The 65,030-nt window shown below is 41.0% G+C and overlaps 1 protein-coding gene across 3 annotated transcripts; it reads right to left on the reverse strand.

Annotated features, from left to right (window-relative positions):
• Window positions 1–4,528: 4,528 nt before the first annotated feature.
• LOC140995937 (transducin-like enhancer protein 4) lies at window positions 4,529–37,281 on the reverse strand. Of its 3 annotated transcripts, none has more exons than XM_073466111.1 (20): window positions 36,871–37,281; window positions 36,435–36,532; window positions 34,559–34,622; window positions 34,347–34,391; window positions 22,685–22,747; window positions 19,194–19,268; window positions 18,394–18,586; window positions 16,522–16,538; window positions 11,151–11,267; window positions 10,407–10,460; window positions 10,160–10,312; window positions 9,842–9,974; window positions 9,444–9,631; window positions 9,086–9,162; window positions 8,724–8,973; window positions 8,387–8,634; window positions 7,899–8,046; window positions 6,760–6,910; window positions 5,163–5,239; window positions 4,529–4,685 (listed from the first exon to the last, which is right to left on the reverse strand). In XM_073466111.1, exons 1-20 carry the CDS (start codon window positions 36,913–36,915, stop codon window positions 4,578–4,580), a joined length of 2,304 nt encoding a protein of 767 aa, XP_073322212.1. In that variant the 5' UTR covers window positions 36,916–37,281; the 3' UTR covers window positions 4,529–4,577. The 3 variants fall into 3 exon arrangements, with proteins under 3 accessions (XP_073322212.1, XP_073322213.1, XP_073322211.1); XM_073466112.1 differs by having other exon boundaries at window positions 18,394–18,589; XM_073466110.1 differs by having other exon boundaries at window positions 18,394–18,595.
• Between the last annotated feature and the right edge of the window lie 27,749 nt (window positions 37,282–65,030).

Consider the following 65,030-nt stretch of genomic DNA (forward strand, 5'->3'; position numbering starts at 1 on the left):
TTCCAAAGGCTTGGCTATTTTTGTAACATGCAGCAATGAATCCGTCCATGAACCATCCCTTCCTCTGCTACAGTTTGGTAACAGTATTTTCATAGTAGTTAGTTGCATTATTTGTTAATTACCTAGATACTAAATCATGAAATTCAAGCCTTGGTCAGAACAAACAGTGAATGAGTCTCAGACAAAATACTTCACACAATAATTTAATAAAATCAACCACAGACTAGAAAAAGAGAGCAAAGGCATTTTGTATTGAAGAGGGGAAAACTAGCAACAGGAAGTTTCTTTCCACTGTAAGCTTGAATTATTACATGTTTACAGTAAATTCATAATACCTTCATGAGTTCAGTCAAGCTAAATGCTCTACACACCATCATTGTACGTAACATCTCTGTATCAGCTCATGTTAGCCAGCTCGCTTGCAGCAATCAGATGAGACGAGTAACATTGAGGTTTGACTCTTGACAATAAGTATAACCGAGGCGTACTTTATATTTTCTATAATTAATGGAGATGAAGGTTGCAGTAGCTATTGAGTACAGAAGGTACAGGCTTCATGACTCATCCGAGAGCAGAAAAAGCAGCCAGGGTTGTCGATGTCAACAATGTGAACGAATAGTCATTTTCATTTCAAAGCGTAGCTGACTGCAGCAAACACAGAAATGGTTCAGATTTAAAGGAAAGCACAGAATACGGCGAACACTGAAAAACAAATCAATATCTCGAGGACCCCATTCGAATATAATATGCCACCGTGTGTGGCTGTCAGAGAAATTAGAAAAGTATCAGTCATGACTGGTATTATCGCTCACACAGTCTCCATTCAACTTTTCCTCGAGAAGGGGCTTCACAGAAAATAGGGCCTTTGCATTCACATCGGAGTTATTGTCAGTGGTCTCTTCAACTCGAATAGACTTCTATCTGTGACGCAGCTGAAAAAAAGTCATATCATACAGAAAATTTAAAAAAAAAGAAGTACTGGCCATCTTTGAAAAATGCTTCTCCTTTGAAACATTTTCTTTTCAATGCGATACACTATCAGACCTTTTTTTCTGCAAGGAGACGTGCTCAGAAACTTGGAGAGGAGTTAATACTTGCATGAGAGTGTACCAGGCTGACACCAACTGATCTCTTTCAGATTATATTTAAGTATTACGACCTGACAGTAAAATAAGACAGATAGATGGGTCTCAGGCAGATTAGTACTGAGCATGAGCACTGCTCAGTGTATCAAAATTCCTTTGAAAAGGAAACCAGATGATAAATCATTAAACACATTTAAAGCAACATTATTTACCTTTTTAACATAACAGTTTCAAAATCATTGTGATGGTACAGTGTCTTGTCATACGGTGAATGGTGTCTCTGTCTCGGCCACTCCGCCCCCTTATCGCTTGTTTCTGCACTATGTAACTTCAGTGAGAGGGCAGGATCACAGCGTTACATACATGTTTACTTCAAGGTACAAGTTTTCAACACATAACATTGCTTTGACGTAATGAGTTTTGTTTGTAGTTTGTTGTAATGCCAATTTCTACATAATGTTGCTTTAAATTTGGCCATGTTTGACTTTTCTATCGTTCATATGGCAGTTGCTGCACTTGTGAGCAAGGAAAAGGCAAAGGAAGAACTGTATTTAGCCAGAAACATGTTTTAGGCTACATTATATCAACAATGACATGACAATAGCATGTTCTAGCACATATGAGATTATTATTATTAATATTATTATTATCATATTTCAATCCCATATTCAAAACTCTGGAAACTTTGTTTTTCTGTCTTTTTGCACTTTGAACTTGAAATTGAAGCTATAATATGCAACTTCTGGGATAAAAATAACAATATAAAAACAGATTTCTGCATCCATAACTCAGTCTGTTTATAGTTCTGTTTGGTTTCAAAATAATGTAGCTGGCCTCAAAACAACCTTTCTGTGATTCAAATTTGGATCCCACAAGATCTTAAGGCAGCAATAAAATGATTAAGTTTTCATAGTGAACTTTCAGATAATTAAGTTTAGTCTTGTAATGCTTTTTCGTTTTTTCCTCTCGTTAAATGTGTTATATCAGTTCTTATGCATGTAAATAGTCTTGAAAGTTAAAAAGCCCAAAGTCTGCGCCAACGGGAGCTCCTCTCTCCCACAGAAAACACTGCTCCTGAAACACCTCGTCAGTTGTCTGCCTTGACTTCTTGACATCATGACAAACGTCCCACATTTGTATAATTTAAATAGACAGGAGCTAAAACAGAGCGTTTCATACAGAAAGTGCTGCAGCCCTGGACAGTATGAGAAAACCGATGTGTTTTTTGAGCATTAAAGCATGTAAACATATTATAGTGGTAACCCAAAATAAAATTATTAACCTTAAAATGAGCATCAGATGTCTCCTTTAAATGGTTGTTTAGGTTAAGATTAGAGATGGTTGGTGTTGTTGTATCTATCAGGGACTTGCATCCCTGCCAATAAATACTGTTGTGCTGTGTTTCTGGAGGTCTCTCTGTAAATAAGTGTCTTGTGGTCAGGGGGTTGCAGCAGAAATGAAATATTAACACAACAAGGACAGAGCCTGAAAGCAGAAAGAAAAGCACAGTGAAGAATACGTCAAAAACATCTGGTTAATGGCACCATGCTTCAAACAATCAGACTGAATCAGCTGTAGTATGTTTCACGTGCATGTGTTCAGCAAAAAGGACAACTGATACAAACTGAGCTGGATATTCTTGGTTACCATTTGTGTTACTTTGCGGATCTTTTTTTTTTTTTTACTAAAACCCATCCTAAAATGTTGCAAGATGTACAGAACGGTATATTTTTTTAGAAAAACACTCCAACAGCAGAGTCCAACACATTTCATCTCCGCGTAGTTGAACACTCAGCAGGACGAGATGGAGTCAGAAGCGTAGCAGCATAAAGGCACTGTGTTATTTCTACAAGCCAACAGACGTAAATCCAAGAGAAATCACGAACATATCGCTGACCACTTGTTTTTGTCCAAAAGGTCCAAACAAAAAAGATCCAGGCAGGAAATGGAGGGCTGGTTGACCTCCAGACACCAACCAAACAGTTTTTTACTGTAATCTGTCTGACAGAATCCAGCGAGCATCCAGGGGAGTCTGAACTGAGGGGGCAGAACCAAGTGCAAAGGGCACACAGTAGTGAGGGCACTGAGGGCAATCTTGTTAGTCTATTTGTTCATCGCCCACAGGATCGAAACACACACATACACACACACACACACACACACACACGAAGACTGCGCTCACACCTTGCTAAGAATTATGAGGGTTGTGGGAGAAAATAAATAAAAAACATTTAATGAACACATACAGCAGGTATGTATAGACACAAGCTGCACTTAAAAGATTGGTTTGACTTTTTGGAAAATATTAGTTTGCTTTCTTGCTGAGATTAAGATGAGAAAATCTATACAACTCTCATGTCTGAGCAGTAAATATGAAGTTACAACCTGCAGCTTAGCTTAGCACTACGTCTGAAAATATGGGGGAACATCATCATGCTGAGCTAAGCTAACCGTGATAGCAGTCTACTACTTGAATGACGATGCGACCGTCCCTATGTGAAATCTGTTTATTTTAAATGTAATCAGTCCACTGGCTTGTTAAGGAGATGTAATTGTTTTTTCTACACATGTAAGGCTGATGAACATAACGAACAAAAAGTTGTCTCGACATTAAAAAAAAGGCAAATTTGGTATGAGGTATTAGCATACAGTGCCCGTAGGCAAGAATGAGACGGATCCACAAAAAACAACAAAAGGTCGGCTGCCTTTCGAGCTCGTACTGATAAAACAGTTCAGCTTTTATGCAAATATAGAAGGGGAGGTCAGTTGGTTGCAATCTGCCACCACACAACTACATGCCACTAAATCCTACACACTGTTACTTACATGTGCGCAATGGCTACCACTGCGTATCACCAGTGTTCCTGAAGTAGCAGTATATCAAGATGTGGAATACGGTTGGCAGCAGACTCTGAAGAAACGACAAGAGCAATAGCAGAGAAACTTCTAGAGCTTGTCATCACAGCTGCTTCTTCTCCCATGATATTTACATTAAGACAACAGTAACCCTCTCAAGTGTTTCTATGTTTAGTTGTGAATGTCTATGTGTCGTTACAGGAGGGTTTCAGAGGAGATATTCTGGTGTCAGTCAGGGATGATCCGGCCCTATTCGAACAATGACAAGCAGCTACAAATGTGTTGATAAAACAAAACAAGTATATCAGAGGCCTTAAAGTATAAAGGAATGTTATCTGGTGTAACAACAGCATCCTCTCACATCCAGTGCACAAGGACATTCACTCATCCTCACAACATCAAAAAACCACTCAGTAGAAAAAGAAAAATCTCTGTGTTCAGTTCTTCCCGTTTTTTTTTTTTTTTATCCCAGTAGAATAAAAGGTCAAAAGGTTGTTGTCCAAGAAAGACTCGGTCTGTTTGGTTAGTTCCTCTCAAATCCATTTTATACACATTAAGAATTGTACATTGATGGCAGAGACATCACATAGTGCCTGGGTGGAAGGATGGCCTTGTCAGTGAACAACCGCGGCCCTCCTAGTAGTTGACCTCGTAGACAGTCGCTTTCTTATCTCCTGAGCCCGTCACGATGTACTTATCATCTATGGAGATGTCGCAGCTCAGCACTGAAGAGGACTCCTTTGACTGTAAGGGGAGTAACACGTGTGGAAATGTAAAAAAAAAAAAAAAAAAAACAAGAGAGAAAAGGGATGAAGGCCATGTGTTTGACAGACGGGGACTTTATTCAATTTATTTCTCAAGTTCAGTCACACATTTAACTCCCACTGCAACTTTGTGTTTCCTTGCTTTAAGGCTTTTTGGTCAAATTTTTGTGTCCTTCATAAAAAAAAAGTCCCAGAATGAGAGCTGAGCATGTGGCTACATTTTTACTTTTAAAGATTTCTGATTTTCACTCGAGTGTACACCTTTCACGATTGTTCCTGTCTATAAATGACCATTTAACTTTTTACCTAACTTTTTCCACAGAAAGCTGACAGCCAGTAGGCAGAACAGTTTTAGATTAAGTTTGTAACTTTCTGACTATTAGACCTTACTGTACTCTGCCTCTCAGCTTCCTGTCATCCATGTTTATGTTCTTGTGCTACATCTTTCCACACTTACCTGGAATATGCTGGCTCCATATGGGGTTCTCCATGCGTTGAGCAGATTGTCTTTTCCTGTGCTCACAAACCACTTCCCTGGGGAGGATGGCAAACTTCATTAGGCCTCATCAAGGCAAACTATTTGCCACAAATTTAACACACATCTTAACACTTAATTTACGTAAATAGGACTTAACTGAACCATCAAAACTCATCTTATAATAAATCTAAACAATCATTTTTGGTGCAGGGGTAACTATTTATTTGATAAACCTAATGATAGTGCAGTCACACACTGAGATATTCAGTGGAGAGTGAAACAAAGTGTAACTGAGTGGAAATGTTGCTTGTAGTCTTGTAAAATACACACCTGTGTACATTTGGGAAAGGAAAGGGGACTCCATGAGGTGCACATTCAGAATTACCTGTCGCATTCACACTTGAGTGTGTTATTGAAATAATTCATGTTATCTGTGCGAGAGTGTTTCAGCTGTGTGTGTGAAAGCATCACACTTGTATCTCTGCGTTGCTTTCAGTATAGTATGTGAATTAGTCTGGTTTCATGTGTGTATGTGAGAATATTTTAATTGTGTGCGTGAAAGTGTTTCCACTTATTAGTGTGTGTGTGTGTATTTCATTAAATTATGTGATGAGTTTGGTTTTATGTGTGTATGTGAGAGGTAATTCTGAATTATGCCCCTAATGGCTCTTCATAGTTCTGGAGGAAAACCTAGATAAACAGCATCTCAAGTCTACCTACCTACACTGTTGGTGCAAAACAATGTTACCACACAATGTGGTGAAATCCTTGAACAGTGAAAAATGTCAAGCTGAACACCAGCTCCTTATTTTAACCACTGGAGGGCGAATTGAATCAATTTTAGTGTGAAGCCAACATATAATACTCAAATACTGTCGGCATGAGCTCAAAATGCTTATTTTTAGAGATATTTCTTAAACTTTAGTGTGGTCGTTATCTGCAGCACAGTACTGACAAACTGGTAGATTCAAAATTAAACAATAGTAGAGGCCTGTTGGTCAATTTAAGCATTAAGTAATGACAATGTAACCCACTGAGGCAATGCGATTGTGATTTTGGGCTATATAAATAAAGTTTTGATTTGAATTGAATGTAAATGTCAAAATAATCCATTTGCTCTGGTAAAAAAATCATAATAACACTTCAGTTTAAACTATGCTAGCTAATTCAAGTTTATGGAGTCTCAATCTTCACTGCAAAAAAAGTAATTATTGGTTTGGATTCATATGTGTTGTAGACTCGTCCAGCATGATTTCTGTGCAATGCCTTCTTTTGAAAATCGCCTTCATTTACATTGTAAATTCACATTTCAGCTCATTTTCACGGTCTCCTACACAAACCTGCCACATTTAGTCACATTCCCACATCCTTTACTTACCATGTAGCACTGTAAACCTGCTGCAAATTGTTATTTTCACTCAACATATATAACAGTTTTCATGAATTCACACATAATACAATCAACAAGCCATTTTCCCCAGGACTTGGTGCATATATTCATGTACGATCTTTCCATACATACTGGTAGAAACATGTCTGAAGACAGAATCGTGTTCATAGATTTGTTGATTCTTACCACAATGAGCGAATCTGAGTGAGAGCACACAGCTTTCATGCAGGTGGAGCTGGTACTTGTCAGGTTTGGTGACATGTAAGACCTCCACATTGTTGTTCTCCATCCCCACTGCCAGCCACTCTCCCGTTGGACAGTATCCCAGTGAGAAGATCTGCAACCAAACCCAGCTGTTATGACTCTTATAGTTCATATAAATGAAATACATAATAATTTCTTATCTTAGTATACCTTCTTTTTCTTCGCATGAAGACTGTGTTTGGGTGTGGGGGTGGGCAGTGATATTAACATATCTATGTATGCTGGCAAAAGTCATCTGTATGCTTTTCTACTTCAGTAAACATTTCAGTCCCTGATGTGCTAATCTGTTGAAACAGATGGTTGTTTCAGTTTCTAAAATTATGTTAAGTAACAGCAAAAGTCCTGCTGGAAAAATCTCAACATTTTATTTTCTGTAACAAAGACCAAAATAGCACACGGAGAATACACCTTATGTCTCCATAAACCTGGTAAATACAATCGTGTTTTTTCTATGCCAAATCTCTGGTCTAAAAATTACCGAAGCTGTGTTTTTGGGGAGGTTTAGGAGGCTAAGAACAGATATTATGAGACAACATCAGCACTCCATTGTCCATCTCTCTCTCTCTGTCGGCCCTGCCCTCTCTTCAATGCACACTCACCTCCTCCAGTGCACACTGAGTTTGTGAAATGGGTCTTTTCAGGAAAAATTGCAGTAATGGTCAATTATTGCTGCTCTTCTCCTCACCTGAAAAAAAACTAAATTCCAACTGCCATTACTATTAGTGTTAAAGGTATTCGAGCAGACGGCTCCATCTGGCCTTTATTGTGGGTTAAATGTTCTGAACTGAGCTTGTAAATTACTGCAATAAAGCAAAGCCTGAGAGTGTAATCACACAAACTGCAAATGGCTGCGACTTGTCCTGAAATGGACAATTTTCAACAATCTGTGCCTTTTTCTTTAACCACCAAATAATAATAAAAAGCAATCCCGTGTGCAGCTTACTGACTGAACAAGCTACAAACCACACAACTGCGACACAAACTATGATCTGTACCATATTCTAACAGCAGTAGATATAGTTTTGCACTAATAGGGTGTGTTTGTCTGTAAAAACGTGTACCTGAGAAGTGAAGTCGTGCTGCTGCAGCTGCCGTCCCTCCCTTAGGTCCCAGGACCGCACGGTGTTATCCAGGCCTCCAGTCCACAGCTTGGTCCCGTCATTAGAGATGTCTATACAGCTCGCCCCGTCAGTGTGGCCCTGGAACTGCCTGCAGCGAAACACTCAAGTCAAACAAAACCATGCACAATGTTGCAGTTTTCATCAAACCAAAGAACCCGCAGGAGTTTTGGAGGCTCAAGAATAATCAGTAACACATCCTGAGTATAAACACTGGACTGATTAACAATGATCCAGTGATTAACAGACCTTCTGCCAGCATCAGGTGAACTTATCAGTGATGCTGTGAGACTCTCTGGCATTCATAACACATGGATGAGAAACACTGGTCTACTGTATGTCTGCAACTGAGTGACACTGACTCTGGTATAGTTATTGATTATAACAATGATCACTGATTCATCCAGCACTAATCAAACCCAGCTCCATACCTAACCAGAGTCTGGTTGTGAAGATCCCAGACGGCTATGTTTCCATCGGAGCAGCAGGAAAAGCAGACCTTGGAGTCGGGGCTGATGGCCAGAGCGTAACATGCAGGTGCTGATGAAGTCAGTTCAGCCTTGATCCGCGGAGTCGGTGTAGCCAAATCCCAGATTGACAAAGTACTCGCCTCGCCCCCCACAATGAGAGTCCGCCCATCCGGAAGTAACCGACAGGAGCGGATGTAGTTATCTCTGTTCTGGTGTGACAGACGCACAGGAGTACTTTGTTACTGTTAATTAATACGTTATATTGCAGTGTCATGTATGTAAGGGTCATTGCACTCACAAGGCAGTCCAGCTGGGACACAGGGGTCTTGTTACCCGGGTGACTGATGTCCCACACCTTGACGCAGCCCTTGCCGCCGGTGTAGACATGACGCGTGGGGTTACTGATGGTGACAGCACACACCACCTCCCCATGGCTGAGAGTATTGATCTGTCGTGCGTGGCGCGGGATGCCAGGACCGATCAGTGAATCCGGAGGAAAAGGCACAGGCTGCATTTGTCCATCAGCGCTCACATGAAAGGAGTAAGCTCTGGAGGAAAGAAAAGGGTCATGGGGTGGTGAGAGAACAGAGAATACACAGAAGAGGAGATAACTTTTGACTTATTTAACACTGTGTCTGTATTTGTGCGGAGGAAACATACGGTTTTCCACCAGGAATGCCTGACAGGTTGGGAGGAAGGCCGGGGACACGTATGTGGTGGTGAGGATCAAATCCCACCTAGAGAACAGGAGGAAGAGAGTTTAGAAACAATTCAACCACAAACACTTTACAGAAAAACCAGAGCTGTTGGTATCTTGACGATTATATACTGTTTGTCACTGACAATGGCAATATTTCAATGTGAGGCAGGCTCATATTGTCATTTCTGATAGCGACCCACTAAAATAATACTCTCTTTCGATCACACATGTGGGGTCAGAAGTTGTAAATCCAGTAATAAAAGTCACATTTAAAATGATCCTAATTGGAAGATGTACAATGTGTGTGTGTCGGGGTACCACTTGTGTGCGTCCATAAGCTGCCACTGCAGCCGCAGCCACCGCGCTCATCTGTGGAGAAATGTTATGTAGGCCGGTGTAGGCTGCTCCCGCTCCACTCAGCTCTCCATTTATACCCGGGTGGGGAACCATTCCAAACGGACTGGGGTACGAGCAGGGCACCGCCAATGGTGTACGGAGACCAGGAGCTACAAGAGACAAAACACTGATAAGCTGGGACTTTTACATTAGCCTACAAGTAAGAGGGCATGTTTTATCTGATACATCTGATCTGAGACAGCTCGCGAATCTGGTATTTCATCAAACGTTATGATGTTCTGGCTCAAAATGAGATGACTATCTTTATGCTAATCAGAACAGTTTCAAGAGAAGTTTTATGTTCTGTGTGAAACACTCACCGAGCGCCTCGACTCCTGTCAGTTTACCGGGTGCTGTCCTGAGGCCTGGGGTGGAGGTGCTGCTGGGTGTCGGGGCATCAGAGCGGGATGTGGGGGTGCTGGACTTTGACACAGGCGTTGTGGACTTCTCGTTCTACAACACAAAGAGGCAAAGTCATCTTACTCACAAATGGTTGAACACTAATCTAAACACTGAAACACCTTCATTCTCTTTTATAGCTTACATGATTATTATAAATGTGTAAAAAAAATAGAAAAACTACCCAGAGAAACGATGAAAAAGAAGATCAGAGGGCTATAATTACCCAGATGACTCACCAAATTAATCTCTTTGGATTTGGATGAAGGTGTGCTGCTGGAGGAGGCGATGGAGGAAGGACTCAGCGGAGCGTCCTTCTTCAGCAGACGACGCTTGTCCAAGCCGTTCTCCCGAGGTGAGTGGGCAGGACTTCCTCGAGGAGACACTGGATCCTGTGGTGAGTGAGCACAAAGATGAGAGTCAGATGGAGTTATGTTTTTTCTGATCAGGTAACGCAAAAGACGGCATCCTGCTAAACTGCTGTACCTCGTTGGAGACGTCCACTACCAGGTTGTCATCGCTCTTCTCTCCATCACTTTCCTGGGAGGGGACACACAGAAGATGAACACTTGACGCACTCGTGTATGTGTAAAACTTGCACGTGCATTTCATGTGCTTAGCATTTTGGATCAAATGGATGGACTTGGGGTCTTGAAGACTTCCTCTATGCGTCCATTTATGAAGGGTCCTTAGGAGAAAATTAAACTATCTCAATTCTCCCTCTCTAAAAATACAGATCTCAGTGCTTTTATCAAATGTATCATCCCATTTATTTGATAGTAAAATGGTGATCATAAAATGTAATTGTTTTATAATAATAAAATTTGAATTTAATATGGATGGATTAATGAATGTTCTGAGAGAAAACCATAAAGACTAATCATCCCTGTGGCATTATTCCTTTTGTATCTTTGCACGTTTTAATTATAAGATAAAGTGGTCAAAATGGTTCCATTGTGTAGCATCCAGATGGCTCATTTGGCTGCAGTACAAACCATAAACTGCAACACACTGAGTTCAAAACCAAGCAACAACCTCTGACATGTCAGGTCTCTCTCTCACTGTGTTTTAATTGCCAACTAGACACTCAGAACTCCTCTTTTATCTCTTAAGTGGTGAACATTTGACCCAAAGTGTAGCTGATGTAGTAGTTCTGCCCTTCCATTGTAATTAATTTGAAATTAAAAATGAACTCATTAAGACAGAAAAAACAAACATGTGTTCACCCACATAGCGTGTAGACTCCTTATCATCTGTCTTCTGTTTCTTGCTGTCCGAGGAGTAATCGCTTGAACTCCTGTGCTTCTCTCCGGTCCGAAAACTGGCCGAGGGAGACACGGACGAGCTCTGGAGGAAACAAGAACGGTTTACTTAAAAGAAGCTGGATCAGCAAAAATTTCCCTGGACTGAAGATTCTCTGAAACTGCACAAATAACCATTGCTACCTTTTTTTTTATTTTTCATGTTTTAGAAGCAGCTGTGAGGCAGATCTTTAAACGGTTTTCTTTGAAACTACCTTTTCACCAAAGCAGGGAAGCTTAAAAAATGTTTTGGTGTATGTGCCACGCGAGCAATTCTCATTGAATTGAATAGGCGCCATCTTTTGCGTCCAGTTTTACATAAATCTGTGTATGAGGAATGTTACTGACGTCTCATGCCCAGTGAAAAGCACCCACTTAAATCCTAAAAATCTTTTGCATGTGTCAAGACTTCCACTTTGAGCTAAATTAGAATAAATCAGCCAGAAAGCAATGCCAACCGTGCTCCGCATCACTTTAAAAACTCCTCTGCCTCTCAAAACATTTCCACCGTATCATACAATAACAAAGCAGCGCTGCGTCCTTGACAGCTTGACTACCCCATCATGGCTTGAACTCAGCATTATTTTGAGATGCAGGGTGGAGGGGTGGGTGGTTGGTCCACTGATGTCTCTCTCTCCTTAATCAAATATGGCATCCTTTAAATACCATTACTGAAGGATTAATCCTCTTTGAGAAGCAAAGATCAAAATAAGGTCAACTAAACATTTCCCCTCTTGCTCCGCCTGTCCCTGCTGATCTCTCTCCCTCTCTGTGTCTCGCATTGGGAGGCGCTCCTTACCCCGGCAGACGACGGACAGAGAGAAGAAAAAATAAAGCAGGACCTTTAACTCGACCTTTCCACTAACTCACGCTTGTAACCTTTCCGCTGCCCTTTGCCGTGCTGCAAGTGTTGATGACAAAGATTCTGTGGGGGAGGAGTGAGGTTGGCTGTGCATGTGTGTGTGTGTGTGTGTGTGTGTGGTCATGCAGCACTTGTACCTGTTTACATTTTAGTACTCCGTATGTGAAAACAACGTTGAGACGTCAGTGTGTTTTACAGGTGTGTGTCTCCTCTTGAGTGAGACAGAGCAGGTTGAGCCCCCTCTCTGTCTTTCCCTTCCCAGACTGATTAGGTTAATTAGCCTGCAAATTAGCTCTTTCAAAAACATCAAGGCAAATTAATTTCGCTGCAGAGACAAATGAAGGCTCTGCCAGGCAGTGAAAGCATTGTGAGTATGAAGAAGTGTGCGGTGTTGCTGGGTGAAAGTATTCATTTAGCAGCACATCATAATTATATTTGCCTCACAGCTTCAAATTGATTCTGATACCTGCTGCCTTCACTGCTCAATTTCAGTTTTGCAAACAGTCTGACTCTTTGGTATCTCTCCAGTAACGAGCGGCTCAGAATAACCGAGCTCTTCTTGTATATATTAACGTGAACGTTAAATGTTAAATGAAGTCAAGGTCTGCAATCCTCAAGGTGGACGTTTGGGTTGCATTGCAGATTAAAAACAAATTAGAGGGGCATAAACTCATTAAAATATGGATAAAATTGCCTGATTACAGATTAATATCATAAACATAATAACGTTCTGTACTTTTACGTCGTCGTTTTTCGGTTATTTCTAAGCAGATGTTTTTTTTTACACTGCATCTATTGAGGGAAGTATCACAATCAGAGGCATGTTTATTGCCAGGCACGTTTTCACATACAAGGACTTTGCCTTGGTGTTTTGGTGTAAAACAGCAAACATATAGAAGAAAAATTAGTTCATGGTCAGTATTATTACTTGTTCTTGTAAAGCGTGAAGTTCAAACATTTTTCGTTATTATCTCTGGTAAAACTGAAGTTGACAACAGTGAACCGAGCACGAGTGTTAAGCAGCGCTGCTTAAGCATCCACAGCACCTGCTGAAGTTAGCAGCAAACGGCTGTATTGAGTAAGCCTACGCTACACTGTATTTTAACATTGGTTATAATGGTGGTACTTAGGGAGCCTAATATTTTTTGAGATGGTACACGATGTAAAAAGTTTGGGAAACACTGCCCAGATCCACTCTGAAAGTTAATGGGTTCTTCCTTGGCTAATGCTGCACTCTTCCACCAAGTTTTAATGAAAATCGGGCCATAGTTTTTCCATAATCCTGCAGACAAACACACAAACACAAACTTACAAAAGAATATGTAAAATATATCTGTTTTGAAAATGAAGATATCATTTGAAACGAGGGAATGGAATGTGCAAATGTTCACAGCAGGAAGCATTCAGAATATGTGCACTGTGCAGAGATAATATCCAAAAATTAATGCAATGCAGTGAGTCAGATGGGGAGGCTTCACATTAATGTGGAGTGTAGGGTCTTTTGGGCGGAATAAGAGTCAGTGTCTTGTTGATGAGACTAGCTGCAGTCAAGAAGAAGCTGATGTGAGGTTTTGGTCTCGATGGAGCGCAGCGTCCTGCCGGAGGGGAAAGTTTCAAACATCCTGTTTCTGAAGTGGGAGGGGTCAGCCACAATCCTTCCTGCTCGCTTCGGGTCACGATCGCCGATAGTAACACTCTCCTCTTTTTAGGGACTCCCTGCTCATGATCACACAGTTCCCATCTGAAGGCTGGCTGATCTGATTGGCTTCCAGCAGCTCTGGACCTTGCTCAAGGGCAGCTCGGTTGTGGTTCTGAGAGAGTTGCTCTTTCGGTTCAAGGAAATGTAGTAGTTAAATTACTCAAATGCCATGAAATGTGATACAACATCATGTAATATGAACAAATTAACTCTGAACTTCAGTTTTTATGCCTGCGTGGATGCAAAGTGTTGCAAGAGCTAAGAAAAAAGAAATGTGAACATCTAGACAGAAAATATGATTGAGAAGCTCCATGAACACCATGACCGTATATTAAATCTATACTTAGTTTGTCTTCTACCGTCCCTGTTTTCTTTCTCTTTCCCTTAACCAAGACAGTAGTTTGCTTCTTGCAGCCGTGCAGTGAGAAAAAGACATGTCTACTTTTTGGAAACCCTTTGTGTTATTCCATTTGTCTGTCAGCTTCACACCACAAAATCTCTCTCTAAGTTCAAGTCAGCGGTTCTGATCTTTCACGTCTGATCCTTCTGTTCCATTCAATTTGCTTCTTAGTCTGCAGCCAACACAGCGTGGAAGACTAGACCGTCCACTGTGTACAGACTTTTTAAAAGAGCATCCCACCATTAACAAAGACACAGACCGCAGCTGTGAACCTCATTTACCAGCGAAAGAAAAAAAAAACACAACTGAGGAACAAAAAAGAGCAACTGTTGATACACTCTAAAGGTCTGTCTAAACCTGAAAGCGGCCTCTTTTGGAAATAAGTTCTTCTAAACATACAGCACATAAAAGGATGCAGCCTGTGATTATAACTTAGATCATTCCATTTTTAAAATAATCTCGTGTATCTTTTAATTGCAGCTACTCCAAACCATTTATCTCCTTTCATCACACAGTTGACTGAAAAGGGAATGTCTAAGTAACAATAGCAGAAATGAATGGCGTTGACAACTGAACCTACAATCAAGCACACTGACAGGCTTGAGGAGTCCTTGAACACACCACGACTACAAAACTGACGATGCAGCCAACAATGAGTATGCAGACGCACATGTGCGTCTACACCCACATACCTTCATCAGTGCGTGAGGTGCTAACACCAAGGACATTAAGGCACAGATGTTCACACACACACTGTACCCTGTGAACTGTTGCCAAGGCAACTGTAGACCACTGACAAGGGGCTTATTGCTTTCATGAAGTGACTGCTGGCCGTGCGTGCATGTGTCTGTTTGTGTGTGTGTGTGTGTGTGTGTACGTGTGTGTGTGTGTGTGTGCATGTTCTCACAGGGCACTAATGAAAGGCATTCATCATTCTGGTCCCTCTATCTTTACTTCTGATATCTGACGACCTCACACACACACACACACAAACACACAAACACACTCATGGGCACACATGCACCCTGCTAATCGCTCCCATCATAGTGCCTACAGCTGTGTGTGTGTGTGTGTGTGTGTGTGTGTTTGTGTATATGTGTGTGGAGGAGGATGAACTACATGGGGGGCAGGAGATAACATATTAAACATTCCTCCCGTCTCCACCTAGTCCAAAACACCAGAGAACACACACAGCACGCTAACATCATGCGTATGCGTGTGTGTGTGTGTGTGTGCGTGTGTGTGTGTGAGCTCAGGCTGCCGGAATAAAGAAATGCTAATCTGCTCATTGAGTATTCAACAAACCAAATGTTTGCCTTGGGAAAAAAGCTCTGCTTAAGGGACTAATTACTACAAGTGCTGGATGTAATGTTGCTCTGTAGCCTCCTTTTGCTCCCTCCTTCCTTCACCCATCAGATGGGTGCTGTTTTTTCCCTCTGCTCACTTTGGGGTTTCTTTTTCAGCCACTTCTTTCTTCCTCTTTGTGTTCATTTCCAAAAATCTTAATATCCACCAGCCGTGACAGTGTCGGCTGGTAATGTTATCACCTTTAAGTCTATGTGTGTGTAGCTGGAACATCCATAGAAGCAGTTTTGAATACTCAGGCAGGTGTTTATATGTCCGTCTGTCTGTCTGTGGACAGATTTTGTTTGGGCGATAGTGAAACATGTAGTCACGTAATTTTACAAGTGTGTAGTTAAAATAAAAATGAAGACCAAGTTTGATAATGGGTGGGGAACTACTTAGTACTAATAATGTTGTAATGAGTACTTAGTAATAATGTAATACTGTTGTAATAAACACTTTTTTTATCGGATAGTATGTGTTGAAATATACAGCTCACAACTCATCTACAGACAGTAACTGTTTTCTACACAACACTGTTGTTGCATGTTTTACCTGAACACATTGTAGAATTACATAAAAACACTTTTCGTAAGGACATCAGAATTTTCAACTTTTTCAATTTTCCGACTTTGTAACAGGCAAGTTGACAAAAATCTTATCTTATAAATGTAGTTAAGTGTACGCAAAGAAATGATTACCGTTGACAGAGATCTGAATTAGGATGGCAGATCCATCAGTCTCACTTTGCAAAAAAGTTCTTTGCATAATATTAAATATTGTTCAGCCACTAGCAGTCGTTTTATAACTGAAAATGAATAGAGAAGACATTTCTTTCTGTGGACTACTTATTTGAATAGTTATTTCTTTCTTTTAACTGTATTGCATAGTCTGTCATCCACTAAAGAAATATATTTTGAATAAAACTTAATGTAAGAAGAAATGAGAGCAGACACATCAGTCCATAATAAAGAGAGCATAAAGGTTGGACTTACCTTGACTGAGTCTCTGTCTGAGGAAGTGCAGGGCAAGAGACAGAAAAAAGGAACCGATTAAGGAATGTAATGTGCAAGCACAAAAATACAAAGACACACAGATGGAAAAACTGACAGATAATGGAAAAGTCTCACACACAAAGACGTGAGAGAGATCGTGACATTATCTGAGATAATATTGTGAAATGTTATGAAGGGAAACAAAGAAAAATGACGTGACCCATCAGCCAAGTCATTCTCACAACACACACACTGTTTGCATAAGACCCATGAAGTACTAAAATAGCTGCTAGTGCAACAAAAAGCATTTAGAAAGTTGAATCATGGCTTAGAAACTATGAGGTGCTCAAAACCTGCAGGAGGCTACAAGAGGAAAATCTGACCCGAGTTCATCACAAAGAAATCCACAGTCCAGCAGCATAAAACAACTTTAAAAAATCATCCACAGGTTTGTGTAGGCAACTGAGAGAGACGGGGAAGGTCTCATTTTCCACGTCACATTACAATCTGCTCATATATGGCCGGTAAAGAAGTGATAAGTGTAGGTAAATTGCAACGAATTGTTTAATCCAAAAATTGCCTCTGGACATTGCACTTTGCCATGTTGCGATATCGATAATATTGTGATGAATTGTGTAGCCCTACTAAATATAGATATTATGCACACATGATCAGCTGTTTGTATTTACTTGTCAAAAAGCTGCTAGATTTGTGAATTTAGGCACTCAGGGGGTCAAAATGACACTAAATCTGGCACGAAGTCACCAAACAGATAACAGCCTGCTTTACAATAAAGAACTGCATTTAAAAAGACCTGTAATCCCGCACATACACACCCACTCACAGGAACTCAGCTAGAGATGGAATAGGATTGTTATTGATTTTGCTCCTAATGGGGCTAAGTATTACCTGAGTTAGCTTTACTGCAGCTACAGGGCAAGGTTAACAGCTCTGCTGCACTGTAAAAAACCTTCACAGCCATGCTGCAACAGAGTAATTAAGAGCTGGCACACACTGTTTCTATCACACACACGCACACGCACACACACACACACACACACACACTCTATACAGTCTCTATGTACTGTAATTAAATGCTTGAGCTCAAAGTCAGCTCGGAGAAGAAATAGAGGCGTTCTGCGTGTAGGAGAGAAAGGAGGCATCGTGGTGTTTGTGTATCGCTCCTTATTAGGCCAATTAAAACGGCATAATGACAAATCAGTTTTTAATTGCTTTAACTGCTGTTCATTCGGAGCACTAACAATTAAGCATCAGCATCAATAACAGAGGTGGTATATTTCATAACCTTGACTGAGTTTTCCTGTCATGTAGAATTAGTTTCATGAGCCGAACAAAAGATAAAAGATTCAGTCTTTCCATCTTTTAAACACATTTGACTTCTGCTTATCAATAACCAGCCATTCACATTGAATACTGACATGTTATAGAGGTTTGTCTGTATTCTTTTTAAATATCTCATATAAAAAAGATGGTGTTTTAGCCTGCTACATACAGCAAACTAAAAAGCTAATATTTAATATGATGCAACAATGTGACATAATAGAAATTTCAACAATGAAGAAGAAAAGATCAAATTAAGCATGATGCAACAATTTCATAAAGATTTACATATCTCTACTCATGTGTTTGTATCTTTCCAAGATGTGACTGCAAAGTATAATTAAAATAAATGTTTGTATTAAATAAAAATGGAGGAGGAAAACAAAACTTCCCACTGTGACTGTTTAACACACAAACAACCACTAATACGTCCTAAGACTTGCTGCAGACATGAAGACGCCAACACCTGCACACACACTGACATAAACACGTCAACACCTACTGTACACACACACACAGAGTGGACCTTACCTCTCGGCTGTTCGCCGTTGTTATCGTGGTGTTTCCTCTCGTCTTTGAGCGGCAGCTGGTGGCTCAGGGCGGAGGACAGAGCCAGAAGGCTGGCAGTACCGGCCCCGGGTGGCAGAGGGGGCTGGAGGCCGGCTGGGTGTGGCGTGAGCGGGATGGGGATGGCGTGACCATGGGAGAGGTGCTGCGCCTGGAGCTGCTGCTGCTGAACACCGAAACAGTAATTAGTGTAATGCTACTTTTTGACCTGAAGCAGTGTGCATGGTGGAAGACAGACGAGAAGGAGAGCTGAGGAGGGGGTAATAGCAATATTTTAAGTATTTAAGTTTTCTCAAAACATCGTAAAAGTCTCTGGACACCAAAATATGTGACAACGAAAATAAAATAGAAAAACCTCTCACATAACGTTGATTAATTTTTTAAGTCCCCATCTACTTCAGTTGTTTAAGAGAATGCTGCAACACTGTAACGCTGCTCACAGGTGTGTCTTGGAAATATTAAAAACACTGACATGTGAACCAATGTCGATTTCTCACGTCAAAGCTGTCCCAGTATACTAGCCATTGATACTGGGACAGCTTTTAATTAGTGACGCTGAAAAATATTGGTCTAATTTATTGAACTTTTGGTGAATAAATAACTCCAGTTGTCCATTCATGCTTTTCTTGCACTCATTTAGCATTAGCATCAGTGTCTGGCTCCTCTTCCACCTTAAACATGATCTTTTTGTGTGACTCTCTACCACTTTTTCTACATTTCCCTCCCTTAGGTATTGTGTGCATGTGTGTGTGCAGTACACCCACTCCTATGATGGCGTTGAGTTCGGCCATGGTGACCTGCTTGGCCCTCTCCACCGCCTGCACCACCTGCTGCTGATGCTGGGAGAGAAACAGACAGACAGAGGCAGTCAGAGAAAGTGAGATATCAAAACAGAATGTGGGACTAAACGATCTGCGCATCATTCTTCACATCTGTTTGGGATTTTTTTTCCACAAATCACAACAAAGCCACTGTTAAATCACTGCTGTCAGTGAGTCACACACTTTCGACCGACTGACGCACACTTCACTATCCATCGGCAAGGCACTGATCATAAAACCTAACAAACTGTCTCACTGTTTTTCTGGACAAAAACATCCAGCCCGCAGCTCTGACCAGATTCAGTTTAAATGCCATCAGACAAGAACTTGAAACACCTCTGAGTCATCACTGCTGGTTGCTCTTTATTTATCCTCACAGTTTGACACTCACCAGTGCGTTCATTAAAACCCAGCAGATATAACAAATAAGCAGCTAATTAGGGCGTACTAGTTGCTCAAGTGTGACTTGCAAAGGCCAGTTAATTCCTGCTTTAGGGAGCAGAATCTGAGAACCGGTGGAACAGGTGGAGGTCCAAAGGGGAAGGATCAAGATCCACATCTGCTATACTGCAGCACACACGGCCAAATATCCTGATGTAAACACCAAAGTACATGAGAGAGATTCTGCACAATAGTTATAACCATAAATTCTTGGCAAATCTGTTGTCTGCCCACATGTCTCACAATGGTGTATCAGCTAAAACTTCGACAGAAACGGACATATTTGTCGAGAGAAAGAGACAGACACCCAGAGAGACAGACAGCTAACAGGGCAAAGTCATCCAAAGGGTACAGAGCGAGAAAGACGAGAGAGAGCAGCGAGATTCATCCAGGAGCGCCAAACATCAAAGTAGGGCTGAGATGAAAGAGCTTATCTGGTGTGGAAATGAACCTGACCATCGAGTTCAGCTACACCTCTGCAGACCGAGTCTAACTGGCCTGAATGTGACCCACGAACCTGCAAAGATCCTCCGGGCTGATGAACGTTGGCAAACAGCTTTTATATGATTATTATCGATAATTGTAATAATTAAAGATCTGGGATGGGCACCAGAAATTCTATAACTCACGATTCACTGTGTCGTCTCAGCCAAATCATGCGCTTTACAGGACTAAACCTCTAAATACTGCTTTGTTTCTTACCTTTCCAGACTAATTAAAACAGTGTTTCTAACTGTCTGCATTAGCTGAGCGAGACGAGCACAAATTACTTCAACTCAAATGCAGAAAACAGGTGCACAGATCACTGAATTACTGACTGTCACACTTTTTTTTATACAGTTGCAAAGGAAAACAAGACGGTAAATGTCAAAAGCTCCCTGTAAAAACTTCACACAAAGCTAGATTTTATTTTTACAGTAGTACTGGCTGGTAGAGATGCACCGACCGACCAGGAAGGGACTGGAATTGGCTGGTTTTCAACATGACAGTGTCAAGATATATCTGATTCTGTGCTGGTCATATTACACACGTCTTACTTTCAGTTTCACCAGCTGACACTGAAAGAAAGAAACACAATATTTGATGGTATTTACCAAAAATATGTGGACTAATTTCATTTTCAGGTCAGTGTTTGTTTGACCATTGGAGCGGAGCTCAGACGGACACCGAGCAGAGCTGAGACAGCGATGTTACTTGAGTTGAAGACAGGATGTGTTCGTGATCTGTTCTTTTGGGTAAAACATTGTAGCCGAGGATTATAATATGCACGTTTACTTTGAGGATAAGGATCTATTGTCTGAACCAGAGCAGTGAACTTTTATTTTTACCTTTCACAAAAAGAGTCCCAGATACACCAGTATACACTACGTGAATACCTGTGCTAAAACTCACTTAGACATTTCAGGCCATTAAAATAGCTTCCAATGTGTTATTTACATTATTTATTTAACCTTCAGTGAAAATTGGAATCAGCAATTAAGACACAAAATTGGAAATCAGAATTGGCATCTCGCTGGTGGTAGCTGTAGCTGTATCTGTCAAAACGAAACAGACAAAGTCACCAAAACTCTTCTTAACTTATGTCGTACTTAAGGCTGGGTTTGTTAAAAAATATTTGCATTCTGATGCCACGGCAGTAAATTAGTTTTGCCATGACACCAAAAAACTACTTTAATCAATTCCATTTCTTACTGAGTGCAAACGTTTGCTCATAAAACCTTTTATTTCTGGACAAGACAAGACAAAACGTCGATACAAAAAAACATATGAAGAAAAGAAGTACATGCAGTAGAAAATGCAGTATAAAGACACATCTGACTAGAGACTGATCCAGAATTCATGCCAACTTAAGTTAGCAAGACAGTTTTTGGGATGAGGCCATAATTCTGCATACCTGATGTATAAATGCACAACTATATGCAGGCATAATTCTGATATTGGTCCTCATACCAAGCAATTACTGCTCGCTACAGTAGGTTGACGGATACATCATCCTATTAGCGATGACAATGCTGCTGTCAAAGAAATTTCCAAACTGCGACCAAGAACAATATGAGAAAACGACAGGAATAAAAATAAAAACAAAGCGCTCTAACAAACAGGCGCGCGCACAGTCGATGTGATTCGCTGCACAATAATAATATGATTGTGTTACACTTCGTATGCACAGCCAGTAAACGAGGCTGTGCATCAAAACAAAGCGGTAAAAGCCGTTTCCTCTCCCTGCCTCCCCTCTCTGCGGGGCCTCAGGGCTGTGTAGCAGCACCACAGTCTAATGCCATTATTCCTAATCCACCCTAAACCCTCCTAATCCATGGCTAATCTGGAGGAGAGCTTTGGAGTCCCACACTCACTCCTTCCTGCTGTTCCCACCCCTACACACACACACACACACACACACATGCACATACACACACACATTCAACTCCTCCAGAGGAAGGATTTATCAGCTAAACACACACACACACACACACACACACACACACACACCTTAAGATTCCATAATAAACACACGTCTCACACCCACAACTGTATTTTACACACATATATAGCGTGTTTTATGTGTATGCAGGTGGACAAATATTCACACACACACACACAAAATAAACTCAAACAAAAGAATTGTTTCACACACACACAAACACACGCGCGCGCGCACACACACACACACACACACTCAGCCGCTGGCTCCTGCATATGTTAGTGGGAGACATTTAATAAGTACAGAGCATATCTGCCTATCCCGAGCAGGGAGGATTAGCCCAGGATAATCTGTGTGTGTGTGTGTGTGTGTGTGTGTGTGTGTAGGTACAAGGCAGTATGGATGCATGTGTGTGTGTGTGTCCATAACTGTCTGTTTTGCTTCACAATCCACCACACACTTCTCCTCCTTCTATGGACCCTTATTCTCTCTCTCTCTCTCTCTCTCTCTCTCTCTCTCTCTCTCTCCCACCTCCGACTTAACTCACACTGACAGCCATTTTGCGTCTCACCTCTTGAGAGAGGAAGGGGATGACTTGGGCACAGATTGCGTTCAGCCGTTTGACGATCTCCGCCTGCAAGACAGAGAGGTGGGCGAGGGAAACACAATCAGCATCAAATTGGCTAACAGACAAGAAGGCATCGTCGTCTCCATGTAACCTACAAATGAAGTCGGTTAAATGTTTGTTAAATTCAAGTAACAGCGCACAGTATGTTCACATCATGGCCGGTCCATATGAAACAACAGTAATTTGATGTTAACTGTTGTTGGAAGCTTTCAAATGGTTTGGTTTTTCTTTTGGCTCGCAGGAAGTCAGGCTTTCAACATACAGTATGGCACTTAAAGGTGTTTTAGTAGCTCTTTGGGGCTGTTTTTGTATGAGTGTGTCCCTATTTTGGGGACACACTCATGCAAAAACATCTCACGCGAGATTTACAATACACAGTCACACAATTTCACAAATCAACAGGTGGTGGTCGGGCCAATATATGCAGCAATGCACCAGCAAAGACAGGGAAGATGAAGACTGCAACCAGGTAAAGATGGATGCAAACAATCGGCTTTTCAGAACAACCTCAAGGATACGGAAAATGAGTTTTGGTTTCCCTGAATGTAAACATAAGTGCAAGAAAAAAGAGACGTCAAAGTACCACCCACACTGTGTGATTTAAAGATGATCTCTGGAAAGTGCACAGGCGACTCGGCATCGCCAAAGAAACCTCACAAAGACAGCACTCTCTGAGACAGAAGCCAAATCGATTGACTCCAAAGAACATGAGACACGTTTTTTAAAAGATATCAGCTATTAGCTTTTTAATAATCTTATTTTATATACTTCAAACTTTTTATTATACATTACAGTCAAAAGTGATTTTGTCAACTTACTGAAAAACATCCGCTGCAGGCTATAAATATCATGTCTTCTTCAGTGTCATTTTTGTCGAGATGCCATAGACTTAATATTCACCCCGCTGTCTGAACCATTCATGAGAGAATAATGGAGTAAAAATAACCATCAGTCTGTCCAGCAAACGCCACAACAGAGAACAGTGGGGTTGTTTTTATCACCGAGTGTCAAGAGAGTTTTATTCTTTTTAATCCACACTTTCATCTTCCTTGTCAAAACCTGGCATAACATTACCCACAATGCAACCTGGGAATCAACAGACTCAACAGCCTAATGTAGCCTTGAGCTGCTAGACTCAAGTTTTTTTTTTCATTTTCAAATTTGTAATCTTAAACCCCATTTAGGGATGGGGGAAAACATCATTACAAATAAGCTATGTTTATAAAGTAGCAAGAAGTCTGAACACTGAACAAAAGAATTGCTTTATAATTGCACTGTAGCCCAAATTTTGAGGTCTATAGGGACCTCCCAGATTTTACACAGGTCCCTCTGGAGCCACAGAAGGCTTTATTGCAGACGTCCGCCCCTAGACCTATAAACTGACTTTGATATGTAAAATTAGTATTTTTAAAAGGTGCAATGTGGAAAACTTTAGTGGAAAAAATAAAACAAAAATTAACAGTTTTGACAGTATGACATCTACATATTGTATTGTGTTGCAGAGATATCTACTGAAGCTAGCATGCTAAGCAGATAACCCTGGTTTGTCCCGGCCCAAAGCTCCTGTACTAGCAGTATAAACACCAACACTTCCCTGGTGCTCCAGGCCCCAGTTCAGACCACTAGCTGCATGGCTATTTTTTGCAAACTAGCTTACAACAGCAACAGTTAGCAGCAGTTAGTGGTTACTCTGGTGATATGCTGCCCCCTATTTGTTTTGAGCATGAATTTCTCAGGTGGCCAATTCTTACATATTGCACCTTTGAATCAAACCACAATGATCACAAATGTCAGTTAAATCTTCATCTTAATATTTGGATAGTAATATTTAATATATATATAATATTTTGGAAATGGAGTAAGAGCATTGTAATAACAAGATTTGAGAGATAATACTGAGAGATATATTACTCAGCAAGATTTAGCACTAACTTCGGGAAATTTAAACTTCCGTATCCTACATTCAATGACCACTTATAGTTGGTATCAATTCCTTGCAGATAAATCGATATCGAGGTAATTTAATCTTAGAAGAAAACAGTGCAATCATAACATACTTTGTCCACCAGTGAGCACTGACATTCAACATGAAAAAAAACCCAAAACTTAATAGGTATCAAGATTGATATCAACCAGTTAATGATTTTTTAACTCCAAACATCAATATCAGTAGGATCATACAGGCTACACCACTTATCCTTCAGCATGTCTGTAAGGTTATTCCACCGCTGCACTCTCTTAACATCAATCAATTCCAGCCTAATGCATGATCTGTAAATATAAACCCAGGATTTCGCCCTCATAGGAGTCCACTGAGGCAGACAGCTGAAGGGAAACATGACTTTTGTCATTGTAATCAGCTAAATTAAGAGCCAACTGTACTGAAAAATCCATCAAGGACTGAGAGAATTCCTCCAAGTCCGACACGAATGCAGAAGGAGCTGCATCTGTAACCTTGTCAAGGGCTTGTTTGTTTGTATGTAACCTTGATGGAGGTGAACTTTGCTCTGGTATCAGTGGTAACAGAAGCCCCCAGAGGCCATGAGAGCAAACCTACAAAGCAACACTGCAGCAGGGTGGTACACATAAACACAACCATGTGCACACCTGCACAGCCTTCTCTGTATGCAGCAGATGTTTTTACTGAACCCAAGGGTTGGCTTTTAAAGATTACACAGCACTCTCTCTCTCTCTCTCTCTCTCTCTCTCTCTCTCTCTCACTCTCTCTCTCTCTCTCCACATCAGGTCGGATTTTTATTTTAACAGGAAATTGGCTGATCCACTGTCCCAAAGGGAGTGCTCGTAGTGCAACTCAGATCCAAACACAAACAGACAAAAGACACAGACTCACACAAAAACACATGCTAAGTGACACACGGGGGTACACATTACCTGCTTTGTTTGTAAGATCACATACGAACAACTAGAAAATCACAAAGTCTTTCCTCAAGAGAGGTCATGTGACCTGCAAGCGCGATGATCAGACGACTCTGGGGCTCTGATTTGACAAATGATTTGACTTACAGCAGTATTTTTCTTTTTCTTCTGGTCGTACAAACTCAATAAAATGTTACGCAGCAGGACACAGTTTGACCCACGGGCTAAAATAACATTGGTGAAGCAAAAACAACCGGATGCTAACTGCGCCTATGGATGTTAGCATAAAGGAAGCTACCTCTTTAGCCCTGACCAAACGGCAGAATCTTCTGGGGGAGTTTGTCACCGTTGTTTAAAAGCCGTTAAAATCTCCTCGCAGAAACTGTCTCAAGGTTCTAAACCCTTCCTCCAATTTTGATGTAAATACCCTCAAATTAAAGCTGAAAGTCTGCACTTCAATTTCATTTCGATTATTTCATTTCAAATCCACTGTCGTAGCGTACAGGGCCAAAATCATTAAAATTGTGTCACTGTCCAAATATTTCCGGACCTAACTATAAATTAAACTTGAGCCCTAATCAACTAATCATTTCAGCTCCATGGTGCATCAGTTTCAAATAACAGGCACCTTTTTATAAACGTATTGTTGAGTTTTCGGGGTTGCAGACGTTTTATGTCTGACTTTATCTTTACTGGGGCAGAAGGTTCGTGCTCTGCCAAAGAAGCAGCAGCAGCTCTGATGAAGGTTTTACTAGCCATGAGAAGATGCTGCAGAGAAGAGGGGCGGCTAGAAAAGGCAGCCATGTCGTCCAAAGACAACAGACACACGCAAAACAAAACAAAAGGGCAGAAGCATGGCTTCAAGCTGAGGCTTATCCACTCGTCAGACTCTTCAAAGACACTCAAGAGGTTCCACTCAGTACACTGATTCATTCAATGTTTGCACTTAATCATTCACTTATTGACAATTATCTCATCATGTCAGAAAATACCCCAAAACATCAATGACATCCAAAGGGATCTGATTCTTTCTGCTGATGTACTTTTATTGAATATACTGCTGTGCTGACATTTAAAGACAATACATCAGAGGCCATGAATGTAGTCTTTTTCAGGATGTCTGTGCACCAACTATCAGCAGAATTAGGGGGCCCTTTCAGGTCAGGCAGATTGGGAACCAGAGGCAGGGCGGCAGCCGCTCACACTCCCACAGACAACATAAAACACTGACATTTTCATTCTATATTTAACGTTTACCCTTGCTGTGCACACATGCCCTTTTTCAACTCCGTTCTGCTTCACATTCATACACACCGGGGAGCTGCCCGCTACATATCAGCCTCTGAGAAACTTCACTGTACGAGTTAGTTGGGGTTAAGTGCCTTGCCTTAGTGTTAGGTGTTGAAGGCAATGGAGGCTCAGTATTTTACAGCTGCGAAATGAGTTGTTGATCCTCCAACTTCTATGAATCTGCTACAGTGGTGAGCATCACACTGTATGAGCTGTTTGGATATAAGAGGGCTGCCAAGCAACACCAGAATTAAAACAAAATCTCCTATCAAGCTCCCAAAGTTAGCCAAAACATACCACAGGCCACATCAGTGATGGTATGTTTTTAAAGTTTGAGCTCTTTAAGTGTTATTATTGATTTTAAAGGAAATGAGCAGAGAGGGATGGGGAATGACCAAACTGTGGAAGTTGTTATTACACAGTCAGCACCTGAAGCCATTAAGCCACCAGGGCGCCGCAGCCACAGCTCTACATGTTTGCAAACCATTTCTAAATGTAGTCTCTTTAGTTGAAACTTTTTGTTTCATTGTGTGGCAAAGCAGGGTTGATTCAAATCAATTTGAACTTTATCTGAACCAACCAAAGATGATTTAACTTTGACAGAAACCTAACTCTCACTGCGAATGTTCACACAGCTGTAGTGTCTGCTAATAATGGATGAAAACTAATGGCTGTCTGGATCACAACTGTATAATTCTTTTTAATGCTTTTAATTTAAAATGTATGTAATTTAGTACTGAAACAATGAGTTGATTAATCGATTAATCATTTAAGAGGAAATTAATTGGCAACTATTTGATAATTAATCAACTGTTTAAAGGATAAGTTCATCCAAATATGAAAATTCAGTCATTATCTACCCTACCGCATGTCGAAGGAAAGTCAGGTGATGTTTCGTAATCCAGAAAACATTTCTGGAGCTTCACAGCAAAACAATGTTCATTCTCCTAAAAAACTGAAGTAGACGGGGACTCAAAATTTCAAAAACAACCGAAAGAAAAACATAAAATGGCTCCATACAGCTTGTCTGGTGTAATACAAGTACAAATATATACAAAACACAAAACGTAACCTGACTTCTCGTCCACATGGGGGTGAGTAGATAATGACTCAATTTTCATTTTTGAGTGAACTTATCCTTTAATGCATTTAATGAAAAAATGTATGTAACTTAGAGCTGAAATGATAAGTCGATGAAATCTTCTATTTTCTGGGGCTGTATGGACCCAAATATGAAGCAGTTTCATCAATAATGACAATAATAATGCCAAGTCCTGCATGCAAACCACTAATACCATAATAACTAGAATGGTTTTATTTAAAAAGACTGTTGGACAAACATAGTATTGTCAAACTAAATAAGGATCCTAAAACTACTCATCCATAAAGATGCAGATCTCCTCTAACAATTCTACAACCTGAACCTCCAATCGATCCATTTTGAAGAGGTGACCCTGAGATGTTGGCACAGACATGGAAACAAAAGCAGCGGAGCAGAAAAGGAAATGGAGATGCTTTTCCAGGAGGAAACACAACCAATTTCAGGTGACATTTTACATCAATGGCAGACAATCGTGACTGTCGGCCAGAGTGCAGGGATGTCAGCCTATTTGCCCAACGCGTCTGTTCACACCACAGAGACCGAAAAGAAAAAGCAGGGCTCCTTTTATTTCCTGAAAAGTGTCCTGTGATTTGAGCAAACCTGGAGAATTTGTTTCTGCAGCGAGCAGGCCTTGACTTCGACCTGGACCCGTCGCCGTCTTGACAGTGAATAAATAATAAGAAATGGCTGGCCAGAGAGGCCTCTAAGGTTAGGACTCACACCCGGTCGATCTGGGGAGCTTATTGCGAGATTAGAGGACTCTGTGGTCACATAAAGCCCAGTAACCTCAGAGGCGAGATCATGTGCACTGAATTTATCTTTGACCCTCAGTGTGAGGAGCTGGAGAAATGTTCCTCCAGTTAAAAAAGAGAAAAATCAGTGAGCAGTCACTGTGCAACATCAAACACCTCATTTTATGGTTTGCCCCCTGTGATCAGATCAACAACATGCAATAAATGGTGTGATCTTCCTCAGCCATTGACTTCTAACAACTTCTGGCACTCTGAAATGTTCTATCTGAAAAAGGTTCGACTGCAGAATTTGCCACTGAATATGCTTTCATTATTTACCTGAGAGCACCTACTTGGATTACAGTACTCTCTCTGTTACAACAGGATGGCGAGCTAGCATAGCACAAAAACACCCCAGCAGTAACCACTTATCACAAAGATGTTGCCCAAAAGAATGAAAAAAACAGCTCAAATACTCCCACTCTAAGTCCTAACAACAAAGAAATTAGATCAGGCAGGAGCCCCGGAGTCAGATTGGGTCAGAGAGAAGATCAAATGTCCATCTCCCCTGTGGAGCTTTGTAAGCACCACATCAGCACCACTTTTCACCACCAGCTAATACACCTAATGGACCCCACCATATAAAGGCTGTACTCCCTTGTGACTGCATGTGTGTGTGAGAGGGTGTGTGAAAGACACAGCAAGATAGGTCGGGAGGGAAAGAGAGGAAAAACAAAGGGTGTTAGACACACAGGCTACAAACAAATTCGGCTAAATTAGCGCTTAATGTAAAGATTTAGTTTGTTCTTAATACAAATAATCAAAAACCTTCTATGATATGGTTTTAGAGTATTTTTTGCATCTTACTGAAGTTTAAAATAATCCCTCTCTTCCTCCAGACAGGGTTCGCAGTGATGATACCTGCTGTCTGTTGACTGTAAATAAGGGGACATTCAGTCTTGGCTTATTTATGAAACCAAAAATAAACACACCAGTGATTTCTTTTTGGCTTCTGTGTGGCCAAATGTCAAACTTTCACATATCTAGATATCTTCACCTTTTTCACCCAATTCACATCTTGCATGCTGCAGTTTGCAACATACGATCATTTCCTATGCTGTCCTATTTTTGTCTCTTTGACATATTAAAAAGAAAACACCATTCTTTAGACCTATGCGTGAAAAAGAGATTATCTGCAATTCGTGCGCAGCAGTCATATGTGAAACGTGATGTTGCCACCATTTGTAATCCGTGTGTAGCGCTCTTTTCACATCAAATGAGGCATTGCAGCATAAACACCCCTGGATAGCACATTTAGTCTGCAGTGGTGCGGACTGAAGGAGATGCCAGAAAAAGCGCATCGACCGTGTGGCAAAAAGTTGAAACAGAATCAACTTTTAGAGAAATGCTCATGACGTTCAGACATGAAGATTCAAGGAGAACCTTGAAAATCATCTAGCACTGCAGTACTATTATCATTATTATTATTATTATGAATGGAGGAGTGACTGATCAACGTCATGATGAGCTTACCAGCGATGGGCAACCCTGCCACGAAAGACTACAAAAACATGAATTCATGAAGTCATGCAGTCGCTAATCGCCACAATGTCTGATTTGGTGTGAAAACAGTCCGAGCAACACTCAAATTGCCTTTATGAAACTGGCCCTTGGCGTCAGTTCAATTGACAAGAGATATGTTTTAGAAAAAAATTCAGAATTACACAATATTTTACAATCAACAGACAAAAAACAACTGGAAAAGGAAACTAGCGGGAACTCCAGGAAATCACTGCACCTGGCCAAAACATTGCCCTAGCTTGTCATTTTTACGCCACACACAAAAAAAATGTATTAATGAGCTTCAATTTGAATTGACAGATTTTATTTACCTTCGGAAAGAGCAAGGCTAGCTGCTTCCCCCTGTTTCCAGTCTTAATGTTAAGCTAAGCTAACTGGCCGCTAGCTGTAGCATCACATTTACCTGACAATTGCAGAAGTGGTTGGTATCAACCTTCCTTCTAACTCTCAGCAAGAAAATAACAAGCGTATTTCCCAAAATGTCTAACTAAATGTCTTTTGTCACTTGGGCCCGCTCAGATTAATCTTGTGACCCTTGTGGGGTCCTGACCCACAGGTTGGGAACCACTAAATTACACTGTTGTATTTTTCCCCAGCCTGCCAGCAATTTTACACTCCAGTTATATAAATAAGTGATATTTAATGTAAAAAGTGAATCTGAAGAAATTAAAACAGCTTTATCTGAAGGTTAAACAGGTCTGTCATTTAAAGGTGCCGGTGTGCTTTTACATCTCGTTCTCAATGCGTTTTATAGAAGTAAGTTCAAAATATTAAAATGCTGGATAAAACATTACGTGAGCAAAATCCTCAAAATGAAGCAAATGGCTCCCTGTCGGCTGCAGTGAAATGAGTTGTCAGAGCTGGTTGCAAACACTGCCAGTCTTCAGTATCAGAACGTCTTATTGAGCCTGCTTCCTTATTTCACCGCTCTCTCCTCCCGCCTCCTTCCCTTTTTTCTCCCCATCCTTCCTTTGCTTTATTCCTCTTTCAGCCTCACTAATTTGCAATTGATTAGCTGTCCTCTCTCTGCTCAGTCCCATGCTCTACACCCTCCTCCCCCCTCCCCGCCCGTCCTCTCCTCCATCTACGAGTCAATTTCTCTTTAACGAGGGCACCAGAGCCCTTCTGTGTAAATAAAACAGAGAGCGGAGCCAAAAATCAATGGGCTTATTACCCTCAGAAAATGCTAAACAAGCAATATTAGCAATTCGCCTGGTAGCGGAGGCTGACTGACTTAATGGGACTGAGGGCCACACACAAACACACACACACACACACACACACACACCTCACCCTCAAAACATCACCACCACCACCCTCACCCCCCCTCCCTTCAATCTCGGCATCCACTCAACGAGCCACACACGTCGTATCATCGCATTGAATGCCGTAGATGGAAGACACACATTAACGCCCGTGCACGCTGGCAAAAACGCAACCTGCACATCAAAATCATTTGCTTCCAAAACTCACACACACACACACACACACAAAAACACACACAGACTGCTGGCAGAAATTAGGGATTCACTCTCCAGAACTGTTTCCTGACAGAAATCATCGGGCCCCACACAGAGTCACAGGCCACATTTCACCTCTTTTAATTTTTTCTCCCTTTCCCCCCAATACATACACACTCTCTCTCACACACACAGACACACACACAGACACACACAACAGCAGACTGCAGAATTTATAGTAGACACCCCCTATTTCATCAGAGAAGTCTGATTAGTGTTCCAGTAAAAAGCTGCATGTGTGTGCAACACTCACACACATAAATACACACAAAGACCAACACACAGCCAAGTATACGTAAACAATATTTGAGCACATACACACACACACACACAAACAATATGCACAATTACACACATAGTACACACAGAACTAAATAAACAACCACAGTGTGCATACAGACAAATACACACAACACACACACACACACATACTAAGCAAACATGTACGGTATACATACAGGCTGTTATACGGACATCCCATCACACACACACACACACACACATGCACATGCAGCAAAGTAAACACACAGTATAGAAATACACAAATGGAAAATAATACACGCAACAAGACAAAGGCCAAGCATTTATCACTTCCCCTCACAACACACACACATTCACACACTTCACACACACACACACCGTGTGTGTAGCTGGTTAGCTGTGGCCCATTTAGCCTGGCAGCTGATGTGCGGTTAACACAGACATTTATGCTAATGATCCTCCATGTTAAAAAAAGGCAGCAGTAATGTAAAGGCTCGTTAAAGGCCAAATCCTCCTTCACTCGACTCATTTTTCAGCCCATTTTCTCATTCAATTAAACTGATGAAATCATTATTCACACGAGGAACGACTGCTCGGCCTCACCAGGCAACACATCTGTGAATACGTCGCACTTCAATATATATTGTGGGACGGTTACACAACACTAGCACCAGTTTGTGCCTCGTATGTTTTATCTTTACATTCAACTCACAGACAAATAAATACCCAGCGATGTTTAAAAAACCCAAAAGGTTGCTCAATAAAAGTTACCGCTGTGCTGTCCGGGATCTTCAAAGAGTCCTCTAATCATCCGGATGAAAAAATATTCTGCATGTTGCACTCTTTCTCAAGCTGCCACTGTATTTTATGGTTGCCAGAAATGACTGTTTTTGTGACAAAATAAAAGCAAAATAAAAGCAAAATATTAACCCATTATTTTATCTAAAAATGTTAAAGATGCACTATGTAGTTTTGGGAAAGAATCATCATTGATTGATTTTCATGATGATTGACAGGTTTCTATATTGTTATTACTGCTTATATTTGCAGGACCCTCTAAGTAGCCACCTGCCTAGCTGCAGACACCTTATTTCCCTCTGAGGACAGCTTGTTTATTCAGTTATGGAAAGATTTTCATCAAATAAATATTTCTGAGTTTGTATTATTACCTTATTAATATTGTAAATATTACCTTTGTCTGAATTTCTTTCTCAAAACTACATAGTGCACCTTTAAATAATGTAAAGGAAGATCAACAAATGCCAATATTAATGATTATTTTTATTTTGGTTCACCTTGTGAAAACTCAATGAGGAAATTTGTCATTAACAGCTATCGTTTTTGTTTGGATTAGGAAACACGTAGTGTTCTGCATGATAAATCTTTTTTAACGGCTTATTCAACACAGATGGGTAGAAAAGTCTTTGAGGATTCTGTAAGTCGTCAAAAGAGAAGAAAAAAAAGACCTTTAGTATTTTTTCCAAAGATCATCAAGGAGATATTAAATCTGATGCGTAGCTCTACATATGTAATGTGATATAATGTAGAATATCACTGGCAGAGAAAGAGGCAAAGATAATAAGGAGGTAAAAACCGTGAAGATGTAGGTGTACTTGCAGAATTTAAAGGAGCATTGTGTAGTTTTGGGGAGGAAATTCTAAACAGAAGAGAGAGATCTTCATTAGCTGTTTTTTTATGCCTAAACAAAGTCTTTGTTTTCATGTCTGAATAAACTAAATGAACAAACTGACCTTAAAGGACAACACAATAAAAACAGTGTTCTGGGGACCTTATTTTCCTCTGAGAACAGCTTGTTGATTCAGTTATGGAAACTATAAATATTTCTAAGTTTGTGTTATCACCTCATTAATATTTTAAATATTGAATTCTGAATTTGAATTTCTTTTCCAAAATTACATAGTGCCCCTTTAACAAAAACATCAATAAGATTTCGTATGAAATGAGAAGCCGAACTGGAAAAAAAAACATTTTGAAATCTGAGATACTTTGATTTTAAATTTCTAAACTTCCATCAGCTGACTGCAGTTTGGTCTTTCTAGGTGATGACATGGCAGCACTGGTTGTGATAAAGAAATCCAGATTAAGACGATTTTGTAGTACATATATTGCAGGATTCAACAGCAATTTCAAACCAAGAACTCGTGTTCCTCTGACACTCACTGCGGTGTCGTTTGAATCAGTTCTGCTTCTTTTTAACATTCGAGCGAAAGAGCGCTTCCTACCTGTTTGTGCATCTCGATGTTCAGCCCGTATGACATTTCGTAGTACTGAAAAAAAACAACAATCAAAGCAAGGTCAAAAAAAGTTGTTCTCTGTTCCTCTTTTTTCGCATACACCAAAAAATACTCACACATTAATGCACACACACACACACACACACACACACACACACACAAACACAAACACACATACACACGTAATCAGTGAGACTCACCATGACATAGTGTCTCTGCATCTCAGTTTTGTCACTGGCCAGTTTCTCACACTCCAGTTTCAGACTGTGAGGCAGAAGAAAAATGTTGAGTGTATGTCATTATCAAACACACACAGACACACACACACACACACACACACACACACACACACACACACACACACACCACATTTAAAATGAAATTTAAAAGAAACATCAAATGTATCACTTTAAATTATGATACTCTACAAGATAACAAGTCTGTGTTAAAATGTAATCGTAGATGTCACTTTGCAGAACGCCGAGCCTGAAAGTGTCTACATCCTGTTACTTTACATTTGCATTTCTAAATTTAAGTGCAACGAAGAAACAGAAAGAAAAAAAAGGAGAAGAGTTGCTCAGATCACACCAGTTTCCCCTGCAGACACTTACTCAGCAGGTACACAGCAGTAATTAATGGATCAATAGACGACCACACAAACCTCATCATATATTCTTACAGTGTGAGTGGATGCCAAAACTGCACCATCGACAAAAAAGCAACCATATAATGAGGATCCATTTTACTACTGTGGTTACACAAAAGCTTAACTCTTTCTAATGTTGTGTGTTACTGGAAAGCCTCCACGTATTACCACAGGAAGCGTACGTACGTGTATTTTATGAGGAAATTGGCAGGTGTACAAAGTGGCGACAGAATTAGGACACAGACGTAACAATTACGGACATCTTTGCTTTGAACATAAAAGTTTGAATCTTCAATGCGTCAGAATACATGTAAACCTTCATTTCAGCTGGATGATGGTGACAGTGTCCAGTTGGTTTTATTTTGGAGGGTTTGCTCAGCCAATAGTGAAAATATTCAGTCCTTTAAATGAAGTTAAAAGATCAACAGAGGTCGAGATGCAAGTTTTTACACAATACTGGTGTCAATAAGTTAAGCTTTATCAGATATTTAAAAAACTGTTCCATGTGACAGGAAAGCAAAGAAACTTTTACTTTGCTGAATAAAACCGCCAAAATCTCTGGATTCAGTGTGCATATCTGACCAAACCTGACTTCCCTTTTTACCAAATCGGTGTCTCCCTGCAGTTTGGATTTCATGCGTATATGCAGCAGTCTGATCGCAGTATTACACATGCAGCAGACACTGTCCTTGCTTCAGCTCATTCAACTTCAGGTTTGGCCAGGAAACTGGACCGCTGGTTCATCTCACCAGGTGATTGGGCAATAATTACGTGGTGGCCAGAGGTGGGCGATTATTATGCATTGGTATCGTGCTTTTGGTTCTGCCCCCCGAGCAATGTATTTCACACTTCATCATGTCGGGTAAAGAAGTATTTCACACCACTTGAGCTCGCAGAGAGAGACGTGCATACCAAGGTTGATGGGGTTTACCTGTGGTTAGTCACCGGTGATAGATGAGGCCTGAGACAAATGTAGCAGCAGCTCTGCGAGGCTCTGAGGAGAATCATTTCATGGGATCTCCAGATGGATATTTACCTCTGACTAGAAATATTTAATTTCTTATTTAAACCCCTTAACAAAAAATCAATGCGTGTCTTGGATTTCGTGTCATTGCATCATGCATTTCCCAGAAAATGTTGGTCACACTGCATGACTGGAGCAAGGCAGGTCAGCATCCCAGAAATGACCCTTCTCCTCACATAATGCAGAGCTTTCAGTGTATAATAAGGTCTAAGGCTACACACTAAGGGTTATGTCACTATTGTTAATCTATTCATTGTTTTCTCAATTAATGGTTTGGTTTGTATTATGTCAGCAAACATGTAAATGAATCAGAAGTATTATATTAAGTTTCATTAGTATGTTTTGTCACTGTCTGATGATGAGCAGATGTTTCCATGCAGATGTTTTCCATCATTCAAACTCTCACCTGTGATACTGGGCTTGCAGGAAGTGGAACTCCTCCTTGATCCGGTCGCAGGACTCGGTGACGGTGAACTTTAACGGCTGTCCCGGCTGGTGGGGGACCTCGACCCAAACCAAACAGCGTGTAGGGAGGGAAGAGAGGAAGAACTGAGCCGCCAAAGTTCAGTGTCACGACACAGACACACACAGACAAGACTGTAGAATGACAATAGGCCTCTGTGATAAGGGTGGCCTTTTGGTTTCGGGCTCCTCACACGTTAACCCACGCACACTCACAGACTCACACATGCAGCTGCAGCAGTTTGACAATGAGCGCAATTGTCCGTGCGGGCGCGCAGTGGCACGGAAACTTGATCTAAACTGATTACGCATCAGGCGCGCGGCTGTTAATCTGCGCTGTTTTGACATACTGCCTCGGCTGCTGTTTGCTCTCTACTTACCGGATGCCGTGCCGGGGGGTACATCTTGCTCAGATCCCGAATCATTAAAAATGTATTGCAAAGTTCGTCCACATAAACAAGAAAACAAAATGTGCGAGCACGGAGCTTGAGCCGTGCGTAAAAAGGTCGGTCAGTCAGTGGCCGGTTTGCGGGCTGTGTGCAGGTTCCGTGAAGAGTGGAAACATCCTCGAACCCGTCTTTCTTTTTTTATCAAAAAAAGTCCAGTCAGTGAGATAACCAAAGCAGGAGTTCTCCAAAATCTCCAGCGCGTAATTCTGTGCGCACAAAAGCTCAATATTCTCCCCCTGAACTAACAACGAATCCTCTATTTTCTCTGAATTTCCCTACAAAGCATCGACTTCTGGCACATCATGACCCTGCTTGTCCGCGACTGAGCTTCTCCGCTGCGTCCCGTCGTCACGCATTTACCGGTTAATGTCCTGCAGCCTCCGTTCAATGTTCACATCCTCGCACAGCAGAACCGGCGGAGCGACCACCTCACCGACTGTGGCAGCCTGCCCCTGCGAAGCCAAATTTAGAAAGCAACCAGTCGCACGAGCGCAATTACATATTCACAACAATTAGAGGAGCCCGTACCGTGACGTCGGGACGTGTAGTTTAATTCATATTAGTCGATAATAAGCACTACAGATGTGCGTCGGCTGTAAAGAACTACAACTTCCCGGCTTCCTCCGCGAAGCCCCCCGAAGCCAATGGTGTGTGGTCTGAAGGAGGAGAGGCCATTAAAGACAGCCAATAGTGTTCACTCTGCGCTCCATTCTCCTGCCAATCATCGATATGTTGTCCAATCACCTCCGACATGATGAGAGTTATGCGGACACCCCACGTGGGGGGCTCAGGCTGCTACTAAAAGATGTCACATGGATTAATCTGGAAACTATCTGTTGACTTATGTGTTTTTTTTTATCGGGACATCCAGGCAGAGGCGAACATATGGCCCCGAGGTGTCTCGTGCTTTTCCTGTGTTTTTAATTGAATCGCCTATTAAAACAGTCTGCTGTTATGTCCACAGATTGCACTTACGGCCCTGCAATTAAATCCTCATTGAGCTCCGCTGTATGAAGCCCGCATCTGCCTGTTTGTATATAATGTAAATCACAGTGGGGTCGACCAAATATTGTAAACACTTAATGAACTTCAATTTGAATTATTATGACTGGCTGCAGGCTCATTGGCACTTTTCCAACCCCTTTATTCTGTCTTCAGGACGTGTGTGGGAACATATTTTCCAGGATTGTTTCCCTTAGCATACAGATTTTTTTCTATTTTCTGAGTGTTGGAAGAATTGTTGTTTTAAACGTACCAACATTTTAATAGTAGAAGTAAAATAGTATTATGTAAGATATTTAAAATACTGGCTAAGTACCAAAAGTTCTCTTCAGAATAATGTTTATTATAGTGTTTTATTATAATTGATGATTACTTTAGTATTAATGTGTAAATCACTTCACTGCTGCAGCTTGTAAGCCTGAGACTAACGTTAAATCCTTTTATATACTGCAGGGTAGCTACCAATGTCCCCTGATGGATAAATAGGGAAAAGGCTTACCTTATCTTAAAGGTGCAATATGTAAGAATTGTCCACCTCTCAAATTCATATCACCAGAGTAACCGCTAACTGCCGTGAGCTATTTCGCTCACTTAGCTGTGCAGCTAGCGGTCCGGACTGGGAGCTCAGAGTGGTATTACAAGAAAAAGGACAGGCCGAGGCTAGCTGGTTAGCATGCTAACTTCAACAGATATCTCTGCAACACAGTGCATAGGATGTCGTTGACATAATGTCAAAACATGTATTTCTTCGCATTTAGTTGATCTGAACTTATATATAACTATAAATTGCTCGATTTGAAATCTCATTGGCTACATGATGCATCAATTATTTGGAGGCTGGAGTGTAAGTGACTCAGAAGAGACGATAAAGAAGAGAGAGTGGGTCACTTGTCCACACGATCGCTATTTGGCTGTTGTAGGCTCTAGGCAGGGCTTAGTTCCTAGCTACTCAAATGAGATGTCAATCAAATGGGGGCCATCTCATCTCATGAAAAAGCGACAGCAAGCTCAGTTTTTTTGCCATTTTGTCACCATTTAATCAGGGAATACTGTGTTTTGGAATCAATATGTTACTGAAATGGATCTAGTGGACATTTGGCAATAAGAGGAGACAGTTTTTGTTGGAGTTTGATGCACTACCGAAACACCCGGACACTCTATTGGTGAGTTGGCAAAAACGCTGGTGGTTTTATCTCGAAATGGTTTATATGAATAGAATCACGGGAATCTAAGCTTTCTAATGACATATGGCGTGACTATACACTTAAATTGTGGTGCTGGTCCTTTTGCTTAGCTGTGTTTATATTGTTTGGTGACGCTTCATTTTAACAACTTAAAAATAGATGCTGATGGTCTTGTTTGCTTATGTAGGTCATATAGAGTATCAGCATTAAATTCAAATTGTTTCATGACAAGGTAAAAGCTCCTTGCAGTATGTTTAAGCAGGGTGAGTGTGAACCAAAACAGTTTTGAACCAGACAGCCAAACGATGAGCTGAAACTCACTTTAAAGTGTCATCAAGGCGAGGGCAGCTGCAGATTTGGGTGATAATACTCATATAGTTTAAACATTATTGACTGCAGCTCCTTCAAATCATGTAAAATGGCTTAAAGGAGCTAGAATTGGAAATACTTACATGACATTTTTGCATTATTTGACTACCCAGCTGCCTATTAGGGCACCTATTGCAGAGTAAATTGAAATAGAGTCTTTTATGATTACCACTCTCCCTCTCCGCCTCTCTCCGTCTACAGTGTGCTTACATTTGCTGCTGTGAGTAGATGTTTAGTGTGTGTAGATGAAACACACTGTTGCTGGGTCAGCAGCTCACTTAACCACTGCGCTCAGTCATTTAGCTGCACTAACTGAGTGTGTCGAAAATCTTAATCATCTTCTGCTGCACTGCACTTCATATTCATTCATGTTTCTTCTCTCTTTCTTTGAATTTATCACCTCTGATGGAGACATTTAGGATCAGATCTGTGCCTGATTGTGTCTTAAAAATTCTGATCCGTCATAGTTATATTCTGTATACTTTATATGGTTTTCCACAACATGACACCACATCAGCCCTCTCTCCTCTAGTCTGTCTGCCTCTGTCTCTCTGTCTTCCCTGTTGTCTCTGCCGCTCCCTCATACATACACGGGATTGTGCACACATATACACCGCCTCAGCCATTCAAATACACATCTCTATCTACCACACATACAAACTAATATCTCAGGTAAGCACAGGGCCTAAAGTGACCTGCTGTCGTGGTGCGTGAATCCACTAAGGCTTGGAAAAGGTAATATCATGCCCTCCCTCTCCCCCCTCCAAGGGCTGAGCTGATGATGTGGGCGAGCATGGGAGGTGCAGAGGTGAGGGAGGGGGGCAGGTGAGGAGGAATAAACAGATTTATTTGCCTGCGCCCCTCTCTGATTATTTTGCCCCTGCCTTTTGTTCCAGACCTTATGAAACCCAAATGTCAAGTGGAGCGAGGGCCTCATATCGAGCCCTGTCAATCACATCCCTCTGCGCACCTGAAGCCCTGACGCCGGATTATTGGCTTCAACACAAGGGCTGCCTTCGCCGCCAGCCACGATGCCTCAGACGACTCGCCAGCCAAGTTTTTTTTTTTCTAAAGAGGAACTTCATTTGGCAGCTGATGCGCGGGAGATTGCACGGGAGCGGATTTTGAGGGTAGATGGGTTGTAGGCTGTGTGTGTGTGTGTGTGTGTGTGTGTGTGTGTAGATGGGGGGCCCGAGTGGGGGATTAAGGGAAAGGGTAGGATGGACTCGGGTTGAGGTGGGGAGTGGGTGGCCTTAACATCTTGCTCAATGATCCCGACTAGCTATCATCACCTGTACATGTGTCTCTTAATCTCTTTCCAGCCCTCACACACAAATACACACACACACATGCATACTTCCTACAGCATCTCTAATATTATACTCCCTCACAATTACTCACTTTGACCTCATGCACCTCAGTCCACTGGTATGTTTACCCTCTTTAAGGCTTTAAAAGAGGCCTCCAACGACTGCACTCGTATCAAATTGTCGGACTCAATGTTGCTCAAAATTGATGCAGCAGAGCTAGAGATAATGTCGGTTTATATTCCACGTATTCTCCGTCTTTGTCATAACCTGGTGACTGCATTACCCACAATGCAACATGTCACTAACAGTTCTGTCAATTTGGGTGTGTCGTGGTTAGCCTTGAGTTACTAGGTTCAAGCAGAGATAAGGAGCTTGCTACGAGGTATTTTTGGTTCTATCTCTAACTTTTTCATTTTCCAATATGAGACAATTGAGACCAATCAATCATAACTAAATTGAGTCAAAGATCTGTAGACAGGCTTTGAAATAAAATCGATGGAGTTCCCCTTTAGCTGCACCATGAGACCAGAGAAGCTGAATGCTGGGTTTAGCTTGAGAAAGGGTTCATACCAAGGAGCTATAACAACATTAACACAGTCACCATCACTGCTGTAAACTCCTTTTACTCATCACAGCAGCACCAACTAAACAGGTGGGCTAAAAACATTGTGTGCATCCAAGTTGTTGCTGAGATTTACATTGAACTAGCTGATAGCAGTTTCGATGAGACGGTTTGTGGAAATACTTGCTGAATAATGCAGGCTAACAAGACCTTGTTGAACCACCAGCAGCACGCTGATTAGCTCATAATTTGAAACAGTGTTCTTCTCATAAACGGACAGAGGCAACTCTATCACCAGACAAGAGCATCAAGATCGGATGATTCTGCAAAAACTCCAGTTTAAAAACAATCAGAAAGTCTTTTTTTTAACTCTTGCTTTCTATAATCTCTGTTCATGGCAACTACATCCAGGTTACTTGTCGGGAAATATAATGTTACGGTTAATGAAAATGTTAATTCCTCATCGTAGCATCTGTCAAATTAGTCTGATGGCATACTGACAAAAAAAATCCTAGAACTACACGTTGCTTCCCAATTCCCCAAGTCATTGGAGTCTGCCATATTGTCTTTTATGAGATTACCATTGGGGGGTCTAAAGTCAGAAATATTCAAACCCCACACCAAGTTACTTGAACATCATCGATGCTCTCAATTCCTTTAAAAGCTCTCGGAAATCCTGATGCGTATGGGTCTATTAAATCATGCATTTTAGGGAAAAAAATATAAGATTGATGGCTTTTCCAATGCAAAAGCCAGCAAGCAAGTTGAAACAATGACCACACGCTCCTCTATTAGACTTTTGAGTGGTTTGAACAATGTCGCACACAACACTTTAACATTATGCATGTTTTACATATATGCACACAAACTGCATGCTCCCAGCAGTTTTCATGAATAAGTACATACACTGTCTCCCTCACAAACGTAAAGATCCTTTGTTGTCACCGACTGAAGGTCGATCAAACGCACCTCTTTCTCACAATGTCCAATTCACAGTTGTGGGTAAGACAAAGTCATTTTGTTTATATTCACAATTTAAGGTGCTTTCAATAAAATAAATATTGCATATGACTTAAAACGCAAATTTAAAGGATAGAAACCGTTTAACAGAAAATTGAACACATTTAACTGGCTTCATGATGTGGACACTCAATGAAAGTGCTGCTGTCCCACATGTCAGCAGGGTGACAGAGGTATATTTGCTATAAAACAAGCACAATAGTATTGTCCTTTCACCGCCACATCATCCTCTGGGTATATAGAATAATAAAATAGCACCTGCCTGTCATTGTCTGTGTATGTGTGTGTGTGTTGGGGGTACAGTGTCTAACTAATCATACTTCAGTAAGCACTAACCACTGGTCCGTGTTCTTAAATCTCCTGTCCTTACAGCAAGCTGCGTCTAAATCCCCCATGCTCGCCCCTTTAACACGTCATTAATCCCCGACGGCCGCCCCTTTGAACAGGGAGCTTGTGTGAAGGGATAACCAGGCCTCCTCAGACACAGAGACAGAGAGGCGGAGGCAGCGCTGGATTTACTCCTGCTACCAGCAGGTTAATCCTGCCTGCACACTGAGTGAGCGAGGGGAGGCGATATGTGTGTGTGTGTGTGTGTGAGGAAGTGTGTGTCTTTATTGGAGACAGTTAAGGATCGACTCCATCACGGTAACGACTCTGGGGGAACATCAGCATCTGGTGCTCAAAGTCATCCAGTCCCCCAAAAGGAACGTACAGATTGCTGCCATTTCTTTATTAGATTACAAATGGGTGGATGCAAAGTGTTTGTGCTGATAAAAACCGAAATAGCATGGAGCGACCAGATGACAAACAGACCGGGATGCTGAAAGCTAGAAAAAAGGGAGACGGACCTCGATGAAAAACAATTAATTACCAGGGAAGTGGTGACATGGAGAAGAGCAGAAAAAAAGAAATCCTGAGGGTCTTAATAATGCAGCGAGCTAATCAGAGCTACAACATCCCAAAACGTGTAGATGACAAGCACATAGTGCAGGAAAATACATCATGGGTCACACTTTCATTTAAGGCCTCTTATAATCAGTATAATGCTTTACAACACACTATAATAACGACATTGTATTAAGATTTGTTACCAATTATCACTCAATGAAGACACATTTTATATCATTACAACTACAAATACATTATTAAACACTGATATCTGATCACAACTACATTATACTGAGTTATAAACCATTAGTTATGTTTATATGCCACGTAATATAAATGCGAAATATAAGTGCTGAAATTTGAGGGACTTAACGGGTTGTGTTATCGTGCTTTATACCAGTGTTCTTCAATCCTGGTCATCCAGGCCCACATGCCCTGCAAATTCTAGATGTTTCCCTGCCCCAACACATGGAAATGGAAAAACAGAAAGCAAAAGGGTGATTCATTTGTGCGTACAGCCAACAAGGGGGAGCTGCTTCTTACAGAAAGCGACAGTGGGCATGCGTGAATGGACATCATCGTTTCCCCAAAACCCTCCATTTTCCATGTACAAACGATTACACAGAAAAAAATGCCCTTCAGAAGGCGTTTAAAGGACCTAAAACGCTGTTTACGTGCATACATAAGGCCAAAACAAATAGAAAAAGCTTTGTTTTAGAAATACCCACGTACGTGTGTACAGGGTCTAAAACAGGCAGCCCAGGGGTCCTCGAGGACTAGGATCGAAGATAACAAAACATAAATACAGTGAAAACTTTTATACATCTTAGACTGGACTAAAAGTCATTAGTCCACCTAAACTCAGCCATCTCTGCTCCTCTGTAGCAAAATCACTTCCTTAAAACTGTGTATCTAACACTAGTAGATGCAATTATTGTTCAGTTCCGCATTTCACATTCACCAGGCGTTCACACCGTGGCTGCTCACTTTATTTTTAATATAAAAAGGCTCTTTGTCTGCAGTGCAGAAGAGTCGCAGATAGGCAGTTGGACTTTTAACATTCTGTCTCCTCTTCAGTCTAAAAGACTAATCAGCCACTCGGCAGGGCTCTGGCTGCTAACCAGGACTAATTCTGCCTCCTGCTGGCTGGTGACACACACTGGGACAGCCATGATTGGCTGTTTAACACCAGGGGGTACACCTCTGATTGTCTGCTTAGCATATTTTCTCCGCTCATTCTGCTGGCACATTCTCGCTCTATCCCTGTTGCACAGCATAATGCAAAGGAAACAGGGGGAAGTTATAGATGTCTGTGTGTGTCTCCAAGTGTGTGTGTTTTACATCGCGTGTGTTTGGGGAAACAAAAAGCCAAATTCATCAGCAAGTCAAACCTCCCTCTTCCCCTTTTCCTCTCTCCTTTATTGCCCCCCCCCCCTTCCTTTTTTTTTTCTTCTTTCCCACCGCAGCACAGATCAGATAGAATGTCACCTCTACAAACTGCCGCGAGCTAATTAGCTGTTAGCCATGTTTGTGTTCTTGACTGATGACAGGATCATTTACTCTGGTCTCCAGCTGGCTCTGTTTGTCGGAGCCATCTCATTAGCATGGCAAATTAGTCCCACTCAGTCAGGGTTCTGCCTCGCCCAATGAGAAGTGACTGGAATGCAAATCAATCAAGAGGGCGGGCGAATGGAAATCATTAAATTGTGGTGGAGAGGGGAGGATGAGAAGACTGTGTAAACTTTTATTTTGGAGGAGATGAAAAATCAAGTCGGCTTGTGTGCTGGAAATTAGACGCAAAAGTAGAGAAGGTCAAGATTGAGCCAATTTTGGGATGGGTTTGTGTGTGTGTGTGTGTGTGTGTGTGTGTGTGTGTGTGTGTGTGTGTGTGAGGTGGGGGGGGGGGGGGTTGGAGAGTGTCAGCTGCCGTCGCCTGAGAGGAAACACATCCGAGGGCGATGCCTTGCACTGTTGCATGTGATTGCTGTAAGGCCGAGGAGATTGACTGTAAATTCTAGGAACTCTGACTTTGTGAGCGTAATTCCCCTAAAAGCGAGAGCCAGATTTAATCAACAGCGGCTATTCATCAAATCAGTGACAGGCCGGCCAGGTACAGTTTGTCTCTGAATTAAATAAGATGAGCCAATCGTGGAGAAAAACAAAAATCTATCAATAAATAAACAAGGTTCAGCATACTGACGAGCAGCATTGCCTGGCAGAGGAACCTTGTTTGTCATCATTGCTTCGTAATTCTGCTAAGTGAGCTGTTAATACATTCCCGGCGTAAACCAATCTCTTTAATTTAATATTCTGTCATCAGGTTTTTTTCTCCTCATCAGCAGGAAGTTATTGATCATGCTCAGGGCTGCTTTCACAACAAGACAGCTGCATTTTCTCTGCACGTCGTTCAAAGCAGTAGGTGCATGTACACTTCCCTGCGAAAGAAGTGGATGAAAGTTTGTGAAACGTATATAGCAAATGTTGGAACCTCCACAGAACAATAGATGATTGAGCCGCTGGGGTTTTCTCGGTACATTCATGTTGTTAGAGGTGCAGGAGGTGTGTGTCTCGCTCCCTCTTTTCTCTGTGTGTGTTTTACTCCTTCAAGTCAATCTCTGTGAAGCTGCCGCTATCTCTAGTTTCATTTGTCGACAGGTCTGGCAGCCGGGAGGGAGCGAGGAGGGAGGAGAGGCTGGTGGAGGAGAGAAGGACGGAGGTGGAGAGAAGGAGGGGGAGCAGTAATGTAAGAAAATTGGTGGATTAGACGGCGAGCCCTCTTCCTGTCTGCTGCTGCACCCCCCCTCCTCCTCCTCTTCCTCCTTCTCATGCCTCCATCCAACCCTCAGACTATAATAACACAGCCTGACATACTGACGACCATCTCTCCCCGCTCCTCCTCCTCCTCCTCCTCCTCCCCTCTCCCCCTTATCCCTAACAGATCTGTCATACCTCTTCTTTCTCCCTGCAAATCTGAAACCTGGACTCTCTCCCTCTTACTTCATCGTTTCCAGTTAAAAGCAGGATTACGCTCTATTTGTGTCTTTCTCGCTGTCATTCTCAATTACTTCACTCACCTCCCGCCATCATCAGCCTCTCTAATCTTTACCAAGGCCAGGTCCCTGCCGTAAAGAATGTCTGTATCTAAGTTTGAGGCAGATTTTCATAGTCACTGTGCTTTTGCATGCGGGTAACAGAGCGTAGAGATGTGGCGCTGACACGACACAAGAGGTAGTAGTGGTGGTGGTGGCGGCGGAGGAGGGAGGGGATGTGAGCAATGGGCGAGAGTTTCAGAGTGTACGTGGAGGGGTCTGAAAGGGCCTAAATGGATCTGCGATTGGACTCTCTGAGGTCGTCATCAGCCCAGATTGGAGGCCATTAGGGCCTATTTAAAAGAATTACTTCCAGGATGCAATCAAAAACCCTGATAGGTAATCAATGGCAACTAGATCAGGGCACAAAGGCAGTCCATGTGTCTCAATCAGCCACCATTCAGCGGGACAGGGAGATCAGTACCGGCCAGAAACGGCAGTCACTTGCATGCGCACACATGCTGTACATAATATCACAAGAAATACCTGAGACACATGTACAAATGCATGCACACAAATACACACTGTTATAACAGTGGACAATCACTTCCATGGCCAGAAAATCCATACACACGCACACGCACACGCACACACACACGCACACACACACACGAGAGTAAGTTGATCTGCAGATGGCCATGATACTCTGACCTGCTCCCAGACAGTGATTTATCAGGGGGCACGTAATGCCTCCAACACCACCCCTTGAGCTTTAAAAAGAAGAATTACAGGACATAAAGGAGAAAGATGGAGGAAGGAGGGAGCAGAAAAGATGAGTGGGGAGGAAGGAGGAGGGAGGAGTAATGGGGGAATAGGTAAGAGCAAAGGAAGGGAGGAGGTTGTGGACAGACAGGTTGATTTATTAGACCTTCTAGTTAACCGAGGCACATACTGTACACACACATGCGCACACATACACCTGCAGCATCCAGCGAGAGTGATGAGTGGGGAGAGGTTGGTAATGCCGCTCAATGATGCGTATGGCGTTTAGTTCAGTCTGAGTGCGCCCGTCTCTCAAGCCATGCAGGCTCACAATATGCCCCAGCAGGTGGACAGAGAGAGAGAGAGAGAGAGAGACATAATGCCAAGGCCACAAATTGGGTCAATATGCCTGGTTCATAAACAGAGCAGAACCCTCAAAGCAGCCCCGGCATGCTGACGGGCAAAATTAGCACCCACATCCGAGCTGCAGGGACCTCAGGGTGCACGCAAACATGCACACATACATATGCAAACAGACACGAGAATGTGCAATAACTCGATTTATTAGGTTATATACACCAGCGCATATAAATGCAGAAACACATATACCAATAGGAACAATAATAGTCCTGACATGATAAAACACCATCAAGAAGGGGATATGAAACACAGCGCGCTCCCTGCAATAAGATTACAGGCTATCAGCCCTCAGTAGATTTGCCAGCGGGAGTCCCCAGTATAATAAAATCAGATTAAAGGACAATCATATTTATTTCTAGTATATACAATATATCAAGGTTGCTCAGTAGCTCTTATTGTGATAGGCTGTGAAAAGGCGAGCCTCTGTGTACTCTCCTTCTCCTAAGTTGACGTTAGGCTGTGTTTAATGAGCTTCAGGTGTCAAGGAGTCGGGGATGTAACAGGATATGTTGGCGAGGCTTATTGATTTATTGTTTTTCAAAGAAGTTTTTGTACTTTTGTTATTGCCTGGCTGTCACCGGTAATGTCATTTCAGAATGATTTCAGGTGAATAAAAGTTGAGGGACGGTGTGTAAATGTGAGCGTGTGATTGCTCTGCCGCTGGATAAAATATTAGAAAATAAGATGAGTTGGAGAGGTTAATATGACTTCTGACACATAAACACATCTCCCGCTCTGGGGCGAGGAAAAGGTATGGGTGCATTTGCTAATTTATGTGGATTCAGAATAGAGACAAAGGGGTGAACAAATTAGGTGGAATTAGTCTTAATTACTTAATTAATTTTACCTCCACTTCTGTTGCTACCACCAATGCCACTACACACTGCACACAGTATGGAGGACAACAAATCAAACCATAAAACTACTTACGTGAATAAAGAAATCATCACATCTGTCACACAAGAGCTAAGAAATCTCACTGATTTAGTAGCCAGCACTTTTATAAATCGTCTACAGTTATGCTGCATGTGTAAATGTTACAGAGTAAAGTGGTTTTTGGCCCAGATGCTCTTCAGTAGGTGGTCAAACAGTCCATGCAGGTGTCCTTCCTCATTAATTAAAAACCTCAGAAGGTTACCAAACTAAAGTAAGCTACATTGGAGGTAAATACACAAACCAAGGGAATTATTCACTTAAATGTCAACTCTCAACCTGGAAAACCCAAAGGTTTTCATTATTTGTCATTATAAAAGCTGATATCTGATTCATGAAACATTTGTGAAAATGTAGTAACAATTAAAGGTCCAGTATGTAGGATTTAGTGGGGTATAAGAGAATCTACTGGCAGATTGAATATTTGTAATTATGTTTATATTATTGTAAAATCACCTGAAACTGAAGAATGCTACACACTGGACCTTTAAAGGGGCAATATTTTAATTGAAACGTAAAAAAAATCATTACAATTATCAACAGAATGTGAATGAATAGCAGTTTTGACACATGGTGACAATGTATTGTTGAAGAGATATCTACTGAAGTTAATATGCTATCTAGCTAACTCTCAGTGTAAACGCTAACACGCCCCTGTTCCCGGAGCACACAGTTCAAACAGCTAGCTGCATGGCTTACTGAGCTAACTAGCTAACAGCTGCTACAGTTAGCAAGCAGCAGTAAGTGGTTATTCTGGTGATATGCTGCTCCCTATTTCTTTTGAATACGAATTTGAAAGGTAGCCATTTCTTAGATATTGCACCTTCAATAAAGTCAATAAAATGAATGAGTATTTATTTTGAGGCTGGAAAATTAGTAACAACAGTGAACAACGTGGGGCATTTAGCAGCTAAAGATGCACATATTTCCATCCAGAGTTGGTGGAAACAAAAACAGAGCTAAAGGAGAGTAAATACTGGACTCACACTCCATGACTCAAAAATGAGTCCTAATTTATCCATATGTACCTAAAAGAGGTAATATGATAGTGCCATGTTTACAGTTTGTTTCTGCTGCCCCCAGGTGGTCAAAAAATGTGTTGCTGCATCTTTAAAGGTTATATAAGACACACAGTTGTGCTATGTGTTTAATGTTCAATTCAAAAAGACCTTTATACAAACAGAAGTGATCCTGTCTTGAGTTTGATAGCTATGTTATGCTTTTAATTGGTTTAACTTTAAATGCCAGAGTCATTGCTCATGTGACAACGAGATGGAACAGCCCATGAACTAAACACAACCACATTACATTTCAGAAACATTTCACTAAAAAACAATAAGTCTTCTGAATTGACTGGTTCTCCGTTGTAAATTGTATGATTCAGGAAGATCCTTACTTAGAAATTGAAAGTCTACATGACAACAAATGCAAGAAACAGTCGTACTTGCATAAAGATTTGCCTTTACATGCTTTATCATGATCCTGGAAGCTCTTTTCCCTCCATCCTTTTGCCTCCGCTGAAAAGAGGCTCCATGCTCTCTAGCTCCCATCCGACTTTGTGCTTATGCAACCAGCTGTTTGTCTGCTTTGCTCATCCTGTCCAGGGAAAGCAACTGTCTAAACAGCACTTGTATCATTGGATCGTAAAGGTTGTTATCAGAGCCTGATGATACAAAGAAATGGAAATAAATATATCTGACCGATTCCACCAGAGGTAGGGCTGCTTCTTTTGCATTGTTTAATATTGTATAACTCAAAGCATTCACCCATTCGTACACACATTCATACTCTTGTGGCAGAGACTACCATACAAGGCACCACCTGCTCATCAGTAGTGATAACCATTCATATACACTCACACACTGATGGAAGTGCCACCAGGAACAATTTGGGGTTCAGTATCTTGCCCAAGGACAGTTCAACATTTAGACTGCAGGGGCTAAGGATTAAACCACCAACTCTTTGATTAATGGACAACCGCTCTACCTGTGTAACTGTCTGGTTAAAGGACTCCAGCTTTGCTTAAAGCATGCTATCTGTACAGTCTCTTGGGCTGATACCATCATTTTCATTTCAGTCTTATACAGACAATACACCTGTCAAGAATGATTCAGCAAAAATGTGAGACTAAGTGAACATTTGTTAGTCTAGGGTAGTCACACTCACCAACCCACCAAATGAAATAACAATGTATTTCTGTATGTAACATTGTTAAATCACATGGCAATAAAGAAATGAACAAATTGTACGAAACGATACGATGCAATATGATACAATACAAAATTATACAAAACAATACAATACCACACCACACCATACCATAGGAAGCGATATGAAACGAAACAATACGATACGATATGATACAATGTGAAACGATACAAATGAAATAATATGATACATTATGATACAAAACGAAAGGATGCGCTACAATACGATACGATACGATACGATACGATACGATACGATACGATACGATACGATACGATAAACTTTATTGTCCCCTTAGGGAAGTTTTTCTTGGGCTTAGTGTTGCTGACAGACATCATTTACATGTTAGAAAAGAATTCTATTTTGTTTTACACATCCAGCAGACACTGAGGAACATTAGCATTCACTTGTAGTTGTGTTGCTGGCCACCTGGTGGATTTAAGTCAGAATTTTTAGCTCTGTTTTGGTCTGCACCGACTCCTCACTTCACTACATTCACCAGCTAGTTGTTAACTTTCTCTGCTGCTGTGTTCCTGGAAAAATCTGTCATAACGTAAAGGTTGCTATACCTTAAGCTGAAAGTGTGCATAATTACTTAGACTTTAGGCTTATTTACAATAACAAAGATAAGGTATAATTTCCATTTTCCAAACGTTCCAAAAAAGGTATTATATGAAACTAAAAATAAGTTCTATTGAGGCTTGCATTATTCCTCCTTTCCAAGCTCGGAAATTGCAACTGTGCCCAATCATTCTCAAATAACCTAAAAATGTGGAAGTGGGAGGCACAGACTTTTCAGTGGTCCACTCGCCCACATGACTAGATGTCCCTTTCCTCTGCCTAAATGCCACACAATTATGAGTGGCTCCAGGTTTGGCAGGCCAAGATGGTTGGGGGTTGTTGAGATTGTGAGATTGCATGCGTGAGTGCATGAGCGTGTGTGTGTGTTTGTGCATGTGTACATTGTGTGAACAGAGAAGTCATCTTATTTACCCACCTTGGTGTTAGGGGTGGCCATCCCCCGCCCAGCTAAATGCCATGCAAATGCTGCCGCTGCCGTCAAGCTGCCAATCACACTGGTGTTGGCATTCACGGCATGCCGCCGGAGCATTTACAGCGTCTGTGATCTTTACTAAATGAGAAATAACCCTAGCCTGTCCAAGCAGGCCGCGACGTTTAAACAACGCTATCCCCAAATTCCCATTGGAAAAATGCTATGAAGTGAAGACATCGTAGTGTGTCAGAGGAATGATAAAGAAAACAAAGGGGGTGGAGGGGGGGTGGTGGGATGTGTGGGTGGTAAGGGAGGTGTCTTACTCCCATAGTACAGCCTCATTATGATGATGTGATTTGCTGGAATGGCAGCAGCGGCTCTCGTCACTAATACCAGCTCCCCTGAGCCACGAAACAGCGCTTTATTAAACTTTATGAAAGGCTTAGCTGTCCAATTTATGAGCCTGCCTGCTGAGGACACGAGCGTGCAGAGACAGAGGAAACACTGCAGCACTACATCAGATGAGATTACACAGAACAAAAAGTTTTACCCCTGACAGCACTTTTTCTCTCGCTTTATTCAGAAATGCAAACACAAGACACTGTGCTAGATTGTTCTTACAAGAAGGGAAGGAGGCTTGCTAACTAAAAGACGTCTCTATTGTCAAACGTTCAAGGAAACACTCAATTTCAAGTTTTAATAAAAACATGTTCATATGTTTTCACAGAAGTAGAGTCATGACATATAATAACATCAATGTGTCAATGTGACTACTTCATCATTTTTGTAATCCAGATGATGTGTTTTAACACTGAACTACACAATACAAGAGAAGCAGATTTTAAGGCAATTAGTTGTAAATTATAAAAATACAAAACAGGTTGTAAAACTACACAGCCAAGAATTAGGAAAATTAGATTCAAGATCATGTTTGGTTTTGTGGTGTGTACAGTAAGGAACATTCAGGGCTCTGTAATATGACCAATCTTCATGGTTCCTATTAAAAGTGTCATTACAGCATTAAAGCAACATTATGTAGAAATTGGAATTTTGTGTGATTTGGCATTCTTGTTTAATGAAATCAAGACTGAACTGTTGTATATGTTAAAATGTACATCTAGATTACGTTTTTATTATCAAACCAAAATCATATTTACTATTAGTTTTTTCAGATTGGAAAGTTCGATCAGCCCAAAGACAATTTAAGATGTGTCTTCATTTAGATGGAGAGAGTGTACAAACTATTTTCATTTTATCTCAGTTACACAGTGCAGAAGAGAAGCAAAATAATTTGAGTTGCACGGGTTAGACAGGTAAAAACAGTTGGCTGTCATCAGCATAACAGTTAAATCTGTGTTAATAAAGAAAATGTTTGTCAATGTAAATACAAGGGGACTGAATACAGAGCCTTGAGGAACCCCACATTTTACTGTCTGTCAGGTATAGAAAACATTTTATAAAATGCCGGAACAAGGACATAAGTGACTACATAAATCTAACATTATATAAAAATTGGCTGTCTCATGACTAGTGGGATATTTTAGAGCAACAAGTTTTAATTTTAGTTTGCTCAGGAACTCCAATTCACTTTCCCAGAATTTAGTTCACCCACATTACCTTATCTTGTTTAATTCCAAAAACGCACATCATACCAAACCATTATTATCTTTGTACAATTACTCCCTAATAGGAAAAAAAGATGGCGGTGATTGCTTACTCATGATAAGAGGATGCTGATAGCATTTCTGTTCTCTGATGAATAATGTATCTGGAATTGCAGAATCGTCTGGTATCAGTGTTGTATTTGGCGAACGGTTAGATTTACTGTGCTGGTGATGAATTTGGGTACCTGCAGATTTACTCATGACAGTCATGATTATACTCAGAAATAATGCCCACAGAGCTTTGTGCACCTTGCTCAATCCAGCCCTGGTGGCAGAAAAGGCCTCATTAACTCCTGTGTCTTTGCTGACATTCTGTTATCACACGCTGACAGACACACACAGATAAACACGTGCATTAAATATTCACTAAAGTGTTTATTTTGGCAGGAAGACAGCCAGGCTAACACACACTTGTGCACACACTCACACACACATGAACGCTGATCCCCAGGCAGCAATTAGTCCTGCCCCATAAGAGTTCCCTCCCTCATCTCTCTTAGCTGTAGGTGCAAATTAAATTTGTCTTAATGCACTGACACAGGTCTCTCATCATAACGTGAACGTGTCAGGGTCTCACACAGGCAAAGACAGGTGCACTCACTCAAGCAGGATTTTTTAAATTCCTGCTATGAAAAGATAGGATCTCAAGAAGAGAGCTGCAGAGTTTTAGCTCAGTCTCTGTGTTTGTTGAGTGCTGACAAACAGTGTCCAATTAATCTGATAGTAAAGCTTCTATCTGTAAAGAGGAAATTAAAGATTTAGATCATTTAGAGTGATAATTTGGCCAATTTGGACAGATCTAGACAGCCTGTTAAAAGTTACAGACATGCAGGATATACACATCAATACAAAGAAACAAAGATTCATTGCTAAGTATTGAGGGATACAAGCTATTGTAAGCGGAGGTCATGCAGCAATTATTTTGAAGGTGTTGTTGTAGATTTTTGAAGTGACTCACAGTACTCTGACAGAGTAGGTCTATCAAACAGTATCTTAGATCCAAACGCATTTCAGGCACTGAGGGCATGAAAGGTTAATCTCACTCCATCATCTCATTTATTTGTCTCTGTTTAGCTACACAGTGTCAGACTTGTCTTTCAGACCGGTTGCCTGTAATTTAAAGGTGATGATCTCTAGACAAAAAAAGACAGAAGAAAGATGGAACGAATTCAGTGAAGGTCGGTGTCTAACTGATGAGATGCACAAAACAAGTTTAATTTTGTATGAAGAATGTAATAAAGCAATTGTCCTGTGTATTTGTCCTTCTTGGTCATGTAGAAGGTGAATAGAGTGAATAGAGACTTTATTGTTCACCAGCAGTAGTATTTTATTTTGTCTTTCTATTATTTGATTGCGTATTTCTATTTTATCGTATCGGATCAATAAAGTTTTATTTATCTTATCTTATCTTATCTCAATTAACTAATAATTTCCTGGGAAGTTTTGTTGTTGTTGACGTCTTCTTTGTCCTTGTCCCCCAGTATTCATTGTTCTTTTCAGAAAACTTATTGAAAATGTAAAGGAAATTATATTGAAATGAAAAAACAGTAAAAATGTCATATAGTACTAGCTGATTGGTTCAAGTTGATTTATTTGTCATTATACAAGGCAGGGTTGCCTGAGGAAATGACAACAGCAGAGAGAAGAACCAATTTTACAATTTGATAGCAATGAGATGATTAGCTCCAGCAGGTCGTGGTTAAATCTGATTGGATAAAGTTAAAAATGTGAGCTTAGCAATCAACCAGCTGACTGAGATGGAACAAAGCAAAAGGAAAAATCTACATAAACAGAATGAGCATGAAGCTCTTTCTCAGTCTTTTGCTGACTTTAAATCCAATCAGGCGAGACCTGAAGAGTTACTAAGACATAAAATTGATATTTTGTGCAAAATAGAAAAAGTTAAAGAGAAGTGTGAGGTGTGTTTAGATGGCGATTAGATGCCATTGCTTCAGACTCTCAGGCCAGATACTTTCCAGACATAATTTAATAGTGGGCCTCACATTGACGCATGACAAAACCTACGACAGGTTTCTCTGTAACAACCAGGAACATTTTGGATTTTAAAGGAATGAATGTAATACATGAAAGGATTACCTGATTTCTTTTATTTCTATAACCTGATTTATCTGGTTTGTAAACATTTAGTGAGTGACTCAGCTAGACCATAAAAGATACATTTGCAGGGATTCCATGCCATGACTTCACCACATGAATAGGTTAAGCACACTTGTACCACAGTGGCGCTGAATGAACGAGTGTCAGCGGTGGCAAAATGACAACGTAACACTCAAATCAATGGCACTCTGCAGCTAATGAATGACAAGGCTAATTGCGGGAACGGCTTGTTGCTCTTTGGTTTAGATAAATACTCCGACAAGTGAAGTGCTTTAATTATCCCCAGTGTGTTTGTGCCTGAGCGCCGTCGCCGCCGCTTCACTCGAGATGCCTGCCGAATGAGACAAGCTAATTAAGAGTGATTTCCCAGCTCCCCACTCATTAATAACACAACAGCAATTAAGAGGAGCTAGTGGAACATGGTGCATTTGGTGCTAACAAGATTAGCCTCATGGAGCAATGAGTTTAGGAGAGACACAGACACAGAGAGAGAGAGAAGGGGAAAGATAAAGCTGAGAAAGAGATTCAATTGAGAGAGGAAGATATTAGCAGGTGTTGCGAGGAGAGAGATAGTGTGGATGTAAGGGATCGAAAAGAGAGTGAAGACTAAAATGAGACAGAAGGGAAGAGAAAGGAGGCAAATGAAGTTAAGTGAGGAGGAGAAGGACAAAGAAGGAGCACAGACGACAGGATAGTAAAAACAGAAAGGAAATGTGTGCCTCTGATTCAAACTGAACCTTTTTTTTTTTTTCAGCTCCCTGCATGAATCACCAGAGTGGCCTTTAAATGGGCTGTTGCATAAAGGACATTTAGTTTCATGAGCTCGCAGAATAATAACAGAGGCAGGGAAGACGGCGCACCTCTGAGCGTGACAGCGTTTAATTACCAGCAATACTCGAGCCTGTGTGAGAGAGATTATAGAGGTAATAAATACATCCAGGATGTTTAAAAAAAATGCAGTACGTAGGTTATGTTTACATCCCGCTTATTACATGTAGGTACAACTATCAGTACATGGAATTAGATCATCCCTACAGCGAGTCACATGGCTGTACTTTGCTATTAAAAGCAGGCCGACAGGCATCAAGGGATTTTTTACTACTAAATGAAGTAATAGGATAAGCTCATTTGAGTGATTTGGAGAAGTATACAACTGTTGCTGCAATGTTTGACAATTTAACTAGCACAGACAAACAAGGCTAAGGTCTCAGTCAGACCAAATCAGGCGTTGCATTGGTTAACCGCAGGGTTGAGCGGCTGTGTGAGAGTGTCTATCCATGTTGGGAACTTTAACCCCTGATCCAGATGGTGGCATATCTGGGTGAATAATCGGATACTCGATATCTGGCTTAAAGCTGAGCCAAGGGTTCTATGAATTAAGCCGACTACTTTATCCGCTAATCTAAGTCGTATCTAAGGATTGTCCGATTTACTGGAGTAATGAGCAATTTGTTTCCATTGCATAAGAACCTTATGGGATTGTAATGATTGTTCCAGGTGTTAGTCAATCCCTCAGGTGTTGCCCGGGAGTTGTTGCTTGTGAAAAACTTTATATTTTGATCGCAAAACACATATATATAATGATATGATATATTCATATAAATGAATCTGTGTAAATTAATAGTCCGTTCGTTCCTGATAATGGACCTTGTCGTAATCAACATACAGGATGCAAGGCATATCATTAGGGTGGGTTTTAAACTGGTGCACAACAACAAATTGAGGGAATCCAAGTGAAACATACTGTGACACAAAGAGATGTCCATTGTGTTGAATTTTGTTCATTCATCCTGCCCGTCTCGTCCCAGTTTATGTGATTGGCCACCGCAACGTGATGTCAGGTCCATCATGCACCTGGAATACTTGGAGGTTGAAATTGCAAATATCTTTTTAAAGGTGTAATATGTAACAATTTTAGTTTAAAACATTAAAAAATGAATCAAAGTTATCAACAAAATGTGTAGAAATGATAGTTTTGACGTTATATCAAGGAAGTAAATGTATTGTGTTGCAGATATATCTACTGAAGTTAGCATGCTAATCAGCTAGCAGTCTGTCCATTTTTATTATACCGCTCCCAGTCAGGACCACTAGCTGCACGTTCAACTAAGAGCTAACTCTCTAGCAGAGGCTACAGTTAGCATCAGTTAGCCAATAATCTGGTGATTTGCTGCCCCCTATTTGTTTGGAGTCTGAATCAAGAGGGGGCCATTTCTTACATACTGCACCTTTAAAGACCTCTTCAATTACTCAAAAACTGCAGTTGCAGTCTAAAATCACGATGACAGTAGGCACGCTGCTTTTGTGATTTTAATCTTTGCACTTCTAATTAATGCATAAATCTGTATTTTGTGCTACTGCTGAACTTGTGGTATAACTAATTAATTCACAGACAGGTGTCTGGCATGAGAAAACTCAGACAAAACAAGCGAGTGTGTTCATCAATAATAAGCCTCTATACTTTTATTGTGATGTTGTTTATGGAGGAGCTTGTTTGACCAAATTAAAGCTGCACTAATAAATATTTTTATCTTAAAAAAGGCTTTGACTTTGCAGTTCCTGTCAGCTCTGCAGAGCATTTTAGCATCTTACGGCTAATTGTTTTTGATTTCTGGTTTGCAAGTTTACTGTTTTGATTCATCACTGTTGTTTTCAGCAGCAGCGGGCATCTGTTCTCATCCGTAAAGTTCTCATAATTCCGCTGTATGCTACCTGCTCAGCAGCAAACTGCAGACAGAGTTAGGGACGAGCTGGTGAACACAGTGGAACATTTAGTACAGCGGGATAAAGAGCCTGACATTTCCTTCAGGAGCTGGTGAAGATCTACACAGAGCTATATTTACTATTGAACTTTGGTTCACCAAGTGGACTCTAACATAAAAAAACAGGCAACTGTTTGTATACAGCTTTAAAATCAATCACCTTTAAATTCAAGCTTATAGCATGGCCAAAACACTGATTCAAAATAAAACAGAAATACATCCATTTGGATAATTGATCTGTGCCTGACATTATGTGTAACAAGGTACACTTAATCCTCCTGAAAGCTCTGTATTTTCAGAGCTACTGTATGTAGCAGTGTGGCAACACAAACACATATTTTTTTTCTTCTGGGGGAAAAAGTGCTCAAAATGTTCTGTGGGCCACACTGAGCGTTTCCAAGTAAAAGGGAATGAACTAGTTCAAGGATAAATTCAAATTCAAGGAATTTATGGCTCCTCTCTGAGGAGACAGTATATACAGTATCTATAGAAAACAGATTCTGAGGCAATGCAAACTGAGTGTGTCTGTGTGTGTGTCTGTCTGTGTGTGTGTGTGTGTGTGTGTGTGTGTCTGAAATAGACTATATAAAGGATGTCAGTCACAGTAACTTTTCATGCTGCAAGCATGGAGCTCTTGACAAGAGACTCAATCAGCAGCACTAAAGCCTGCCTCTGCTTCCTCTGCCTCTGCCACCCTACTTTTGTGTCGACTAATCTCCACTGTAGGATGTAGAGGAGCCATTTGATATTGTCTTCCCCGGTGTTTTTCATTATCACCGTCTTACTGCAGCCTGCCGGTGGCATTACCGCGACATTAGTGGGCTTGACAGGACGAGAATCACCACACAATCCTGTCACAACCTCCCATCTCGGCTGTAACCCTACTCGCATTTCAAAGCCCCTCCGCCTCTTCTTATCTTTCACTTCCCTTTTTTTCTGTTCGGAGGTGGATCGGCAGCAGGGTCATGGACAATATTTTGGGGAAAATTGCTGGGAGGTTAGGCAGTTTGTCTGCACTGCGCTCGCATTCAAGCAAAGATTCTTATATCTCCTTTACAAATATCCCTTTACTCGAGCATAGGTTGTTAAATTAGCTTAATTTTGTATGAACTTAAATTTAACAAGGACTCTCTCCCCAAAAAGTGTTGCCATAAAGTCACACTGCACAGTACATTTCACAGCCAGAGGCACAAACAGCAAGGTTTGTTCAACACAGTCAAGCACTTGCAAACATGCAGAAATTGTTGACAGGCTTGTTCCAATTAATGCATGACTGCGATCAATTATTGTGCCCTCCAGTGGCTGTTGTAGCCCACAGCAGCACTTTTTAATGGACTGTACAAGTTCTACAGCTTCATCATCAACACTTCTAATGAGCCATCTTAAATCTTGTCAGGGGGATAGAGTGTTTTTTTCCCTATTCCTCCTTGAATTTACATCTTCTGATTTGTTCCAGTTCTTTCTCCATGGGCTGTGGGGGGGTAAAAGGTCTCTTGGCTTTTTAATAGGAGACATTTACTCCCGGGAGAGACATCATGTTATAGAAAAAAATATATTGAGAGGAAAGACCTCACACTAATCCATTTGCACCATTTACTGTATTTCACTTGCCTCGGGCAACATGGGATCTTATCGTACTCCAGCTTTTAACTGGAGGTCCCCACTCAACCACATGGACTTTCAGATTTGTCACCGGAGGCTTACATAACAGTATAGATTCCCAGGTTTCCTTTTCTGAGCCAAATCAGCAGGAATGTCTAATTTCTTTAAACCTTCATATCCACATGGTTGCTAGAATCTTTATTCACTTACAACTTTGCTGTTTTATATTCTGTCATTTCTCAGATTCTCACCTGAGCACATTTTTAGCCACGCTGTGGCTCTGTGGACAGCAATGTCGTCAGGATGAAGCGTTGGCAGTCAATGTTTCTGCTAACCAATGATATGTTCACACTTGTACGTGTCATACGCAGTGCACCATATTCATATTTCAACAAAAACGTGTCATATCACGTTTTTGTTCACATGTTTATCACCTGACTATCATATCAGCAGGTGGAGGGGACGGTGGTGGTGTTAGAAACGAAAAGGCTGCCAAGCCAGTGAGCGTGACACCACTGGATATTTTCAAGAAGACCTCAGGTCAATTTTATGCAGTGATTATGGCGACAACAGATATTTTTGCCAGGAAGTTGGAACATCGCCGGCGATCAAAACAGATATTTTAAGCCAAAACGTGATCCTTTCCTAATCCTAACCAAGTGTTTTGAAATGTAAAGTTGCAACATAAAACAATGTAAAGTTGCAACATGACCATGGTTTGCAGAAACGTACATTACCAACATTTATTCTGGCGATTTAGGTTGTGATGTCGGTGCAGCATGCATTCGACATTCATCGAGTCCAGAGGATGAATCCTACTACCTTTGATAATCCTTTCATTTGTGGATCTGAGAGAAATGTCTCCAAACTCATGGATGGATTTCCATGAATTTCTGCACAGCACAAAACATTGGTTAACCCCTGACATTTCATCTTGCACCATCATCAGGTCCAAATCTCAGTTTGTCAAATACTTTGCAAAACTAATGACATTTCGATCAAATTCAGCTGTAGGCCTACTTTCTGTTTAGTTATACATAGTAAAGAGTAAAGAATTTTAATTGCAAACATTAAAAAAAATTGCAGTTTTGACGTTATGATCTCTATGTATTGTGTTGCACAGATACACTGAGGTTAGCATGCTAACCTGCAAGACACAGCCCGTCCCGGTCCAAAGCTTCTGGGCTAGCGGTGTAAACATTACCTGTCCCTCGAGCCCCTGGGCTCCCAAGCTCCCTGTCCGGACTGCTAGCTGCACAGCTAACTGAGCTAACTAGCTAAAAAACAGCAGTTGGCAGCAGTTAGCGGTTACTCTGGTGATATGCTGCCCCCTATTTGTTTTGGGTGGTGGCCAATTCTTACATATTTCACCTTTAGTACACTGAGTTAAAATGACAATGAACAAGACTGTAGCCATGCAGCCAATGTCGAGGGGAGCGAGACAGGATGGTGTTCGACATTGATGTAGCTACAAACAGCTTCTGCTGTGGTACGGCAACACCACTTGGACAAACCACACACAGAACAGCAGTACAGCGAAATACTAGAACCTGTAATAATAATAATGGCAATTTGTCAGGTTGAGTTATGATTATGATTGCATTTGCTAATGATTATTATGGTCGCCTGTCATGGCATAGAGGCTATATTATAATTATTACTCCTGCTTAACATCAACATGTTAACATTGTTATTGTGAACATGTTAGCATGCTGATGTTAGCACGTAACCCAAAGTTGCACTACACCTCGATCCTAACATAGAATCACGATTTTCTTTCCACCTGTCACCTTCTATTGTCACAAAAGACACCCTCTTCCTTTGCTCTGAAGCACCATGGCTATGACGTGTGTCAGGTGAAGTCCAATTAACTGGGAGCTGGGCTAAAACACAAAGGAAATGAGCTGAAATAGCTTAACTGTCTGTAGGGATGTAGGTGGTGAATATGCTGAGAGTGTCAGGTCTTGGTAAACTTGACACAAAGCTAAAGATGGAAATAAATAAGCTCAGATGTGTGCTGACGCCCCTGCAGCACTAATAGGGGGTGGAAAAGATGATGCCAACATTCCTTCAGCTGATGGGAAAATGAGGAAGCCAATGTCAAAATGATCATGAACTAAGACAAGCTGTTACTGTAAGACGTAGAGAGCAGATGTAAATGTAAAGGAAATGATGAGGCTGTGTCGTATTGCACAGACACAAAACTCATCGGGCTTAAAGCAATACCTCACTCTGGCAGAACATTTTTACCTTTCAGCACACAAACCTTCGCAGCAGGTCCAACATCTCCCGCCCTGGGGATCCACAGTCAACAGCAGCATTCAGACTCCTCTCCCCTGCTCTTGGTATTGATATTTGCTAACAGCCAAAATTACTTTTTGGGAAGAATCATCTGGGATGTTATATAAAATAATAACTCCTGGATCAACTTTACCTTGTGTTTCATTACATTTCAAAATGAAAGTAAGAAAAATAGCTCGTCGCTGACTCGAAACTGAGTCAGTTTCAGAAGTTCATGATCACCTGGCATCTAGATAGTTTTCAAGTGGTATTTTAAATCTATGAAGAATAATGGAATTTAATGAGAAATATCACTTAAAGGATCTTTCTTCTACAAAAGTGGGCTGCAACACAATACGGATGCTAAGCCTGAAAACATGTCGAGAGGCGACTAGGTTATAAGTTCATTTCTCACTTATTCCACCCATACAGCCATTCATGCATTGATAGAGCTGAAAATGATAATGAAGATGAAGATAAAAGCACTGACAACACGGTGCATCTCGTGCTCTATTAACACCATGCCCACTCCACGCTAATAGCCTTTTTACACGAGTCTGAGGATTTGTTCCAGTCAAACACTGTTTAACAGAGCACGGTTTCTGTTAAAGAACATGCTTTTCGGTGTCAAATATGGATTTATTTTTTGAGTGTTTGAAATGTATTTTGAAAGGAATAAATGCTTGTTAAAAAATGCAATTACGCTGAACTATGAACATTTGCAAAGGGTTTTTCAGGTTGTGTTTTAGGACAGGATACTGTTTTTTCTTTTCAGTTGAGGACCGTTCACCTGTGGTGATGAGTTGACCTTATCGGAGGAAACCACATGAATCAGCGTGTGTGCATGCAGGTATGATTATGATTAAATGTCCTTCTTTCTTTTGGTTATGAATTGTTTTAATCCATGTTTTGTTATACTGTTTTTACGTATTTATTACCAAATAAATTATTATTGGACACTATTATTCCATTCTTATATATAATTTTACACATGCTGTCTATCTATCCATTCATACGCTTTGATTTAATCAAACTTAACATGATTAAATCATACTTAGCTTAATCATCCTCTTTGATGTAAGGCCACAATTAGATCCTGCCACTGAATTTAATCAAACTATCATGCTAATAAAGCCTCATTCAACGGCGAGGGCAACACAAGAAATCACTATGACAAGAGTCAGACCCTCATCTGATCATCTCTACATTTTCCAAACACAAGTTTGTTGATGAACACTTCCCCCTAGAGGTCATCTGCAGCAAAAAACATCTAGTCTAGACTTCAAATATCTGGGCATCTTATGGATAATGAGTCAATAGCACTTTGGAGAATTGATCACTGTTCTGAATTGATTTTTTTTTCTGTTAAGTTGATTTCATTAAGTTAAGTCTTAAAGTCTTTTTCTTAACTACTTGAATATGTTTTACATATTTCATTCTGGTTGTTTTTGTCACTTATGACATGTTCACTGTTATCATGAGAAACACTTTATAACCTCTGTTTTTAAAAAATGCTATATAAATAAAAATGATTATGTATTTATTTCTTTATTGCTATTATAATACTACACGACTCGAGAAAGACCCAGTCTGATATTCTTCTGTTTTTGGCTGACACAGTTCAGCTGTTTGTATGGTTATTTGTCTTTAAATAAAAATACATTTTCCAAAAGGTTTGGTGTGTTTTATACATTATTTAAACTTATCAACTTCCTGTCTTCTACCAAGGAACCTAAACAGAAGGGTCATTACATCCCGGTGTGGTTCCTTGTCTCCTACAACATGCTTGTGATGTCTTTCAATGTTCAACATGTTCAAAATCAACCTTGCTGCAACCTTGTTATTCTTTTAAAGCTTCAGTGTGTTGCATTGAATGGCATCTTGTGGAAACGTAAAAAGGCCTTCTCTAGAGCCAGTGTTTGGTTTGTCTGTTTATGTGGCAGTGCAACATGGCAGACTCTGTGGAAGAGGACCCGCTCCCTCCGCAGATGTAAAAGGCTCATTGTAACCAAACGAAAAGGAGCAGAACTCTCAGGTTTCGGGTGATTATACTCTAATAAAAACATATGAATTCCAATTTACATTTCCGTCCCTAAATCACACACACTGGACCTTTAGTTTGAGTTTCTTTGTGTTAATATTGTCCAGTGGGCTTTATTTTTTTTAAATCTGGTGGGCTTTAAAAAGGTTTCATGAGCCAAAGAGGCCCATCATAGATGAAGTGATGTCGAGTGATCAGAGAGTGAGGAACTAGAAAGGATTGTTGGCAGGTTTGGATTTGGTCACGACTCTCACATGTAAAGCAGGAAAGAGTCACAAAAATAAAACACACACACACTCACACAATCCCCTCACAATAAGCATTTTCTATTTAAAAAACTGTGTCAGTTTGTGAGACCAACCTACGTGATAGTTTTGTATTTTCATAAGCCTTTGAGGACATGTTACATCATTGAGGCCTGTAATGAAATTCTCAGTTCGCCTTTCCTCTGTTGCTCCCCCTCCAGGGAGGTCAGAGGTCAGGGTCGGACACACTCGGAGCTCAGAGCTGGTACGGCTGCAGTGAAGAGCCTCAGCGGGGTGAATACAACAGGGAACTGGCCTCTGGACATCCAGATGGAGGACGGTCTCGCTCACCATGAAGCCATCCAGCCGCCCTGCTGATGTTTTCTAGACCTGTTCACTCCTACATACTGAGCTGCTTTTGCTGTCAGCGGAGTAGTAGGAGGTGACTGCTTAACCTCACAGGCAAAAGACCAACTGTGCTTCAAAGTAGCCATGCTGCAAACTTTTATTGAAGAGTAACTGAACACCAGGCTTAACTGCAGTTTCTCACTGCCCTCTCTGGTTGACAGTTTCAGGCCGGTGAGAAACCGTCACATTGGTATTAGAGGTTATAAATCGCCAAGTCTGTGTCCACCTTTAAATCCTCACAGAAAACTTTTTTTTAATCTCAGGGCCGACTCTTAACTGGTGTGCTTCTT

This window comes from Pagrus major, chromosome 5 (assembly GCF_040436345.1).
Source record: "Pagrus major chromosome 5, Pma_NU_1.0".
NCBI classification, from domain to species: Eukaryota; Metazoa; Chordata; class Actinopteri; order Spariformes; family Sparidae; genus Pagrus; species Pagrus major.

What these genes read in the sequence shown, in the direction of transcription:
- LOC140995937 (XM_073466110.1), bottom strand. Translation starts at nt 36,915, where the DNA reads ATGATTCGGGATCTGAGCAAGATGTACCCCCCGGCACGGCATCCG. An exon ending in CTGCAAGCCCAGTATCACAG is followed by an intron (nt 34,623 to 36,434) that starts GTGAGAGTTTGA and finishes TCTGCCTCACAG; the next exon opens with TCTGAAACTGGAGTGTGAGA. An exon ending in GACAGGAGTCGAGGCGCTCG is followed by an intron (nt 9,632 to 9,841) that starts GTGAGTGTTTCA and finishes TGTCTCTTGTAG; the next exon opens with CTCCTGGTCTCCGTACACCA.